Consider the following 72,089-nt stretch of genomic DNA (forward strand, 5'->3'; position numbering starts at 1 on the left):
AGAATGCTTATAACACTGATCAATGCTATGCCTATGGCATAGCATTGTACAGTGTCTGCAATCTAATGATTGCAGGTAATAGTCTCCCAGGGGGACTTAAAATGTGTAAAAAAAACCAAAACAGTAAAAATGTTTTTATAAATACCCCAAAGCCCCTTCCCCCATTTAAAGGTAAAATCACCCCCCTTTCCCATTATATAAATAAAACATATAAAAATAAATAAACATATTATATACTGTACCATGCGTAATTGTCCGATCTATTAAAATATAACAATCATCATCGGGAACTAAGCGTAAACAAAAAGAGGGCGTAAACAAAAAGAGGGGAAAGCGCCAGGATTACCAATTTTTTTGTTACATTATATATAAAAATTTTTAAAAAAAGTAATCAAAATGTCCAAGCTACAATTAATAAAAACTAAAACCCCAAAAATGACATCCCAACCAGCCATGTAGATGAAAAACTAAAACCGTTATAGGAGTCACAATAGGCCCATTTTATTAATAATTAATTAAAAAAAAAAAGATTTCATAAAAAAAATATATATAACATTAGAGAATCTGTGTAAACCTGCATTTGGTTGTGTTCGGGCTGACCTTTCGAATAATGGTATCATGTCGCTTTTACGATATAGTGCATTACGTAGACACAGGAACCCCCCAAATGTTACCATATTGCATTCTATTTTACAATTTCACAAATTTATATGTTCATAAATAATATTTTTGGGGTTCTATCATACATGTTATGGTAGAATGAAAGTACAACTACTCCTGTAAAAAACAAGCCCCCACATGGCCCTGTAGCTAGAAAACTGATATATTTTGCTTTGGAAGACCTGTCTTTTTTCTGCATTAGGGTATATGCACACTACGGAATCTCGACGGAACACCTGTTGTGGATTCCGCAGCTCGCACCCACTCACGGACTCTGGTGGCCGCGTGCATCTCTGCAGCTCTCATAGACTCCATTCTATGGTTTTCCAGATTCCGCCATCCGCCTGAAGAATGAGCGGGTTCATTCTTTTGGCTGACGGCGGAATCTGGCAAACCATAGAATAAAGTCTATGGGAGCCACGGAGATGCATGCAGCCGCCAGAGTCTGCGAGCAGGTTTTCCGTCGGGATTCCGTAGTGTGCACATACCCTTACACAGAAGTTACTCTGATTTGAATAGACATTGTGTAGTGCTTAATTTCTCCTGTGGGGGCACTGCAGGCAAATGAAACCAGATAACACCTGATTACTTAGAGTCTAAACAGAGGGACAATTTGAAATCAATTTATTTCCTAACAAAAGAGATTTTTTCAAAATAAAGAACCCCTTTGATAAGATGGTTGAAAAGCAGTCACCCCTGTGCATGATGAAAAGATGATTAGTAAAGTATAATATACCAAAGAGGGGCCTTATTGGTCTCCGGCCACCGCTGTGTGGATATTCCTTTAATCTGTGTATATAGGTGCACCGCCTGTTATTGTGCCTCCAGCCTGCAATACATGGTCACGAAACATGGCTGGATTAGCTCACTTTCAATCGTTTCTGCAAATATCTCTTATTTGCTGACTTACAAGAGACAAGCATTAAGGACATTCCTGAAGGTTTACAATTAAGAATGTTCTTGCGCTGCTCTTAAAGTATGGTGCTAATCCTTCTTGTAAACTAAAATAAGCTCACACCATTTCTTCCAGCATCTATAATTGCCTAAGAGAGCCTGAATGCTTAATAAGAACGTTCATTACCACCTGTCCACCTGTCCCCTACATCATAGCGGGTCATCACCATGCACCTGTCACCTACATCATAGCGGGTCATCACTGTCACCTATATCATAACAGGACATTACCGTGCACATATCACCTACATCATACCGGGTCATCACCATGCACCTGTCCCCTACATCATAGCGGGTCATCACTGTCTAGGTGTCACCAATATCATAGCAGGACATTACCGTACACATGTCACCTACATCATAGCGGGACATCACCATGCACCTGTCACCTACATCATAGCGGGTCATCACCGAGCACCTGTCACCTAGATCATTACGGGTCATTACTGTGCACCTGTTACCTATCTCATAGCGGGTTATCACTGTGCACCTGTCACCTACATGATAGTGGGTCATCACCGTGCACCTGTCACCTATCTTATAGCAGGTTATCACCATGCACCTGCACCTACTGTACATCATGGCAGGTCACCACTGTCCATGTGTCACCTACATCAAAGCGGGTCATTAACAACTTCCCAATGCAAATCTTCCCAGGTACCACATGGTTTACAGGTATAAAGTTCTTTTCCCTACTTTAATCCAGTATTGCAATTAAAGGGGTTATCCAGCGCTACAAAAACATGGCCACTGTCCCCCTAATGTTGTCTCCAGATTGGGTGGGGTTTTGAAACTCAGTTCCATTGAAGTAAATGGAGCTTAATTGCAAACTGCACCCGAACGGAAGACAACAGTAGGGCTATGTTTTTGTAGTGCTAGATAACCCCTTTAATGTTAGTGTCATCATCAAAGGTTTTCGAATTGATTTATATTATAGACCTCTATTGTGCAGACAAGTCTTCTTTGAGAGGAGCCTAACACCCTATGTCAGGGATGGGGAACCTGCAGCCCTCCATCTGTTGCAAAACTACAATTCCTATCAGGCCTGGACAGCCAAAGCTTTAGACCATATTGTATAGGTCCTCCTCATGCTACCAAACCAGCTGTGACGTATCAAGGCCTGAACCCATTCCTCGCCTAGAACATCACACCGTTTCCTACATAGCACACCCTGGTGTCATCTCTTCCTTACGTAAGTGATGCATACAAACCCAGCCATCACAATTCGTCCCTTATCACAGTTGCCCAGATCTTTAAACTTTTTTAAACTTTTTTTTAAACTCTATTTTTCCTGCTTCCAACATCAACCTCAAGAAATGATTTTTCACTTGATGCCCTATAAAGTGTTATTAAAGGTGAAATCCGGCCATTTAAAAAGTTTTCCATATGATAGGGGCAGGGGGAGGGGGGTAACAAATTATCACAACTCACCTCTCCTTGTGCTTCTCCAGTGCTGGATCTCCACTTCGGGACCCCCCGCCAGGCTCTGGGACCTCATGCAAAGCCGATGTCATAACCCAGCTGATGGACTGCCTGCTCAGCCAGTAAGTGACTGGGGCCGGACACCGCTGCAGTTGCTGATTGGCTGAGCACACAAACCATCAGCCGGGATGGGCATTTTCCCCCAGAGTCGTAACATCATCAGAACCTGGAGCCTGTGAACTAGCGCTTCGTGGGTACGGGAGAGGTAAGCAATAATTGTTATGTTCTTCCCTGCCCCTGCCGGCTGTGAGATTTTTCAAATGGCCAGACTTCTCCTTTAACTTTGCCTGTTGTTAGTGTTATGGCTGATGTGTGTCTATTTTGCAATGACTTTACCTGGAAACCTTGGGATCGAAAGTGCAACATGTACCCAGGCCACTAAGGTCATTGGCGCCCCTTAGAGCAAAAAAGATTGACGCTACAAACTTATAATAAAGTTATAATAAACCCATAATAAATAAACCTTCTGCTGGTGCCCAATAACAATAAAACAAGTCTAGTATATTTTTAGTTAAGAAGAAAAAAACAAAGCAAAGAAAGATCAGTAATGAAATAGGAAATGTTCACCCTCATATTGTACATAAGAAGGCCACATATGTAGAGGTCTCTATTGACTGGTTCCTATTGTTCCCCCCAACAAGCAGCTATTGAATCGAACATCTGCCCTTCTCCGCTGCTGTAATAAACGTCTGAAATCCCAGGCTGTTCATTCTCCCAGGTAATAAATCACAAATTCAATATTTATGAATTTGGAAGAATTCTGAATTACAGTCTTCTTGTTTTACATTATTCTAAAAAGTATCATTATGAATGTAAAAACAGGGGATGTCAGGCTGATGAATGTTTCCTGTAACCGCACGCCGGAGCTGCTACTGAGCAGAAATATTTGGTGAGCTGCTTCTTGGTAACGCAGAGTGGAGATTAGTTATTAACACTGCAGGGACTTTCACACGGACTAAGTTACGGCAAGTACGGCAATGAAGGATATTGGTAAGATACATTGTGCTTGTGAGGGATGGAAGAAGATGTTTTTGTTTGCAACCTTCAACACGGATGGAGACCCTTCGGCCCTTCAGCTGTTGCAAAACTACAATTCCCATCATACCTGGGAATGTTGTAGTACTCCAGGCAGAATTGATGATATCATAGTATCTAGAGGGCAGTAGGTGGACCATGGGCATCTTCCTCGTGACTTCAACATTCTTTCTCAGTGGAGGTCATATGGGATAGTCTCTGATCCCTGGCCACTCCTATAATGGTGGTGTCTGGGTGCATATGATGTTGCCAACAATAGTTTTCTACTTTAATTTTTTATTCCTTTAAGAAACTTGCTTTCGATAACCCTTCTAAACTCTAATTGGCTTCTGTTGCCAATTTAGTCTAGTTTTGGGGTCCCCCAAGTTGGTCACGTAACACAATGGCGTTACCGACCTGGTGTTACACGCAGCAGGGAAGGACAGGGATGGACTTTTAAGCCAGTATACAAGCCGGGCGCCGGTTTCAGTAATGTCACTCCACAACTAGACTGAATTGGAAAAGAAGTCAATTTTACTGAAGAGTTTCTCTGTGTAAGCTAATAGAGGATACAGTCTTTTTAAAGGGACATTCGACTTATATCATGCTGGGTCTGCAAAGAAAATAATATAAAAAACCATACACACCTAGCACTAGCCGTCAGGGGTCCACCTGTAACATCTTTGGGTCTCCCACTGAATGCTCTGGTTAGCACTCCCACGGTAGACTTGTCTTGGCAGTGACAGCTTACTTGGCCAATCACTGACTGAAGTACCGAAGAACTAATTTTTTCCAACTTTTTCAAAATGTTGCATTTGGGGTATTTAACTTAGACCCCTTTTATATTACATACACAATATTTGCTCTTCTATATATCTTTTTAAGGCACCATAAGAGGAACATTCCCCAATGATATCATTAGCATTACATACCTACAAGAAATTTATGAATATTTATCTATTTTTATGAAACCTCTTGGTATTTTCTGCAGGCTATAATGAGTTCATGTTGCTTAGCAACAACTTGATGGTTGCTAAATACACTTAGCGGCACAGCATGATTAATGGTTGCTGGTCATTTCCAGTCTTCCAACACTTCCATTAACCAATATCGACTAAGAACCAGTTCCAAAAGTCTGTTAGTCTCTTTTCCAAACCTCAGGTCTTACTAGTTGCACTCAGGCCTACTTCTTTTACTTATGTATCTTCAGCAGGGCCCTTGACCCACTAAACATAGTCAGAACACACTCTCTGTAAGAACTATGTCTCTAGTAAAAAAAATGACTGTCCCGATTCAAGGCTAATGCCTTCTCCTCCCCAATGCACAGTATTAGTCGACCTCTACTTCAAACATGGCTTCAGCCATATGCTGACTCACTTCCTGCTGTCAGCTCCTTTTATAACTCCCCCCTGACCTCTTTTATGGCATAAAGTGGTAAAAGCTATTATTGCAGTATAAACTCTAAGCAAATAATTATTAAAATGAGACAGCGACAAGGAAAAAAGTCCTTATACATTAATATAGGGCGGTATAGATGATACACCCCCTTACATTGACATCAGAGAGCGTGAGAAGACTGCATTGGAATACAGCTTTAGGATACAAATATGATAAAATGGGTGGTGGGGCTAAGTAAAAGTGAGACATTACTTAGCGAGAAGATAATAAGACAAGAAAAGATAATGTCTACACCACTTGGCCTGTAATTGATGGCATTCAGCGGTAGCTATTATTTTCATATATTCTATTGTACGTTTTAGACAATGACAGGAACATCTGTTCTACAGTATCTCAGACTATATCATAATTGTACTGCCATGATCCAGAAATGTGTGAGGTATCATTATACCTGTGAATTTCAGACCATTAGTTGAAATGAATATAGGATAGCCATTAGATGACAGCGTGTCGGGGTGTGACATCACAGTAATAGGCTTTTTATATGTGAATACTTATAGAATACTAATATAGACGTAAAGCCAAGCCTTGAAGCCTTGAAGAAAAAGGAGAAAAACTTTGTAATTCTAAAATATATATATATATATATATATATATATATATATATATATATATATATATATATATAGAGCCAAAAATACTAATCCAGTTGGGGGACATCAAAGAACCCAACACGAAGAACTAAACCTTCACCATATCATATTAAAGGGGTATTCTGGAGAAAGAAAAGGGTTTTAAATAAACTGGTGTCACAAAGGTTTACAGATTTGTAAATTACTTCTATTTTAAAATCATAATTCTTCTAGCACTTGTCAGCTGCTGTATGTCCTGCAGGAAGTGGTGTATTCTTTCCTGTCTGACACAGTGCTCTTTACTGTCACCTCTGTCTGTGTCAGGAACTGTACAGAGCAGGAGGGGTTTTCTATGGGGATTTGCTATTACTCTGGACAGTTCCTGACATGGACAGAAGTGGCAGCAGAGAGTACCGTGTCAGACTGGAAAGAATACACCACCTCCTGCAGAACATACAGCAGTTGGAAGACTTGAGATTTTTTTTAAAAATAGAAGTCATTTACAAATCTGTATTTTCTGACATGCGTTCATTTAAAAACTCCAGATGTCTCTAATTTCATTGATTACCATATTTTGAGGGTACTTACCTTTCTTCCCTAGAAGTGTTGATTCTAGGGGAGATTAACTCCATTATAGTTTGCTCCAATGAGTCGGCAAACAATGGTGAATAAGGGCTAATGTAGTGCCTATAGTTGTGTATTGTCTACCCATGGGGGGGGGGGGGATCACATGCTGCATATCGTAGTTTGCTATTGGCCATCACAATTGTAAATCATTTTTAGACAATATTTGGCCAAAATTGCCAAAATTGAAATTTTGGCAATTGGTGATTTATAATTCACAAAATGATATAATCCCTCTTATTTTCGTACAAGATGGGAAATCTTCTATGTAATATCCTTTTCTTGGACTATATAAAGTATCTCCATTGGGGAAAAAAAGATGGTCAGAAAAATAGAAATATACAATGTCGTCTTCATTTCCTTAGATACAACTTTTTTGTTTTTCTTAATTTTTTTTCTTTTTGTGATTTTTTTATTTTTCCAAATTGATAAAGAATTTTCTTCTTCCTATCTTGCCCCCTTACCTCTTTTTCCCTCTTCTTGGCAACCCTTCCCAAGAGACAGTCCCAGGACCTCACTTGAACTTAAATGTGCCAAGACGTTAATCTGGATTGTGAAGTGTTTTAGAGCAAACACTGTCTTAGTCAGAACAAGGCCTTTCTCTGTACATTTAATTTTCTCTCCTTCCCCGTGCAAACATAGATGACATTTTTATGCACAATGGCCCAACACAAAAAAATAGAAAAGCCTTTTCGGGAAGGATTTCTTATGAAGCCATTCTTCCACATCTGAGCTCATCTCGAGTCGTGTTGTAAATACATAATCATGTGCCAAATACTAGATTAGATGCTGCCCGGCGGTAACAAAGACGTGTGTAGAGAGTGCTGCAGAATGTGCAAAGAAATATTTGGGATTAATGAAAAGACTCCAATGGCTTCTATCGGAGATTTGCAAACTATACTATTCCCCCCTCCCCAACTAACCCGATCTCTAATGGTTGTGGTAAGTAGAAGGACTGCAGCCCTTAACACGCCGGGAGACTTGATGTCTGAAACTTTTGAGATTGAAGTGGTTCGGGGAATTTGGTAATAAGAATTGAAGTGGCTGCTCTGTTTGTCTACATTGTGATCCGTTATCCTCTTTATTTCCAGCATCTGGCTCACTTGTCATTCCAGAGACTCTCCAAAAAATGATATAGAAAAGACACAAAACACAGGAAGTTGAAGACCTTTTTTGTAAGGCTTTTTCTTTTTTTTTTATTTGTATGTATTATGTCAGGCTAATTGGGAGTGAATGATGAACACGCTGTTGGGCTCAAAAACTTTAAGTGGAAATTACAGTTCAAGAACAACTTGTTCCTTATCAAAAATTCTGCCCAACTTTAGGGAGGGGGGGAGGGAGGGTTGGTAAAAGTGGTCTCCAGGTGCTTAGGATGCAAACAGTAAAATGACTCTTGCTTGGGAATTTATTTTTATTCCTGCTGGATTGGGATGTTTTAGGGCTGTAGGCATTAGGGTGCATGCACACTACGGAATCTGCGCGTATGACCCGTGGCGGATTTAGTCACTTGTACTTGCACGCGGCAGCGCAGATCTCAGCCCCTGCCATAGACACTATTCTATGCACAGGCGGATTCCGCATTCCGCCGAAATAATCTGCCAGTTCTCATTTTAGACACTAGGGGGGACATTTAGGTCCAAAAGTAGTATATTTTGGCGTAGAGGGGCCAGATGCGAATAAATTTATTTGCACAAGCTTGTTGTGCAAATATTTGCACTGTGCTACCTCTACGCCCCTTGAGGGGCGGGGAGGGAGTGGAGAGGTGGTGGAACGTGGGGTGCGGGCTCTGGATCCACCTAATTTATTATTTTCCCCTCTGAAAAATGTTAGGAAATATTCGCCAGCTCTAAGTTGACGTAGGTTTCACTACATGCGCCTCTACATTAATCTGCAGAGCATTGCTGCTGTGGGGACATTTTTAAGCCCGGCGAAAAAACTTAATAAATGTCCCCCTAGGGGTATTTATCACTGTGTGTGTGTGTACCACCAGCCTAACCTAAGTAAGTTTTGGTGTAGCATGTGCATAAATTTACAAAATGTTGCATGTGGTGTGATAAATTTGCACAAATCCTCACAAAGTTGCACTGAAAAGTTACAAATAAAATCCAAAAAGAGCAATCACCAGCACTCCTACTAGGCATCCTAGAACTCAGCCCACATCCATATGTAGTCACCTGATGGTGCTCAGTCCACTTAATAATCCAGAATGAGAGAAATAATCCAGCGGCACTGGCGATACCAAGAAATGCAGAGACACACCACATCCTGCCCACAATCATTTCGCACCCCCTGACGCTTTCTCAAGGCATACCTTGAGAAAGTGCTGGAGGGCGTGAAACAATTTCATCTTTGGCTGGTTCCTTGGTGATTTATATGTTATATCAGATATAATAAAGACATACAGTACTTATGTGGTGAGTGCCGATGGAATATTTCTCTCATTCTGGAAAGTTACAAATAAGACTGTTCAGAGGTGGTGGAGATGTGCGCAAAAGTTTGCACGTAAAGTGAAAAGGTTGAACATAATAAATAAGACTAGCCATAAGTATAAGATTTAACTAGATTTGCATTTCCAGGGAAATACATAGTGCTTGAAAAGAGCGCCCCTTTACCAGTGACTTCCAGAGCGTCCCTTTACCAGTGACTTCCTTTTAAGAGAAACTTTAATCCTGGGTGCCGTCCCTTTAAGAGCGACCTGTGTCCCATCCCTTTAAGAGCAACTTGGCTCCCGTCCCTTTAAGAGCGACATGGGTCCCTTTAGGAGCGACCTGGGTCCCTTCGCTCTTAAAGGGACCCAGGTCGTTCTTAAAGGAACCCAGGTCGCTCTTAAAGAGACCCATTTTGCTCTTAAAGGGACCCAGGGCGCTCTTAGAGGGACCCAGGTCATTCTCAAAGGGACCCATTTCGCTCTTAAAGAGACCCATTTAGCTCTTAAAGGGACCCAAGTCCCTCTTAAAGGGACCCAGATCACTCTTATAGAGACCAAGGTCACTCTCGAAGGGATCCAGATAGCTCTTAAAGGGACCCATTTCGCACTTAAAGGGACCCAGGTCGCTCTTAAAGGGAACCAGGTCGCTCTTAAAGGGACCCAGGTTGCTCTTAGAGGGACCCAGGTTGCTCTTAGAGGGACCCAGGTCGCTCTTAGAGGGACCCAGGTCGCTCTTAAAGGGACCCAGGTTGCTCTTAAAGGGACCCAGGTCGCTCTTAAAGGGACCCAGGTCTCTCTTAAAGGGACCAATTTCACTCTTAAAGGGACCCATTTCGCTCTTAAAGGGACCAAGATCACTCTTATAGAGACCAAGGTCGCTCTTAAAGGGACCCGTTTTGCCCTTAAAGGGACATATTTTGCTCTTAAAGGGACCCAGGTCACTCTTAAAGGGACCCAGGTCGCTCTTAAAGGGACCCAGATCACACTTAAAGGGACCCATTTTGCTCTTAAATGGACCCAGTTCGCTCTTAAAGGGACCCATTACGCTCTTAAAAGCACCCAGGTCGCTCTTAAAGGGACCAATTTCACTCCTAAAGGGACCAATTTCACGCTTAAAGGGACCCATTACGCTCTTAATGGGACCCAGGTCGCTCTTAAAGGGACCCATTTCACTCTTAAAGGGACCCAGATCGCTCTTAAAGGGACCCAGGTCTCTCTTAAAGGGACCCAGGTTGCTCTTAAAGGGACCCATTTCACTCTTAAAGGGTCCCAATTAACGCTTAAAGGGACCCATTTTGCTCTTTAAGGGACCCAGGTCGCTCTTAAAAGGACCCATTTTGCTCTTAAAGGGACATATTTTGCTCTTAAAGGGACCCAGGTCTCTCTTAAAGGGACCCAGGTCACTCTTAAAGGGACATATTTCGCTCTTAAAGGGACCCAGGTTGCTCTTAAAGGGATCAATTTTGCTCTTAAAGGGACATATTTCGCTCTTATAGGGACATATTTCGCTCTTAAAGGGACCCAGGTCGCTCTTAAAGGGACTCAGGTTGCTCTTAAAGGGACCCAGATCGCTCTTAAAGGGACCCAGATTGCTCTTACAGGGACCCAGGTCACTCTTAAAGGAACCCAGATTGCTCTTAAAGGGACCCAGGTCACTCTTAAAGGGACCCAGGTCGCTCTTAAAGGGACCAATTTTACTCTTAAAGGGACCAATTTCACTCTTATAGGAACCAATTTCACTCTTATAGGAACCAATTTCGCTCTTAAAGGGACCCATTTTGCTCTTAAAGGGACCCATTTTGCTCTTAAAGGGACATATTTTGCTCTTAAAGGGACTTGGGTACCGTCCCTTTAAGAGCGACTTAGTTACCGTCCCTTTAAGAGCGACTTAGTTACCGTCCTTTTAAGAGAGCCTTGGGTACTGTCCCTGTAGGAGCGACTTATGTAATTCCTCTTACACAGCGGCTTGGGTACCGTCCCTTTAAGAGCTGCTAGGGTACCGCCCCTTTAAGAGCGGCTTGGGTACCATCCCTTTAAGAGCAGCTTGGGTACCGTCCCTTTAAGAGCAGCTTGGGTACTGTCCCTTTAAGAGCGGCTTGGGTACCGTCCCTTTAAGAGCGGCTTGGGTACCGTCCCTTTAAGAGTGGCTTGAGTACCGTCTCTTTAAGAGCGGCTTGTGTACTGTCCCTTTAAGAGCTGCTTGGGTACTGTCTCTTACTCATGTCAGTGAGACAAAATTGTTAAGGACCTTCCATATATTACATCTTCTATTGGCCAATAGTGGACATGTGACTGTGGATGGTGTGATACATTGCGTGACAAGACCTTAGAGTTCCTATTGGCTGCTATATTTCAGCTATTTGCATATGTGCTGTGATTGGCTGTCAGCGGTTAGAGTGTGGCCACTATTTTCAATGGGCCATTATTTTCTATGGGAAATTCGGGGTCTTTAAACGTAAATTTCTTAAAAACGACAAATCCGATAGAAACGAAAAATAGATAGCACACCACACACCGCCGAGGGCTTCTAAATGCAGTTTGAACGGAGTCTGTGCGCAAAGCGGTTCGGGCTGTATTACGCGCAGAAAAACGGCTGGAAGAAACGGAAGAAGAAGAAGAAGAATACGGATTACAATATAGTATAGTGCTTTTCAAGCACTATAATGATGCTGCATACGTTTCTTCACTTGGACAGTGGACATACACACCCAAGCCATGGGATTTAACTCCTGGTGGCTGGAGAAGTTGGATATCACCCTAGGGCTGCCAGGAAAACATGGATATAGTCTATGGCTTTGTCCATGTTTCCCAGGACTCCCTAGGACAGCATCCAACTTCTCCAGCCACCAGGAGTCAAATGCCCAGCATTCGGGTTCGGAGAGCACTACTGAATCTGAACAGTTCGGCAACTCCGCTGAACACCAGTCAGAGATCATTTGGTAGCCAATTGTTCTGCCTAGGTTGTTCACCTTAACACATTGGATAAATCTAGATGTCATATATCGTTGCAGACTTTTCTTTCATGGCCTGGCAACTGTAATATAAAAATAATCAGCTCAATTTATAGTCTGAGACTGATTCAGCCTTAGGGTAACATGTCCCAGACGGAATGACTGGAGACTGGCAGTAGCTGCTGAAGGCTTCACTTGCTGGGAAAATCCTAGTTTATCTACCATTGGTGAGAATGTGCTGCCTGCTTAGTGCTTACTGCATGGTGCATTGAACATTCAGTGCATGCTCTCTGGGTTTAAAAGCTGCGGTGCATCTGTCATTCTGTCCATGTTATGCCACGTTACCCTGACCCCATAGAAAGCTATAATATCTCCATTCAGTTAGAAGAATTGTTTTCTCACCGCTGTGGCCTGGGGCTGATTGTCGGCGCTGGTGTCATGAGAAAGACACGTACAGCGAGGAAGCGTGATAAAAGCTAAATGACTACACTATGGGCTTCACAGGGTTTTCTGATTGTATATACGTGAAGCTTAAAGTGTAAATGGAACTTTTGTGTTTTCGTTCCTCTGCACCATTATTATAGTATATGCTTGCTGTCAATGAATAGGAAGACCTGTCAACATTTAGAGGCAGCTACCTAGTCATCACTATTTTCTATATAAAAATACAAAATCCATTCCACCCAAGGGGGGCAGGACAGTGGGGCCTGGAGCTGGAGTTTGAGGAGTCATGCTAATTTGGTCCTGACCATAGTTTTTAATGATAAAAAAAGAAAATAGCAGAAAATGTGAAAAAAAAGATGTTAAATTCATAATAGAAAAGGGAAAAAGGGAAGGGAGGAGATAAGAGGAAGAAGAAAAAGGTTAAAAAAAAAAAAAAAAAAAAGCCATAGAAAAAGAAAGAAAAATGAGCTAAATGAAGGTAATAAAAAAAGAAAATAAATAAATAAAAAGCAGGAAATAGAAGGGTTAAATGGGTTGTTCACCAAATATTTTTTTTTAAGTGTCTGTAATTTACTTCTATTAAAAAATCTCAAGTCTTCCAGTACTTAACAGCTGCCGTATGTCCTGCAGAAATTGGTGTGTTCTTTCCAGTCTTGAGAGCAGGAGAGATTTTTGATGAGGATTTGCTACTGCTCTGGACAGTTACTGAGACGTCAGAAGAGAGCGCTGTGTCAAACTGGAGAAAATACATCACTTCCTGCAGGACATGGAGCAGCTGATAAGTACTGGAAGACTTGAGATTTTTTAATTGAAGTAACTCATAAATCTCTGCAACTTTCTGGCACCAGTTAATTTGAAAGAAAAAAATGTTGAACAACCCCTTTAATGCCCCCATACACCTTATACTTTTGTCGGCCGTAACTGCCACTCGGGTGTTGGATCGAGGTGTATGGGGCTCTTCCGACCAACCACTGACAGATGATGTCGTGGTTATAGGAGTTTGCCATGATGGTAAATCACTGCCCAACCCCTTTGTCCCGGGCGAGATAAGCCACCACCGCTGCTGTCTGGCAGCAGCTTACCCCTACCCATAGAGAACACAGGATTGCCTTAGCTGAACATTCCTGCATATGGGGAAAAGAAGAAAGGATGGGAGAGATAACTAACGACTGGATAATAAATCCTTGCTGAAGGTGCATGCGGACCTTAACAGGAAAGGTAGAAGATAATAAAGAGAAGAAAAAAAAAGGAAGAGGAGAAGCAGGAAAAAAATGAGGCTGCAAGGAGTAAACTAGGAAAAGAAGAGAGAGCAAGTGAGAAAAAAAGATGGAAATAGAAGAGTGAGGATGCCAGGTCACCATGTGAGGCTTTTCATGTATTGCCTTATGTCCCTAATCTTCACACCCCTGCAACATTTGGTTAACAAAATATAGAAACATCCTCATCAGCCGCAGTTATGGAGAAGATATAACATATCTGTGACACCTCTGTAGTTAACAACGCTGCATTGGGAGAACTAATAGAACGCCCATGATACTCCCCATTTAAACTCACTTTGATGAATGTTCCCCCTTTATTCTGGTAAAGTGTTGGGAGGGGGAGGAGAGGTTGAGTTCAATTCCCTTTTCTCTGGTTCCCACACAAACACTGCTCCTCATCCAGATTACCCACAACCATTTATTTAATGTATGGATGTGTAACAAGCTGGGAAGCTGCACTTTAAGGGAAAACACATCAAATTGCTGTATTAGTCCTCGAATGTAAGACGGGAAGAAAAACCTGTAACAGTTCATTTATAACTTCCCTTCATCTGACACATGGAATGAGAACGTGTGACTGACAGAGGGGACCTCCTTATCTCGAAGTGAGCCCTAAGACATAGTAAAATTATTCTTTTCTCGGAGGCCCTAATGGACGTTGTAAACCTGAGACTAATCTTTTATATTGGTTGATTTGTTTTTATAGATTTAGAAAGTTTTATAGAAACGTGTGGCTGATAACTGCGTGTAGAATGGAAATCCTGCCAAAATGAAGATTAGGGTGAAGGGTGGTGGGACCATTCCTGATTTTAAAAGAGGGATTTGCTCAATTTATTTTTCTTATTGAGAAAGTAAGTTCCCATTTTAAGTTACTTTGGGGATTTGCTACTGCAGACGAGGTGTTTTATGGGGATTTGATACTGATCTGCACAGTTCCTGACATGGACAAAGATGGCAGCAGAGAGCATTGTGTCCGATTGGAAAAAATACACCACTTCCTGCAGGACATACAGCAGCTGATACGTACTTGAAGACTTAAGATTTTTAAACAGAAGTAATTTACACATATGGGGTGGGCTAGGTGGTATTTGCCTGACAGCTAAGCCAGAGATGATATTGTTGTGACGCCAGTGCTTGTCCAGCACAGAGGTGTGATGGTGGTACCTGCTTTGTGTTTGTGGCTGACTTTAATCCTCAAATGGTCAGTGACCTGCCAGGTTGTAGTGGGCCCCTTGGGCTCTTGTTACAGTAGTCCTCAATGGCAACTGACCCACCCAGACTATCTGTACCACCACCCACAGAAAGGGGAAAAAATAACCCAAGGTGTGCAGTTTGTGTGTGTATGGGTGCTGGTACAGATGAGGATCACAGAGTCCCAGTGATATAAAAAATACCATTTACTGTCAAGTTTCTCAGTAATACAACACACTTTAGTAGAATAGATAAATCTTTGACATAGACTTTAGCGGTTAATTTGTTTGTGCTTGAGGAGGTGCTTGGAGAAGTAGAATAAAAGAGAGGTAGTTTAAGCGGTGCTTGAAGAGTTGAGAGTGGAGGAAAAGAGTTTCTTGAAGGAACCCTGACCCAATGTAGCAATGTACTCTGTCGGAACTTTAGAGAATACTTTGTAGTGAGACGTTTACTTGTACCCATGTATAGACTATATGTGACAACCTTGTGCTGTACTGTGTCGAGTAACCTGTCCTAATAAGGTGATACAAGCCCCAGCTGTGGTTATCTGGGTAAAGCTAAGTTACCGGGGGTGTCCCAGTTACCTGCACTGTGAGATAGGATATTAGGATACATAGACCTTCCTTTGGTAGCTTTGTCCTATCCAGGCTAGTTCCTCTGGTTCTTAGGATACTGCCCTGAACCTTTTAGACTTGTTCTCGGCGTGGGTTAGGGTGTTCCTGGACCTTTTAGTGCTTAGCAATGTATAATATATATAGTGAATAGATATAGTGTCTCTAGTTGCATCTGAACATACTCGTGTCTTAGACTAGACTGCCCTTTTTGGTCCCAGAAAAGGGTCCTGGCACAAGCTAGGCTTTGGCTTGGCTACAGCAGGGATGCTTGTTTTGTGTGTCTTTCAGGCTGCACTTCCTCAACCAAGCTACTACTTTCTACAGGGGCTTAAGTGAACTTCCCCGTGAGTGGTGGAAATGAGTGTGTGAAAAAGAAAGAAGGAAAGAGATAGGAAGCAGAAAGCACCTCCTATTGGTCCACAATAACACCTGCTACACATAAAATGTTAACCCATGAACCTCCTCAGCTGCACAATACATGGGAATACAAAATACTGACATCTAGTGGTGAAACTGTAAAGTACTCTTCATCATAACTTAACCTGAAGGAAGAAACTTTTTGAGAGGTAAATAGGAGAGACAAAAACCCCCGTGGTGGGACACCACAAATAGAACTTTCTAACACCATGTTTCCCTGAAAATAAGACAGTGCCTTATATTAATTTTTGCTCGCGGGATGTCTTATGTCTTATTTTACTCCACCCCCACGACTCTTCCCCTGGTCTTCCCCCTGGCCTTCCCCCTTGCTTTCCCCACCCCTCCCCCTGGCCTTCCACTGGAACCCCTCCAGCATACTCGCAAACATCCTGTAGGAGTGCAGCAAGAGCGCAGGCAGCAGCGGGACCAGGAGCGTGCACTGGAACATGGAGATGTGCGGCAGGATGTGGGGGCCATGGACCTGCAGCAAGGGGATTAGGTGAGTTGGGGGGGTACAGGAATTTAGAGGCCTTTGTTTAGGGGGGTGCCTTATTTTAGGGTAGGGGTGCCTTATTTTCGGGGGAAGCCTTACTTTAGGCTAGTTGGTAGGCTAGTTGGAGTGTCTCATTTTGGGAGGATGTCTTATTTGGGGGAAACATGGATATATATATATATATATATATATATATATCTCCTTGTGATGCTATTAATATCAAATAAGCTAGCTCCTGAATATCATTTTCTGCTTCCACAGATTATCCTCTAAATGTACTCTGAGTTCTGCTGAGTTTTCCTGCTGTAAAACACAGGAAAAATAAACCAAGAGAGAAAGTGCGGAGGAGAATGAGAAGGTTTATTTCTGTGTGTTATGCCACTGGAAGGTACAATAAATTAACCACTGTATGGTAAACCCATTAAAGCAGTGGAAAGTTGGTCCGTGACGTAGGTAGAGAGCCAGAGAAAGTAAAGGGAACGGTGGCTACAAGAAACATGCCAGGAAAATGCAACAAGAACAGAACACACCGGCTAATTGATATTGATGGAATGGGCTTTGAGAGCAAGACGTGTTTAGGTTTAAGGTGGAAAATGTTTACATTGTAGTCATCTTGAGGTCTGGATGCAAAGCAGACGGGGTAATTAGGGGGTTTGGGAATTCACATTGGCTTCTAATGAGGTTTCCACCTATATGCGCATTGTAGATATTATATAGTTCTACAAACAGTAACATGAAGGTTTGCTGGGCACACAAAGGGGCATTTATGATGACGGGTCCTCCCAGATGTTGAAGGTAATACTTGCAGGGTCTTCTGGCTCAAAGGGCTGGGTATAGGTTGGGGACCATTCACCTTTGGAGAGGGCTTGTCATAGGCTGCACTTTTCCTTGTAGCCCACTCGTTGGGTGAAGAAAGAATGATTTCAATACAAAAGTGGGCCATTTATTACATGGGCCTACGGGTAATTGTATATTCCACTGAAAGGAATAATTTCTCCAATGTACATGTCTAGATAGTTCTCATATAAATAATCGATACTCATCAATTTACTTTATAATCATCAAAACATAGAAAAACATTATCTTGCTTGTGCCCCATTGTGTAATTCCCTTAGCCCTCTACGCTATTATCGTAGGGTGTTGTACACACTGCTGCAAACTAGTAATGCTTTATGCATTTCTAGTTTGCTGAGTAGGTTCCCAGCGTTGGACTTACAGTCACCCCCCCCCCCTTCAGCAGCTGCTGTATGAAACTTTTACTTGCTGTCAACTGCTTACTGCCATGGGGTTTCCTGAACAGATGCAGAAAATTGTTGGTGCATGTGCATGAGGCAATCTACAATGCACAGGCTCTATGCAAAGTATATAAAGCTACGTACTGTATCCACATTCAGCATGTTGTGCTAGGGCACCAAAATTTTGGAGTGTCACTGCCAGCACAACACGTTTAATGTGGACCACATTGAAAATCAAGGATGGAAACACAAACCTAGTTGACAGCAGAGTATCTATTTCAAGTTCTTCTCATGCACTTCTTCTCATGTTTAAAGCGAATATAACTCTGGTAATCACTCTTATGATATTTACATGGATAGAGCGGCACTGGTGTAGGGATGCGGGTGCCACAGTCCTTTTTTTGAACCATGACCCGGTTCCCATGTACGGAGCCTTTCTATTCCTGGGCACCGGCAAGGGTTAAAGCACTGGAGGTGAGCCAGCCTGCCCCCAGTGGGAAGAAAATTCCTGCCCCTCTAAGACACGGCTCCATTGATTCGCCCCTGGCCGTTGCTCAGGAATAGAGCGGCGGCGTATGCGGGAATCGGGCCGCGTCACTTTATCCATGTGAATATTAGAAAAGCGATGTATCAGTGGTACATTCGCTTTAAAGGCACACAGAGGTTTTGCTTTTGCACGGATCTTTTCTCCATATAGGATAGCTCCATACATACAGCATCATATAGCAGTACATGTGTCATGCATACAAATTACAAGAAGTCTATCGCAAACCTAAAAAAAAGAACAAAAAGTTTTGTTCCGTAAAAGTCCTCCCCCCCAAATGAAAATAATCCAATCTTCATGTAATTCATCTAAGTATCCTGGGCAATGCAGAGCGCCCCCTCTGGATCCATCACCTGAGGCAAGCACGCACTAGAACCTCCTCAGCTTTGCGTCTGCTGTAATAATACAATCTCTAGCAATTGCTTTTTTTATTCAATAAGAAAGTCACAGACATCTGAGTTTTTTTTAATAACTCATCAAAGATCAAGACCCTTAAAGAGGTGATGACTTGTTCTAATGTGCTGCCTGGAGACAACAAATAAAAGTTACCATCATCTTTATGACAGGGGAGTCACATTTATTTCGCTACTTTGATCAGCGCTGTATCATTTAATGAAAAATCCTTTTATTGAAATCATTCAGGAGATAAAGCCTCTGTGCTTTCAGCTCACAACCTGCAGACCAGTAATTGCTCTTGGCAATGTGCATGGGAAAGGGATGACTTGTACGATACAGATGTTAACTTTCATCTTCTTCCAAACATAAGAAGCTGTTTCTCGCTGCCTGCGCATCTCTTCATGTCATGTTAGGTATCAACCAGCATTATAGGGGGGGAGAGGACTGGGGGCCTCCACAACTCTGCCCCCCCCCCCCACCACCACCACCTTCCTGAGCGCTACAAGACACTTTGAAGTCTAGCTATGCCCCTTAGGTCAGCTGTATCTTTATACATCAATCCTACGTTGAGTTGGTGCAGTACTTTTATTTATACCACTAATGGTGTGACATATAGCCACTAGAGATGAGCGAACATCAAGCACGCTCAGATTTATCCAAATACAAGCATGTGGCATTTGATTGCCGAAAAGGTTGAATGTAGCCCTAAGGTTGCCTGGAAAACATGGATACAGACATAGTCCATTGGCTGTGTCCATGTTCCCTAGGGCTGCATCCAACTTCTTCAGCCACGACGCATGCTTATGTTTGGATGAACCAAAGTTTGCTGGAGGTGCGCTAATCTCTGTTAGCCACCCGTGTAAATTTATGTATGCATCCACCAGAAATTTGGGCAGGGGATGACCTGTAAAAGACCTGGATGCATTAACTGACTTTTTTTTTTTACTGATTAGAGCCAGGTATTGCAACAAGTTTTTTGTTTTTGTATGCTTATTAGATTTTTTTTAAGATCGTTATGGGGGCTGACTTTTTTTTTAACAGCATTTAGTGATATGCCTTACATCAAGCCCCAATAGGCAACAATAGACAGGATCTGTCCCATTAAACTAAATGAGAATGACTTCTGGGCATTCTCAGTGACCTAAGGCATCCTCAGAGGTTATTTTCTAGAAAGGGGGCATTGAGTGGTGTGCAGCAGCTGTTGTGTGTACCTCGGTAATCTATATACCGGTGTAACCTGTCCCTGTACTCCTTTCTGTGATGATGATAAGGAGGGCACTGCTGGGAAATGTGTACAGAATGGGAAGGCTCAGCTTAGTTTTAGACCTAATGGCTAAAATGAAAACAACAAGATTTCAGGATTATTTGTGGTGGCTGGAGGTAGATGGGTCGTTGAAAAGAGCTGAGTTTTATACATTTTGCATGAATGCATACATGTCCCAAATTGAAGAACAAGATGGTCTGGTCTTACATACCCCTCATTTTACAGTTCACATATTCCTATTATTTAGTCATCAGGCCAGTGTGTATGTGTGTATGAGTTGGGTCCTCCACAGTAAGAGACCCTCTTTTGTTGGCCGAGACATGGACTAGCTCTTTATTAAAAAAAAAAAAAAAATACTGAGTGGTGTTGAGCTAAGAGACCAAACTGTTCAGGTTCTGCAAAGTTCTCCGAACCCAAACGCTCAGCATTTGACTTCCCGTGGCGGCAGAGGTTGGATGCAACCCTATGGCTGTATCCATGTTTTCCAGAACTCCCAAGAGCTGATTCCAACTTCTGTAGTCACGGGAAGTCAGATGCCAAACGTTCGCGTTTGGAAAATGTTGCTGAACCCAAACAGTTTGGCCTCTCTGCTCAACACGTATACTTAAAATTGTTGATGTGCCCATACATTCATACATTGCTAGTGCTGGCATCGTAGATCGTAGATTGGTAAATGATGTATGGCTCAAATAATATTAAAAACATCATGTAAAAGAAAAACAATTTCTTTTGCTACTTTAAAAAAATGCAATGGAAAAAAATGTATATTATTCCTCCGGTAAAAAAAAACAACAAAAAAAAACCCATCATATAACGTCCTGATAATCTGAAGATAACCATCTTGTATGGTGATTGTTCTCGGTTTCTATAGTAACGAAATGTTATGCAAAATGTGTTGTTTATGGAGAAAAAAAATCTCTGCATCCTTCTTCCCGTCTATCAAGTGTACGGGTGTAGGAAGGAAAATAGAGCACTTAGAAGCTGTTAAAAATTCTAGACTTCATATAGGTGAACAGAAGACGTTTTTATTAACCCTATCTGGGGCCAGGAGTGTAAATCTAAATGAGATTGTCGGTGAGATGAGGTTTTGGAGAACAACAGAGGGGTACAAAGTATAAATATGGAAGGGCTTATCTCCCCAAGAACAAAAGGGATCAGACATGTTGAAATGCAATTTACCCAACTATTTTCCTTCTCGAAAGCTACTGTGGGAGGAAAATTGTGATCCCCCATATACATCCTGCCGAAATGGCTCATAGGCAGAGGTGGCTGTTTCCTGGGAAAATAAAGGGTCAATAAAGGCTGAAATTCTGTTTTATTTTCTGATGCTTCCCCATTATAGAAAGTAATAACACTATAGAAATAGAGCCACCCCCACACCATATATGACATGTTCCCACCTATCCTAAGTAGTTTACATACTAATATATATATATATATATATATATATATATATATATATATATATATATATAATAAAAACAGGTTAATAATTAATAAATCTTAGGCAATACTACTTTTACAAGTCAAGTAAAGGAATAATAGGAGCTGGAAGCCCCAGTTTTTATCTCTCACCAAAGAAGGATTAGGCCCCAATGATTCCCAGGCCTCCTTGTTTTGCTACTTCTTCCTATTGAGCCACAATCTAGTAGAGGCAAGTCAGCTCTCCAAACAGCTGTGTGTTATATGAGCGGAGTCAGCGACTAATCCGACAGGATGACAGCCACTAGAAGTCACTAAAGTGGAAATGTTAGAAGCATCCAGACAAAGCTGCTGGCACCATGTTATGTATAAGGTGCAGCTACATTCCCTCCATGCTAGATATGTAAAAAAAAAAATAAATTAAAAAAAAAAAAAAAAAAAAAAAAAAATATATATATATATATATATATATATATATATATATATATATATATATATATATATATATATATACGCTAAGCTCAGGGAGATGAGTGGGAAAAAAATCCAATGGAGTACTTATTTAAGAGTCTCCACTGATTGACCCCTACCAAATTTAAATATGCACAGACCCCTTCTTTGCATTTTTAAATTTTGTAGGGGGCAATCAGTGGAGACTCTTAAATGAGTACTCCATTGGATTTTTTTCACTGATCTCCCTGAGCTCAGTGAATGTTGTGTTTTGTTTCCATTTTTCATTGCCCCTGGTAGCCAGAATCCTGCTCCACACTGATAAGGGGAAAATACCCCAAAACAGCTGTCTGTGGATGGATGCCTGCCTTGGTAACCCTTGTCTTATGTTGTTACACTTGCAACAGAGTTAGACTTTGACTTAAAGGAGCCATCCTGGTGTTTTCCTATTTATGTTCCAATACTCACAACAGAGTGGGGACTTAACCCCTTCTCGCATGAGGGCGTAACTGTACGTCCTCATGTTTGTGGGGGTGTTCAGAGACAGGTCGCGCGACCCCGCTCTGAACTGCTGCGATCCTGGGTGCTATCTGCAGACCGGCACCGCGGCAATTAGTGGGCACGGTCCAATCGCTGTGCCCGCTAATTAGCTTTTTAAATGCAGCTGTCAAATTTGACAGCTGCATTTAAAATGATGCTTTTCCCCTTCCCAGGTGTCTTGTGGGGGGGATCGCCTTCCCCGCAACGTGGTCACGAAGGAGCGATTCCCGCATCTTCACCCGGCCGGGGTCTGCGCTGTAATGGCGCTGATCCCGGCTCGGCATTCTATTGCTTTCGGCTACAGCAGCCGAAAGCAATAGAATGCCTATCTCATTGATCTATGCAGTATATCTAAAAGCGATCAAAAAGTTGCATATGTGCAATCAAGGTAATGATAGAAAGAACACATCATGGCGCAAAAAATGACACCTGACACAGCCCCATAGACCAAAGGATAAAAGCGCTATAAGTCTGGGAATAGAGCGATTTTAAGGAACATTTATTTTTTTAAAAAGGTTTAAATTTTTAAAAAGCCATCAAATAAAATAAAAGTTGCACAAGTTACATATCGTCATAATTGTAACAACTTAAAGAACATGCATAACAAGTCAGTTTTACTCTAGGGCAAACGGCGTAAACACAAAACCTCCCCAAATTAAAAAAAAAAAGCGCTTTTTTTTCTTCAAATTTCGCCACACATATAATTTTTTTCTGGTTTTGCAGCGTACTTTATGCAAAAATTAAGCCTGTCATTGCAAAGTTAAATTAGTGGCGCAAACAATAAGGGCTCATGTGAGTCTGTAGGTGAAAAAATGCTAGTGCTATGGCCTTTTAAACATGAGGAGGAAAAAACGAAAGCGCAAAAACGGAAATTAGCCCGGTCCTGAAGGGGTTAAGGGGCTATGTATCAGGGTGATTTGGTGTTGTCTCCACTGGCAGGCACCTCTCTGGAGAGAGGGATATCGGGCTATTCCTGTGTTTTAAGACTCGCCTATACTCCTGCCATAGATCAAGTATTGTAGGTTTATTTACATGCAAATTACATTTAGCTTATATTGATTTTTTTATATTTACCTTTTACATATGACCCCTCTGCTGCCATCAGTGGCTTTGCTGGTGATTGCCGGGCAGCTTGGTTTAATATCATCGGAGCAGTGGGCCCAACACACCCACCATGGTGCAGTAGAGGTCAAAGAGGTATAGGACTGGCATCTTCTTGAACCCAGTGGAACCCCAAGAGATGTTGAGCACAGGAGGCTGCAACACTACCAGCAATGATATACTAACCAAGGTCGATGCACGCATACAGGCACTATATCAGCAACCTCTCTAACTGGTGCTATTGTGGTTCAGGTGGTTGTCTCATACCTTTCTCCTCAGTGCAGTTCTGTTGCAGTTAGTTGCGTGCCGCACGGTCCGGAGAGACAGTTAGGAGCACTGCCCGCTCCCATAGTGCCGATCCAGCCTGCCCACTCCATTCATTATCATTAGAAGGGGCAGGCCGGGGGCGGATCGGTGCTATGGTGGCGGGCAGTGCTTCTATTGGTCTCTCTGGACCGTGGAGCAAAAGACTGAACCATAACGGCACAGATGAGGAAGGTAAGACACACACATACCTTCCTTCTCTGTGCAGTAGGGAGGTATCAGCAAGTTAGATTTGTCTCCCCTTTAAGCCACTATAAGATATGGAAATATCTCTTTAAGATAACTAAGTGTCTCTCCTGAATGTAACGTGAATGTTGCTTCATCCAGTTATACAGTATACCGGAAACCATTATATTAGGTAGATTTGTCCATCTCTTTTCTAATTTTTGCAGTTCTTTTTCAGTATCGGCAATGAAGTCGAAAAGATTAAAGTCAATGAATTACTTCTAATCCTAACAATTAAATGATGTGTCCTTAGTCTCCCAATGTATAATTTATCTACTGGACCGTTAATCTGATATGTAAATGAAAAGAAAATGGCATTTATCATGCAGATAAAGAGTTTAAAGGATTACAGTCCAGTAGAAGAAAGGAGATTCATCTGGAAGGTTCATGTATGGCTGGATATCGCCTCATTGGGAGAATATTAATGACTTTAATCTGTGCGTTAAGTATTCCTTAGTGAAAGCCGAAAGTTAATGAGCGGGAAAAAGTTCAGTACTATGAATCCACAAAACTGATAGATGTAGATTATATATGAAAAAAACATATAATTAATAATACTGCAACCATTTATACTAAAGGCACACTCTCCATACATTTGCTATTAGTTTGTACTAACCTCTAGAGGACATCCAAGTTCCTGGAGTATGGCATTAATGGCAAAATGGTAATGGAAAACAAAATGTTAATGGAAAACAAAATGGCGGACAAACACCAACCCCTGTTCTGGGTGGCAAAAGCCAGAATGGATTTACCATGAGTGTACCATTCAGTGATTATGGCTCAATGCAAGTTCCAAGTGTTGGTAAAGTAAGGAAGACAGAGGGGAGGGGTATTAGGACTCTGAATTATTAGGTGGTCAGGGAACAAATTTATGTTACGAATTATGCAACGTCTTTTGTGTTGAGGGAATATGGACTTCCTGTGGGGGGGTTTTGTATTAAATTATTTACTTGATGTGAGTTGTTTTTGTTGTGTAATATATGTATATCTTAAAGTGTTAAAAATAGATAAATAAAGTTTGGAAAATAAATAAATAAATCATGCAAGTTCCAAGTCTATGAACCACTAATATGTCTCATCGTGGAGAACGTGTCAGGAGCTGGCCCTCATGCTCGGCTTCCGGCGATGCCGGCGTGTACGGCTGGCCTCCCGCAGGTGCGTACGCAAGTGGCGACAGCGTCTCAGGCAACCAGTTCAGCTGAATGCGGGTAACAGGCCCATAGCGTCCCTAGCAAACAGCCGGCTGGTTGCTGGGTGCATGCCGGCGAAGGCTTCCTTGGTCTTGCCGCAGCCAGCCAATCGGCACTAGCTTCTGTATGAGGTCTGGGGCTGGATTCTCAGCCCCAATCATGCTCCAAAGCTGGGACTACAGTCTCCATAAGTATACCCCTCTCTTTGTCCTCTTTGCCTACGATAGAGCCTTCTTGTGAGAGTAACTAAGCTAGCGTTTATCCTGATTGTATTCCCTGGTTTTCTTATTCTGGTTTTGGCTTCCTGACTACTCCTCTGATTACTGATTCTGGACTGCGACAACCGACTGATACAACCCTGCTTGTTGACTCTGATTAATTGTGTTTTATTTGTCCTGTCTGTGTTTTTGTGTTTCCACTTGTTCAGGTTAGGGACTGTCGCCCAGTTATCTGCTGCCACATAGGGGAGTTGTGGTAAGTAGGCAGGGACAGCGGGGTGGGCGTCATTACAGGGCCTCACCTCTCCCCAGTCCCGTCCTGACAACATCTCTTTAACATGGTGTAATATGGAGGCTTCATATGATGTTATGTGGAGTGGCTACAAAACCATTGTTCAGAATTATAGGGACTTTGTGTGCCTCTGTCCTGTAACTTTGAGTCTATCTGAACAGAATAACGTTTCATACGTTAAAGGAAAGTATCAAGAAATGACGTTACCATTGACATTTTTATTGTGAACATCTTGTTTTATATTGAGGTGTGTATAAAAAATATCCTGAAATATTACAGCTTTCACACAGATCAGAAGAACACACACATTCACACATACACACACAAATGAGACATATTCAGTTTTATTCATTGTAATTTTTAGCTTTTCTGTGTAGACTGGGACATAGTCAGCAGATAAATGGTTCGTTCACCATAAAGGAGCCCTTAAAGGGAGGGTTCAGCTTTAAAGTGACACATTCAAAATGACACCGAACATGTCAAACGTTTCTGATCTCACTGGGTGACTGATAAAACACACTGCAATCCTGGGATACAGGCTGGGGAGTGCATGGTAGTGCCCTCTATTCCCCATCATGCAAAACAGCTGACTCTTTCTTTTCATAGATTGTAATGAAGTGAAAGAGTCATCCACAAACTTCTATGAGACAATCTGTACTAGAGCTTGTCAGTATTTTTTGTAGATGCAATTTGTCCGTAATTGCGGATCTGTGTGAATGAAGACGATCGATACAAAAAGCGGCACAGCGCTTAGGGACTCTGTGGCATCCTAGGAAAAGTCATTGATGAGGGTCACAGTATATGAACCACCACTGAAGACTCTCTAAGAAAATGCGTAAAGATGTAACTTCCCTTTAAACGAATAAATTATGATGACATAGGATTTACTTATTACATAAGAGAAAATAAACGCAAGTAAACGCAATGTGTTAGATCAGCTCTCACACATTGTTCCTTTGTTATTACTGTCTTTCCTTTTTTCTTATCTTGTGATTATAACTTCAGTCAAAAAATAAGAATAATAATAATGTATTCATTAAAAAAAAGAAGTAAAACAATAATCTCATGTTTGCAATTTCTGAGCGATTTCACGTTTGTTTTTGGAATTTTTTTCTCTCTCAGAACTTATCTAGAAGAAAACATTAAGCACAAATGTAACGTTAATGAGAGAATAGAGGCCTTTGGAGATAGCCGAAATCCAGACACCTCCCGTGGCTGTCTAAACTCCAAGAGAAACAGCAAAGGCCCGGGCCGCCGAGGAATAGACAAGGTTCCAGTGTTATTTTTTTATTTCGCCTTTTGATTGTGATAAACATGAGAAAGGGAACCGCTGACTTCACGCAAAGAATCAAACTGGCAAAAATAGAATTGTGTCTGTGTTTAACCAGAGTCAATAAAAACCCTGAAGACCTGGCAACGTCAATGAGGACACAAAATAAATTTCCAGGGCACAAATAGACCCACAATGCCTTTTACCGAGAGAGGAAGAAGAGTTTTTTTTATCCCTTTTATCCTCAGAAGGAAACGGCTTTTGGCAATACTGACCACACTTTAGTGTAGAGGGTTGTATAGATATTTTTTCCCCTTTGTTTCTACAGAGAGCAATAAATATATCAGCAGTGTCTACTACAGAAAAGGTAGGCCTTTAGAGAGAACATAAGCTCTTCCCAGTCTGATCACATCTTGTGCTAATAGATTTTGTGGTATCAGTTTTTTTTTCTGCCAGTTCTTACGGATTCTAAATAAACCATTCTTAAGATTAAATAATAAAAGAAAGTGTTAATTGAAAATTGGGTTTGACTGCCATTTAGTCATCTGTAAGTACGGATTCAACTAGGTAAAAATAAAATAAATAAAGATCAAATAAAAATCATAGAGACATGTCAAAAGTTTTAATCAGTCTGGGTCTAAGTGTTTAGACCCTTACTGATCATGAGAAAGAGTTAGGAGAGTACCATGTTGCAGTTGGGACCGCTCCTCGTTGTGTCAGTAAAAGAGTCAGGCTCCATAGACTTATGGTGCGTTTACACAGACAGATTTATCTGACAGATTTTTTAAGCCAAAGCCAGGAACAGACTAAAAACAGGGATCAGGTCATGAAGGAAAGACTGAGATTTCTCCTTTTTTTACATCCATTCCTGGCTTTGGCTTCCTAAATCTGCCTGTGTAAACCCACCATTACTTTAGGAGCCCAACTCATCACGTGACACAGAGCCAGGAGAGGACCACGCTTAGCACTCAGACTTGAACTGATCAAACTTTTGGCATGCTTCTATGACGTCAAAGCAAACAGGTTTATTAAGCTGCACCCAGAAAACAAGTTGCCCAGAAGTAGAGGATGGATGCTTGCTCAAAAAACCTACTGTCCCAATGGTAGGCGTAGCTGTATGAAAGAAAGGAGGTCCAATAGCATCTGTAGTATCATTCTCATTGCTTTATTACCATAGCCAGGTACAGAACATGCAAAGTTTCGACATCATGTGGGTCTTGATGCTTAATAAAGGCCCACATAGGGTTGAAAACTTGACAAACGACAGTGCCACTTTAACTTTTGAGTTCAGAGTGTGTGGCTCCTCACACTAATGCCGGGAGAGTGCGCGGCCGGCCTGACAGTTTCTCTGGACAGTTGCTTGGGGCGCGTCGGCGGCATCCATAGATAACGTTTGCCGTGGCAGGGACTTATTGTGTGTGTTAAGGATGGTCCGAACCTGCCGAGGTTCAGGTTCGTATGAACCCGAATGCTCGGCATCAGATTCCCGCTGTCTGGCCGATCCGTGCTGAGGGTGCATACAGTGGGAGGACCGCCTGGATAACTGGGATACAGCCTATGGCTATGGCTGTATCCCAGTTTTCCAGGCGGACCTCCCACTGTATCCACCCTCTCCACGGAGCGGGCAGACAGCAGGAATCATTGCCAAGGGTTCGGGTTCATATGAACCCGAACCTCGGCAGGTTCGGACCATCCCTAGTATGTGTATTGTCTAGCTTTTATCTTGTGTTCCACTCATAACAAAATTGTGGTCAGTCTTCAGGTTGGGACCAGCCTGCTAAGGAGCCGACAACTCCTAAAGGAAGGAACAGCAGGGTGGGTGCCAGCATTAGGGCGTCATTTGTCCTGTGTCTCTGAGCCCCCAGCATGACAACGTGTTTTTATAGTACTCATTCAAAACATACTGTATGTAATAAAACTATTCACTAGACTCTAGGCTAGGTTTACTTGCAGCAGGCTGGTAGGAATATGTGGACTTAACTAGGCCTAAACCTCCTTTCCTTACATGGCCTAGCAGGAGACAAACAGACCTAATGTTCACCCTTTTCTGGACCAGGGCCAGACTCTGCCTAGAATTGGTTGCAGTGATTGGTTTCAACTCAGGAAAAAGGGTTGGACCTGGGAGACTCCTCTTATAGAACACTCTTTTGATAGAAGCCTGCTTAAGGGAAGTTCATGTGCCCTAAGATTCATGCATCCTTTATTTGTGATTCACCATAGGTGGCAGTGCCAAGAAATATTTAACTCTTGCACATCCAAAATTGAGCCGGACCGGGGTTCAATTATATGAGTGACTGCCGCATTGTCCTCATTAGCATCCCCTCCTGCAGTGCCCAAGGACCCAATAGTCCACTGCTTCTGAATGTGTGTATATGTAGGGCAGCAACTCCTAAATTTTATTCAGAGTATAAAGGGGAAATTCTTTGGATGAAGAATTTATACTGCATTATGTATATGCATTACACTATATTCTTTTCCTTTACAGCAAACACAAGTACACAAAGGGTTAAGGATTTATGTAACTCACTCATTTTCTTGTCTGCCACATGCTTGAGATATGGTCTGTTAGGTCCCCCCTGGGTTAGCCACCCACTAACAGTCATGAGCAAAAGTAACTTTCTTAATTGCCTGCTGACCAGTGTCTGATCCAGAGCTTCTGTATTTCTTTTGTGCTGTTTTTTCCAGTTTTTCTGAGTAAACTAACTATGCTAAGTATGCAAGTGGTGTGATGGCTGCATAAGGGACTCAAGCCTGTCCACGCTGAGGGGATCATTCTCTAGTCCTGCAAATTCTCAGACTTTCCTAGCCAGTGGTTGGAGAAGTGCTTCTCACCGACGCACCCTGCTGCATTTCGCTGAATCTATTGCCTAATGTTAAAGATCAGCTCCTTTCTTCCTAGAATTCCACCTGGGGCCTGTACTACTAAATGTGCCACTCAGTGTACTGATCACAGCTTGACAAATTTCTCACCGTGAGTACAAATTTTGTCTCTTTCAATTCTTCTAGTAATCGCAACTAAAGCCAAGGATATCATGACCCCTTTACAGCAGACTGCTTGTACAGTATCTCAAGTATCTAAAAGGGAAATCCCGACACACCAATTCTTAAGCTAAAAAACCCACCTTGTGAACAGTGACTTTGCCATTTTATTTTACTGTTACTTTAAGAGTAAAGTTCTTCCCTTTGCAACTAACTCCAACTCTCTGTGTTTAAGTTGTGTACTATTAGGCCATGTCGGAGCGGCTGGTCTCTGAAAAGATCATCCTGGCCGGTACTGCAGTACCGGCCGGATGATCTTTCGGCCTGCAGAGTTCTGATGCGGGCGCATCTGTGCGTGCCTGCATCAGAACTTCCCACTGCACACTATGAAGCTTGTGGCCGGAGCCGCTCGCTTCATAGTGTGCACTGACACAGCGGCCACAGAAAACTGACATGTCAGTTCTTTGCGCCGCCGCAAGGGATCGCGGACAGAGCGTATACAATATGTATACACTCCGGCCGGGATCCCATAGAAAGCAAGGCAACGTATGTTTTCATACAAAGTATGGCCGATGTTGCCGATAGCAACAATGGGCGTATTTTTACGAAAACATACGTTGTGTAAACATAGCCTTACACTGCATAAGAGGATACTAGCAACACTATGACAGGTATGTGTTGTGTTGGAAACTAGGGAGAGCTAGCTACCACTTTGAGTGCCGCAGAGGTACTGCAACATTTATAGCTCCTACATTTAACACCTTGCAGCCCCATGTCACCATATTCGTATTAAGCTGGTCAAAGGTGACCAACTGTTCTCGAGATTGGTGGGCATCGCTGAGTGGATTATCTTCCATCCAGTGGATAGGGTACCTTTTTCAGATGGGAATACACTTTTAACTACATGGAGATTTTGCAGCTCTTGTTGTAATCTGGCGAGTTTTATTTTCAAATGATTTGTCACAGAGAACTGCAGACATTATGGTATCTTTCAGAGCAAAATGATAAAAAAAAGCTAAAATACGAAATTGAGGGTTCAACAACTTTCAGGCCATTTTGTCAGGAGCCCCTAACTCCTCTATGCATATACAGTAAATCTTTATGTACTGTACATAGTCTTGCATGTACATATCCCATACGTATAGTGCCAGCTCTCTTTGGATGAAGGATCCTTCTATGTTCTGTTGGTTAAATCTCCAAATACCAAATAGCATTTTCCAAAGCTGGACCCTTTGATCGTGGTGATCCTCCTGGCCATGTGAATTCTTCTCTAGGCCGGTATTTATTTACAAGTCCCGATTCATGGGACCTCTCACAAGGCTGATACATTCTTGCTCGACAAAAGTCCATTCAGTGTCTCTATTGATTGTCTCCATTTACGTGTTTTAGACTTGAAAGAGGTAAAAATTATTTATAAAAGGTAACACACATTTGAGAATATCGTTTTATTTCCACAGGCCTATAGAAAAACATACACTTCTGTAATGTTGCAGGAATAGAGGATTATTTCATTTCCATGTGGTCTTTTGGAAATCGTGTGGTTTTATACATGATGTATATTCTATATACCATGGTTTCACAGGAACGGCTCTGAGTGAAATTTTTTGAATGCTGTTCTCTGTCGATGGTTGGAGCCAACTTCATTGCTATTTTCAGCAAAAAAAAAAAAAGTCAGAAAATACCATAAGAAGTTGTGTAGCCAGCACCGGGCTATTAATAAGCTACCTGTCCCTTAAATCCGGAAGACATAGCGGAAAGTTCCATCAGTGTTTGTGACCAATCCGTCATCTTCCCAATCCAGCACCCACAGCTCCATTCTGCTTCTCCTTGATAAAGGAGCTTCTTGGAAAACTATTAAAAACGGCATTAGAAAGCATTTATGAGATACATGCTCTGTTTCTAGATAGATGTTTAAAGCCGTCCAAGACACCTGTTTATCTATTTCTCATTTTCTTGAAGTGTTTTATATTAATCGGCCTGGTCTCATTCATTGTTCATTCCTGTATACTATGACACTGAATAGAACGCACACCTAAAAAAGAGTCTTAATATTAATGGCGTAACTAGACTTAGGGAAGCCAAGAAGTCGGTTTATGAGTATATGTGTTTATATATACAGTATATATGAGTGGTGTTAGTGTGTGTATATATACAGTATGTGGCTATGTTCACACAACGTATATATTCGTAAAACCATGGCCGTTGGACAATGGCCATGATTATTACGGACTTAGCCGTATATGGGATGCCGGCCGGAGCAAACACACATAGTATGCGCTCTCGCCAGGATCCCTGATGGTGCCGCGAAGAACTGACATGGCAGTTTTCTGCAGCCGCTATTCACTGAATAGCGGCCCTAGAAAACCCTGTCAGTGCACACTATAGAGCGAGCGGCAGCGGCCGCACGCTCAATAGTGTGCAGTGGAGGGTTCTGATGTGGGCACGCACGGATGCGCCTGCATCAGAACTCTGTGGCAGGAAAGATCATCCAGCCGGTACTGCAGTACCAGCCGGGATGATCATTTTAGAGACCGGCTGTTCCGAATGTGCATGTGTATATGAGTGAGTCGTGTTTGTGTGAATGTGGTATGGTAGAGGGAGCTCTGTTACGAAATTAACATTGGAGCCTAAAAGCCCTATTACACGGAACGATTATTTGCTCCTCCAGTCGTCCCGTGGAATACAGCCTTAAGAGACCCAAGTTACAGGTCCTCTTGTGTACTTATCTAGTTTATAGCATTGTAGTCTAAAGTACAGATTATAGCAATGTTCTTCTTTTATCCCTCATGCAGCCTTTACACTGGTCTTAGACACCCCCTTATCACTGTGTAACCAATGAAAATACAGCACTCCCTCCCTTCTATCTTATTCTTATTTTGACCGCCCATGAGGAATCTCCTTTAATTACAGAGTGGGCCAGAGGTGCAGAGGGCTTATCAATGATCCTCGCAGAAGGGAATGCCACCTGACACTTAAGACCACCATTAAACTTAATATGAATGATAGAACAGAATTATTTAGAATTTGTACTTCATGTTTGGAGCTGTTATTTGGTCTCTGTATGATGGTATTTTAACCCCTTCGAGAATAAACCCATTTTAGTGTTAAAGCATTACTGTAATTTAAGAAAACATGTCATACACACACATTAAAAATTTTGATCAGTCCAAGTTCAAGACCGTCCCTGATTGCTAAAATAAGCCAGGAGAAGTCCTTAACTAGGTATTATTCACTCCATCTTTGTACTTGCAGGAGATGGACTCTTGTTGGACTCTTGACATTTGTTCAAATATTGTGTACCATCCCACTACATTAAGGTGACCTCATCGGGATGGAACCTACACTATACTTTGGGCGTTGGCCTGAGAAAAACTATCCATGTTCTCCTTGTGGTTTTTAAGGAACACTTAATAAAGGAATTTGTTTGCACTGACCACACTAAGACGAATTCATCATTGGAATTTATCTTGCACGCTTGGAGGTGGGTCTCGTGCGTAAACAGGTGTGATGAGGTGAAGGAGCTGGCTTTTCTTTTCTTTGACTGTATTTGTACACTGTGCTCTCTTGGGCTATTACACACTGGACATGCAGGATCAAGCAAATTTCTGCTTAATGGTGCGTTCACACCTACAGGATCTGCAGCAGATTTTCTGCAGCAGATTTTATTTAAATAACTGAACACAGCATCAAATCTGCTGCAGATCTGCTGCAGATCCTGTAGGTGTGAACGCACCCTAAATCATCCATGGGGTGGGATGGGTGGTGTGCACAAGTCAAATGTAGGCAGCAAATTCTCCCAACACAGAAAAGCACAGCACATCTATTACCATTATTCACACTATGCAGGTGCACTCTTCTATAGCTAAAATGCAGACACCCCCCCCCCCCCCCAAAAAAAATAGCAAGACATTTTGGGGGACATTTATAAAGAGCAGTGTATGAGTATGTCGGTCTTAAATTAGGCCCCATCCCCAATTGCCCCGCCAGATTTACTAAGAGGCACACACCTCTTAGAGAACCCGGCCTAACCATCATCTGCCGTATGGTGGGATCAGAAATCTACACCTGCTCCTGGGTCGGTGTAGATTTATACCATGATTTACGCCTCCAAGCAGGTAAGTTACGGTAAATCAGGTATGGGAGGAAGCCAAGTTGGTGTGTGCCAAGGAGAAGGGACGAATATGCACCTATTTTCTGGCATACGCCCCGGCCGCAGCATTCATAAACCTCCCCCTTTGTGTCTATGGCTATGAAGCCTATCTCCAGTAGTAAGGATAGAGTCAGGGATAGAAGCTACCAGCATGGCTGTCTTGCTTATAAGCAAAGCCCATAGGGCTAGGTTAACCTTAGCAATTGTAAGCTGGTGCACTCAATAAAGCGTAAGCATTCCAGTTAGGGATGGTCCAAACCGAGTTTGGTTTGGGTTCGTATCCCAGTTTTCCAGGCGGTCCTCCCGCTGTATCCACCCGCTGCACGGAGCGGCCAGACAACGGGAATCTGATGCCGAGTGTTCGGGTTCATACGAACCCGAACCTCGCCAGTTTCGGACCATCCCTAACTGGAATAGTGAACAAAAGGCAAAGTATAAACATATATTATGGGGTGGGATTTGCAATCATACTGATGGCAAGTCTGTAGCCTGCTGCCAAAGTGTGTGGTCTGTGGAATTGCCTGATGTCCCATAGACTTGCATTGGAAGTGTATTTTGCAATACATTTCTTGTAATTCTGTAGACCACCAACATTAGTGGTCACTTTGCATGCCTATTCTGATGCCACCACATAGTGATAGTTACCCTAAAGGGTGTCCCAGCGCTCCTAATGGTCTCACCAGACCGTGGAGCAAAAGGTAAGAGACATACCTTCCTCCTCGGCATCTCCTGTGCAGTAGGGACGTATCAGCAGATTGGATCGTCTAACCTGCTGATAGTTCCCCTTAGTTCCCCCACTAAATTGGTGTATACCTAACTTTCCAATGTGTTTCATATCATTAATAAAATGTTTCTATGGCTCTTATCATTGCATCTCTCTATTTGAGTGGTGGGAACGTATTCTATGCATTTACCTTTCATTCTTGCGACCATCTGTCACTTATACATTAGGCCCCTGCCTCTATACAATATACATCCTATGAATGGCTCATTGTTAAGATGAAATTTCAGAGCGGGTCACTTTATTTTTCTTGCCTGGCTGTATTATTTCAGCACGGCATGTGAGGACCCTCATATTTTATTTTATGTTAGTTTTTGTCACAGCTAGGTCAATACAAACGTAAGAAGAGAAAATAGAAATATGCGGCCACAGCTAAAATTTATCCATAAGACCTACTTGTGAATGGCAAAAGTAATGAAGTGTCATGGGGTATGTAGAATAAGACACAAGATGGACTGTCAGCAGTCATATGTACGTCGACATTTGCAGCGTAGACCTTGAGGGGGAGGGAAAATGGGATTTTTATTCTGATTGACGGATGGATATACCTGGTAGGATGGTAATAAACCTCGGCAGCATATGGAAGCTTGTTATGTGAGATGCATTATTGAGTGGGCAGACACAGCATGTACAGTAAATGGTATAACTTTAGGGGGTATAGAGGGAGCAGTCACACTTGGGTTGTGGTCCAAAGTCCCCCAGCCACAAAACATGACAGTGTTTTTAGGGGCTATTACAGATTATGCACTGGGGCCCAGGTGGTAATAGCATAAAGCGTGTTAATATCTTGTTAGTTATTACTAGTTTGGCCAATGCTTAAAGGGGTTAAGATGAGAAAAACATGGTCATAGAAAAATATAGTTACAACTCCATTCACTTCAACTTCAAAACAGAGCTGCAGTACCACACACAAACTGAGCACAGGAGTGGTGCTGTTTTTGTGAGAAAGCAGCTATTTTTTAAAAAAATACCAATTTTTTTTTATCATCTTGGACAACCACTTTAACATAGACAAAAGATCAGGTCGAGCTTAGTATACCTGTACTGCTCTCTCTGCCACAGGAAGCAAAGGAAGATGCCATATGACAATCACTCCATTCTCTGCTATGTGAAGCAATGTCTGCCATGTTACATAAAAGAGAAGAAAATTCTTACCATTTATCAAATATTTAGAGAAAGATAAGTTAGTCTGATGGATTTTGTGCTCTTAATGTTAGACATGGCAACAGGGAGGTGGAAGTAGAGACATACTGTCTTAGATAGGTGAGCTTGGAGGACATCTGTAGAGAGAGAAGAGAGCAGATACAAGGCAGCCTTCAGGAGGGGATTATATAGGCTGCTTATAAGTGTACATAATAAGAAGAATGAGATAATGAGAAGAAACTAAGCACATTTTTCCTTTGGAGAAAATGTTTTTGCACCATAATACATGCAAAACAGGATTATAAAAGGTCTTCAAAAGTTTCAAATGAGTTTGTAAGATTAGAAAAACATGGCTGCTCTCAAACCACAAAGACCAATATGTCTCAATGGGCTTTGTCTGGAAAGAGATGAGCTGCAATACTAGTTCAAGCCTTTGAGCGACTATGATGCTGTCTCCAAAAGAAATACGCCTTTTGGTGGAACATGGATGTAAGGATCTTTAACGATGTGTCAGTTGGGAGGCCTCCTTATTTGTTATACTATGGGCCCAACCCAAAGAAGGCAAAAGGTTTGGCCGAGATTAGTCTAAGGTGAATGTACACCTTTAGGGGATCAAAATATTTGGGGCAACATCAGCTGAAGTGTAAGAGGCGCTAAAAAGACAGAAGAGACTTTGATATTGAGGGAAGGTATGGAATCCATCACCACATTTTCCTTTACAATATATCTGGATCGTGCATCCTTTAGGGGTCTAGTTGTCGTTTGATCTTCCAAAATCCATAAAATATTCCTGTTAACATTTTTCAGTGTTCTGCTGTTTGTATGTAGAGATGCGATGTGGAATATGACAGAGGCCGGCCAGCTAGGAACCGTCTCTGTGCTTACATTACCTGATTTTGACATGAAGATCAAAGTGGGCTCTTCTGTTTTGTGAAATTCAAAGAATTCCGAGGCGCTTTAGTCTAGATTTAAGAATGTTTTATGTATTTCTCCAGTAATATAAGCCAAGCTTACCCACAAATACACAAGGCCGGCAAAGAAGGGCTTTGAAAAATATTAGCTTCAAGATGTATTTTTCAAAATGTACATGATACATCCAGGTAACTAACAAGTATATACATTTTAGTTGTTTTTTTACTGCATTTTTTCTGAATTCAATTTCCAGAAGTGGCAAAAAAAGTCTCCATCGAATCCACATAAGAACAGACCTGAAGAGCAGATTAAAAATCCAAAGCCTCTCAATATTGCAGATATTCCCCCTTAAGGTGCCTTATATTAAGTCTGCCGAACCCGACACCACAGAGTGTATGGTGGTCCCCCAACTCTCCACAAACAGTGAGGGTCTGGTGTGCTGGATTTTTGCTACCTGATCAAGATGGTATAGGGCAGTCTGCCTGGTTCTACTCCTTCCCTTTCCCATAGACAACACGTTTATGTGTATGTTACAAGTGTGAGTGATTTCGAGGAGGCAAGGTGACTACATGCTATCATGGCTCCGTTCCATGTCTTCATATTGGGCGTTGGGAACAGGAATTATTTTAAAATTGCTGCCCCACTGCAGACTACTGGCAGCTACAAGGTACTTGGGGCACTTGAAAAGCATCAATGGTGTGGCTTTCCTGATTTTGTGCTTTTGTGTAGGTTTTATGCTTCAGACCGTCAACTTTTTATGTAGCCCGTCGTTGGACCTGTTCTATTTGATCAATATCTTTTTGTAGGTGAGGTCTCCAGAACTAGACACCTTATTCCAGATGTAGACTCACTAAAGCTCTATACAGTGGGATCATGATCCCAAGAGATGCAACTGCTTGGTGACTAAAAGGCAGGGTCCAAGGATTTGTCCAATGCATTGTCATGGGACACTTTAGCTATCCCATATACTTCAACAGATAGACAGACCATGTGCTCCCAAGAAAGTGGTGAAATACCCACCTAATGAACATGTATGCAATACAGAGAAAACTCATTTATACAGTCATCTTAAAAAATTGACAGAGATGCAATAATATCACCTAAAAATTACAAAATAATGTCAGTGGTCCAATACTGCCATACTGTGAATGAATAACACAATAAAGCCATCACATAGTGTCTGAGTAATGCAATGATGTAATAATTCCTATTCACAGTACCTGCACAATAGAGTGATGTAATAATACCACTACACAGTGCCTAAATAATACATTTATGTACTAATACAAATACATAATGTCTGAATATTACAATGATGTAATAATACCACTACATAGCATCTAAATAATGCAGTGAGGTAACAGTACCACTACATGGTGTTGGAGTAATGCAGTGATGTAACAGTAACCACAACATGGTGTTAGAATAAATCAGTAATGTAATAATACAGCTACATAGTGTTTGAATATTATAATGTTGTAATAATACAGCTACACAGTGCCCGAATAATACAATAATGTATGTAGTACCACTAAATAGCACCATGCAGTGCCTGAATAATACAGTGATGTAATAATACCGCTACATAGCACCATGCAGTGCCTGAATAATACAATGATGTAATAATACCGCTACATAGCACCATGCAGTGCCTGAATACTATAATGATGTAATAATACCGCTACTTAGCACATACAGTGCCTGAATAATAAAATGATGTAATAATACCGCTACATAGCACCATGCAGTGCCTGAATAATACAATGATGTAATAATACCGTTACATAGCACCATGCAGTGCCTGAATAATACAGTGATTTAATAATATCGCTACATAGCATCATGCAGTGCCTAAATAATAAAATGATGTAATAATACCGCTACATAGCATCATGCAGTGCCTGAATAATAAAATGATGTAATAATACCGCTACATAGCATCATGCAGTGCCTGAATAATAAAATGATGTAATAATACAGCTACATAGCACCATGCAGTGCCTGAATAATACAGTGATGTAATAATACCGCTACATAGCACCATGCAGTGCCTGAATAATACAGTGATGTAATAATACTGCTACATAGCACCATGCAGTGCCTGAATAATACAGTGATGTAATAATACCGCTACATAGCACCATGCAGTGCCTGAATAATACAGTGATGTAATAATACCGCTACATAGCACTATGCAGTGCCTGAATAATACAGTAATGTAATAATACCGCTACATATCTCCATGCAGTGCCTAAATAATACAGTGATGTAATAATACCGCTACATAGCACTATGCAGTGCCTGAATAATACAGTGATGTAATAATACCGCTACATAGCACTATGCAGTGCCTGAATAATACAGTAATGTAATAATACCGCTACATAGCACCATGCAGTGCCTGAATACTACAATGATGTAATAATACCGATACATAGCACCATGCAGTGCCTGAATGATACAATGATGTAATAATACGGCTACATAGCACTATGCAGTGCCTTAATAATAAAGGCATGTAATAATACCACTACATAGCACCATGCAGTTTCTGAATACTACAATGATGCAATAATACCGCTACATAGCACCATGCAGTGCCTGAATAATACAATAATGTAATAATACCTCTACTTAGCACCATGCAGTGCCTGAATAATACAATGATGTAATAATACCGCTACATAGCACCATGCAGTGCCTGAATAATACAATGATGTAATAATACCGCTACATAGCACCATGCAGTGCCTGCATAATACTGTGATGTAATAATACTTCTACATAGCACCATGCAGTGCCTGAATAATACAATAATGTAATAATACCACTACATAGCACCATGCAGTGCCTGAATAATACAGTAATAATACCGCTACATAGCACTATGCAGTGCCTGAATATTACAGGGATGTAATAATACCACAACATAGCACCATGCAGTGCCTGAATAATACAATGATGTAATAATACCACTACATAGCACCATGCAGTGCCTGAATAATACAATGATGTAATAATACCACTACATAACACCAGGCCCGCTTCTGCCATGAGGCGGAATGAGCCTTCCGCCTCAGGCGGCAGATTTTGCGGTCCGGCAGGGGGTGGCATTATGTCCCCCCTGCTGTCATTTTTGTTAAGTATCACTTAACAAAAATGACAGCGGCCGCTCACCTGTCCCGTCGCCCGCGCTCTCCACATCCCGTCAGGTCCCGCGATGTCACCCTGCAGCTGTCACGAACCTCCAGGCTGTGGTGAGTGCCCGGGGTCAGTGGGGGACGCGCTGGGGTGATCGGGTCGCGCGGGACCGCCCCGCCCGACCGGCCATCACTCGAGGCGGCAGAAACCCCAGAATCGGCCCTGCATAGCACTATGCAGTGCCTGAATACTACAATGATGTAATAATACCGCTACTTAGCACCATACAGTGCCTGAATAATAAAATGAAGTAATAATACCGCTACATAGCACCATGCAGTGCCTGAATAATACAGGGATGTAATAATACCGCTACTTAGCACTATGCAGTGCCTGAATAATACAGGGATGTAATAATACCACTACATAGCACCATGCAGTTTCTGAATACTACAATGATGCAATAATACAGCTACATAGCACCATGCAGTGCCTGAATAATACAATGATGTAATAATACCGCTACATATCCCCATGCAGTGCCTGAATAATACAATGATTTAATAATACCGCTACATAGCACCATGCAGTGCCTGAATAATACAATGATGTAATAATACCGCTACATAGCACCATGCAGTGCCTGAATAATACAGTAATGTAATAATACCGCTACTTAGCACTATGCAGTGCCTGAATAATACAGGGATGTAATAATACCGCTACTTAGCACTATGCAGTGCCTGAATAATACAGGGATGTAATAATACCACTACATAGCACCATGCAGTTTCTGAATACTACAATGATGCAATAATACCGCTACATAGCACCATGCAGTGCCTGAATAATACAATGATGTAATAATACCGCTACATATCTCCATGCAGTGCCTGAATAATACAGTGATGTAAAAATACCGCTACATATCTCCATGCAGTGCCTAAATAATACAGTGATGTCATAATACCGCAACATAGCACCATGCAGTGCCTGAATAATACAGTGATATAAATTTTCCCTGTTGCAGGGAATGAATAATATTGTATTCCAATAATACTGCAACAAAGGGAATAATATCCATAAATAGCGATTTTTGAAAGAAAAAAGTCACCTTTTCTCCTGTATCCGCCACACCATCATTATATATTATACATGATATAATAGATGATAACACCAATACCGTCTTATTATCTCTCCTTGCCAAAGAATCATTATTTAGGCAGACTATTAAACACTTGATGTTTTTTGACAATTCATAGAAGGAAACGTATGTAGGAAATGTCCCCGTATGATGAGTCCCAGAGGGAATTCTCCAGTCACATATACAAGCTGTACTTTATCTTAGAAAATTGGAATGGAATTCTATCCTCTCTCCAAGAATACTTTACTTCTAGAAGTTACACATTCCAGACATTACGTGGGGACAATATCCTCAATCATATGAGGTATGTCCTCAATCATGGGAGGCAGATCTATATGAGATATGTCATCTATATACCAGGTAGATGACGTCTGTCATTCATATACAATACTTGTCATTTCATGGCGGCTGTACAGTTGCTGGAAACGTAATTGTATATATTTATCCAGAGATGTAACTTAGAGTTCTAGGACGATAATTTGGGATCACTTCTCGTTGCCATGTTCTATTTTTAATACTGGGGTCTTCTCATAGGGCCTTTTAGACACCAGGCATGTATGTGCATGCTCCATGGATATACCCCTTTGTATAGGTTGTATATAGAGTATTGTAAAGAATTAACCACACACCAGTTTAGGTATGTTCACATTCTACCCAATGATGCCCGAATGGGCCTGAATGTATGGCTGCCTCAGGAACGGTAGTGCCCTGTCTGCTGGTAACAGACCTGGTCAAATGTGAACTTCTAGCTGGTAATAAGAATGACAGCAGCATTGGACATACCTGTAATATACTTACCTGGCTACGATGCGGCAACAGGAGCAGTATCATCATCTCCCCAGGTTCTGGGATGGTATCTACTCATTTTCAGGCCCGGCTATTTGAACAGACATCTTCTGCTTACAGGTTCCTGTGATTGTTAGTTTCTGGCCACACAAATGTTCCTGATCCAGCTCTGAACGGCTGACCTTCTAATTAGTATCACGATTATCCCTCTGACTTCTAATTTAGACCCTTATTTACCCCTCCTGGTTCTGGGCTTCGGACTGAACCCCTGCTTACCCAGTCTGCCATTACCTGACCTCCTGGCTTTGTACCCTGACTGTCCATTCTCTGCTGATCGTATTACTGCACACTCTGCAAGTATCGATCCAGCCAGTTAGACTACTGTTCCCTGTACGTATAGTATCCCCATATATATATGTTGCCTTGAAGGGACTGTTGTCCGGTTGGAGTTGCCCTTTTTCCAAGTCCTCCAAATAGACAGGGTTCGGGGGATATTAGTGTTGCCAAAACTGTACCCTATCATTTGCAGAACTCTTTAACTTGGAAGAAGAGAGGACTTTTGGAAATTAAATTAAACCTCATAGTTACCAATAATTTTAAAACTTGATCAGCCATAGATGGTGCACCTCGGTCATGGTATCTAAGGTAGTCCAAAGGTTCCTCTGTCTCCTAAGAAAACACCAGATTAGCTATAGGCACATGGTAGATGGTGGACTTCTACAGATGTTGCATTGGGTTCCAGGTACTTCGTGTTGGGCCCATAACGCTAAGGTGCTGGAGTAGAAAACTTGTATCCACCAAATCTATAAAAGACCAAAAGATTATTTTGCAAGTAAAACATACAAGATTTGGCATAATTAAAACCTACATTTGCATGTACAACCCCAGCGTCCCCTCTCTCAATATGTATTCCTAATCCGACACAGACTGTTCTCGGAGAAAGCCTGATGAATCTTTTATTGCTGAATCTGTGCTGAAGACTCTTGTTCAAAGTAACATCAAACAGTGAAAGATCCCGTCGTCTCGGCCGTTCTTGTGTATTTGAAGATCAGAGGACAGAATTCCACATTTCACAAATGTTTAGGTTTCATCCGTCCAAATATGGTCGGCATATGTCAAAGCCAAAGAGAGTGAGTCGACACATTTCTTCTGTGCGAGCTTAGAGGGTGAGATGTAATTGTTAACCCTCACTAGTAACGATAAGTGATTCTCCAGTAGGGAAAAAAGTCATATGAAGTTATTATGGGAAGATTTCTACTTGTAAATCATATAGTTCCTTATCAGTATCAAGTTCCTGGTAATTATCTTATGATCATTAGAAGGAGTGGGCTGGCTGACGGTGGATTGGTGCTCAGGGGGGGGGGGGGGGGCAGTGTTCCAAATGGCTTTCCCAGACACAACTTTACATTAAAACTGACATGCCTTCATCCTCATTGCCCCATGCGCGAAAGGGAGCTATCAGCAGGTTAGCTTTATCCGGCAGACTCTACATGCAGAGCGCCAATCTCACTGATAAATGCTATGCATTGACATAGCATTGATCAGTATAAGCAATCTAGTGATTACTATATAAGCTCCCTAGAGTGATTTAGGTGTAAAAAAAAAAAGTTTTAAAAAATATTACAAACTATTACAAAAATTAAATATATCTAGTATCATAGCATGTAGAATTGTCTATTATATTACAATGTATTTAAATATAATTGCATTGTTCCCACATGGCGAACAGTTTAAACAAATCCCATGAACTCCCATCCATACCAATATGAGAAACAGATTGCTGAACTCAGGGAGAACAGCCAAACGACAACACTGCCGGCTGCTAGTGAAAGCACTCAATGCAATGAAGTCCTAGGTGCATTGCCCCCTGGGAAACATGAATATGCAAAAGAGGAGCCCGTGGAGCCTCATTGAAGAGTCTCAAAACACAGGACTAGCCAGATATCCCTCCGGAGATATCCTTCCCGGCGGGATATCTGGCTAGCCCTGCGTTTTGAGACTCTTCAATGAGGCTCCACAGGCTCCTCTTTTGCATATCCAAACCAATATGGTACCGTAGGTGAAAAAAATAAAAGTCGAAAAAAAGGGAGCTATGCTTCAGGCATTAATGGCCTTCGGTCCTGAAGGGGTTAAAGAAATTGTAACTTTAAAATCTGCATCTACTTATTAAAAATGAGGGTTTTTTTAACTGAATTTATTTTCTTGCTATTTAATATACTTAGAAACTTCTACTGTACTTTTTTTTTTTTATTTTAATTTTTTTTTCAGAATGAAAGATTTTGAAATCATCACCCGGTGTTTATTTTTTAGACTAAATGTAGGGGTATATTATAACACCACCCACGTCCCACATGTTAGAAAAGTATCATTGAGATAAATAAGCAAATGCTGCCCACAGGTTAAATTACCGCGAAGAACCAGTGATGTACACTTTTACATTTTGTTCCATTGAATTTCATTCAGAAACCACAGAGAGGCCATTCATTGAACGGTTCATTCTATCAAAGGTTATGGTTAACGTTATGAAAGTCTCCGTTAAAGCCACAACTCCTGATATTGCAATTTAGGTTTGTACTTTTCAATTTCATTGAAACCAGAAGGTTTCTAAAACCTACACATTTATTGGCAGAAGCTGAGCTTCGAGACACACAAGTAGAGTTGCTTTGAAAGTAAATAGAGTCTGGGGGGATGCAAGGGGAGCTGTATTTTTGGGGGTGTAGGAATCGGGTTGCAGAATAAACAGAACATGATGCCCGAGAGGACCTATATGTCCCCATAACATAACAAGACCCCAGTATTATTGACGACACATGGTGGGTGAGCGGCCCTTGTGGGGACACAAGAGCTAAAATGTACACCTTTTAAGTATTCTCATTGCTTCAAGAAGAAAATATTGGCAGAATGGTTTGGACGTGCCACATTTATAAAATCAGAGGCACATAGTATTATAGTAGGGCATAGCCCAAACATTAAGAATGTATGGTATTGCATTGGAACACCAATGAATATATACAAAAATCTTTAGTCACAAAAATATAGCCAAGTATAAAGAAAACAACCCAAAATAGGGTATAAACATTTAAAAGCTACCTAACACAAGACCATGAACGTGTATTCCGTGTCAACAACAAAAGCACGCTTTGCTGTTGCGCCCCTAGCAACTGGTTGTCAAGGATGTCATCTGTGCTTACAGGAGGTCGGACGCACGCTTTGGCAGTGCCGGGAGCCAAGCGTGACGTCCTGACACAATGCCTGAGAGCAGACTATCTACAGAACGCCGATCCGACAGGACAGAAGTAAGTGCTTCCGCCTGCAGGGGTCCTGATCAGTCAGTGAAAGCTGCTTAACCTGTCACTGACTTCCTTAAATACCACGACCACTATAGATTGTGGCGTTTAATGAGTTTATGACAGGCAGCTGCGGGATCGGATCCAGAGACACTGATGTCCCGCACACATCTAAAGCCCCTCACAGTCAAGAAAGTATATATACGTTCCTGCTGCATGGGGCATCAGCAACAGGAACGTATATATACGTATTGCTGACGTGAAGGGGTTCAAAATAAATAATTCCCTCCCATAATTAAAATTCAAATCACAAACTTTTACCATTTTCCTAAAAAAAAAAAAAAAGCGATGAAGTGATTAAGTTGTCTTATTCTGGATCCTTCATGACATAAGTGCAAACAATGGCAAAATCCAAATTTGCTTATTTTTGGTCAAATCACCTCCAAAAAATGTAATAAAAAGTAAGTCACATATATGGAAAAGTGGTATGGAAAAAAACTGCAGATCACAGGGCAAAAAGTGAGACCTCACACAGCTCCTAAAACAAAGACCCAACAATGTAAATTGTCTGTGGAGATAAGAGGTTAAATTTCTACATTGTGTTGTTCCTTTATTACTCCCCCTGGAAATGCATGAATAAATTGACAACTAAGTGCATGAATAAATCGACAACCATTCCATTTACCAGTAAGGTGTATCCCAGACTTTGTCAATGTTGTTTCTTATAAGGACACCATTGTTGATGAGGTAAATGGGAAAAAAAAATAAAAAAAGTTAATTGATATTCAACCTCAACTTGACATCAAGTTTGTTTCCCTCCAAGCTATCAAAGCGACCCATAGAGTTTAGTGTAAATCCACCGAACATATGCAATCGTGTATATTTCATCAATGGGTCTCCATATGGTGCGGAGCTGGAATCCTCACTTGGCCCTATGTACTGAATAAGGGATTAAACACATTTTGATCCCCATCTCTCCTTATGCTTCATCCATCTAGGTTTATAGTATACACTGATATTTCTGCTTTATACTGATGTCATCTCTTCATTGGCTTTTAGGTTACAATTTGTTTATTATGGTTATAAGTCTATTTTTTTTATACAATTTAGATAGTTAAATAGAACCTGATATAATCCATGTGTTCTTAATGTTTTATAGAGAAGACGAGCCCCGGCACCTGAAGTCAGCTGCTCCTCTTCAGTAGCGCTGGCTGAGGCTGTCTTGGCTTTTATCTCACTGTCAGTGACCCGCTGGTAAAACAGATGGCAGTAAATGAATCCTGGCAATGACTAGAAGATGCACGAATGACTGAGAGTTTGTTTTTTAATTTAATATTTAAAGTATGTGGGAGGCGATCTTACAATAATTTTAGCTTATTATGATTTTTTTTTAATCATTCTACTCTCTATATAATATATTTCTAACTTACTGAACTGAGGTTACAAGGGTACTCTGGGCTAAGAGTATTTTTAGTGTATGGCCGGGGAGCGGGTGGATATAGATGCCGCCGGTCACTTACCGCTGGGTCCAGCACTGTAAACTTCATTCCTGTCTGCATTCTACTCATCAATAATAACAATGCACTGATTATTATAATAAAATTATCAAAGTTATAATAAAAGACATAAATTAAATAATAATAATAATAATCATACCGTTTATTACATACAAAATAACTTATATTAATAATAAACAGCATCAATAATAATTAAAACCATATAGCACAGGAATAACAATGGTGCAATATTGATGATGATGGCATAGACATACAAATTGTAATTTCGTATAGTAAATAATTATGATCATGCAGTTTATTGAAGAAACAATGATAACAAAAGGAATAAGAATGCAGTTAGATTATTATTACTTCTCACTAACATGTAAATTCATAGAAATGATAAGCAGCAGATTGCACATTGCATTTAGCATGCAAAATCTATGACAAGTGACCCAGATGGCAGTGTTTCAGCTGACACAGGCAATATGGCATGCATCAGATTTTCATCATAGTTAATTCATTATATCACCAGAGAATATGTTGAGCCAGATGCATAAGCAAATTCCCATTCAATTTCCATAAGACTTTAGATGCCAATGCTGCTTAATCATGCTTATGAATTGGTCGGGGTCACTGAGCACAAAACCCTAGAACTTGCCCTATGATTTACTAATCTGGTGATTTACAGGCCGATCTTACTATGACACAGTGTTACTTCTCTCGTAATTAAATGGCAGGCGGTGACAATGACTGGAAAAAAACCTCTCCTATGCTGGCAGAATTCTTGCTGCCCGCAGCCACCACTAGAGGGAGCTTAGAAGATTATTGCATACTGTTATACAGTACATTCAGTGATAAAACATTATGCAGTAAACTAGTTTGAAAAGGCTGATATGACCTAAGAAGGGCGACATCTACCCATTCAGGCTTTACTGAGTGGTTTGAACCTTCTTAAAGAGGTCACACTTAAGATACTGCTGCTGCTTCTTTCCTGGGTTATTTTTCCAGGTGTCTGTGGACAAGAAATGAATGTTTTAGCATCTGTCTGACGTCTCCTTCCAGCTGCAGTGACCGGTATATTCTTGTTTGGGACTGTTTTACTCGATTAACCCTTTTAGGAAATCTTTGCAATCTATATTTTTTTAATTATTGCACATGAAGGTTCTTGCATTTATGTCACATGCAGTAACAATGTTAGATTATTCTTAAAGGGGGTTTTCTCATGGGTATATATGAAGTGGGAAGCTGATGCATTGTAATAGCAACCTTAGGTCTGTACTAAGCCCCTGTGTGCTGCTGGACCAGCAAATCACTGATTTAAGGGGTTATTCAGGCTTAGAAAAATGTGCAGCTTTCTTCTAGAAACAGCCCTACTCTTGCCCTCAGTTTTAGTACAGGTTTTGTACCTCAGTTCCAGTGACGTGCATTGAGCTGACTTGTAATACAACACACAACCTGAGGACAGGGGTGTTGTTGTTTTTTTTTTTTTAAAGTAGCTGTGCTTTTTTCTAGTCCTGAATTACCCCTTTTAACTGCTTAAGAGTATAGGGGGTGTCCCAGGGCCTCTTATGACACCAATGTTTGGCAAGGGAAGCCATGAACTAGGTATTACCCTGTTGTTCAATACTATTGTAAGACAGTGATCTGTATGAGCAATTGAATTATTGTTCTTACAAGTCCCCTAGGTGGACCAAAAAGTGTAACAAAAAAACTTCCATAATAAAAATTCGAATTGCTTCCTTTTTGTTTTTCAAATAAAAATTGTAAAAAAAAAATTGTGTTGTGTTGAATTGTCCAGCCTAGTAAATTGTATGAACAGAATAATAATAAAAAAAACAAAAACAAATGCATAAATTGCATTTTTTTTGGTCATATGACATCCCACAAGAAATAAAAGACAATCAAAAAGTCCCTTCTATACTAAAATAGTTCTGATAAAAACTACAGATTTTTGGAAAGTAGTAACAAAAACGAAATAATTTGGGTAATGTTGTACTGATGGGAAAAACACCACAACCCTTCCAATAAATTGCAAACATTTTTATTTCAATTTCCCTTAACAAATTTGCCTCCTCCCTATATAAATCAGTCCTGTCTCCTCCTGTATGCTACTAGGTACACTTGTGGATTGCTAGGGCAAGGAGTAGTGAGGATCACTTAAGATGTTGGATGCAGCCCTAAGGATGCGTGAAAAACATGAACACAGCCGATAGCCACAACCAGACAACTTATTTTTTTGGTCGTTTGACTGCCGTTTTTTCTGTAAGGCTGTTATTTTAAGCACAAATAACACCCGTTATTTTGAAATAATGTCCGTAATTTTGAAATAATGTCCATTGTCGGGCTCAAAACGCATACTGTCCATAAAACGGCCATCAAGTGGCCAAAAATGGTGGTCATAGGCTGTATCCATGTTTTCCAGGCAGCCGAATCCACCTTCTTCAGCCACTGTAATCAAATGCTGAGATTTCAAGGTTTGACCATCTCTAGTTAAGATGATCCAGTTTAGTAGAACATTGGATCCGTCCCAGATGCCGATTACTGGAGATCAAACACATAAACATACAACACGGCCTCATAACCTTCCGTGGGTGTCGTAATTCTGCAATATGACTCAGTTCTTGCAGTTCAGATGGTGTAGGAGAATTATGTTGTGTTTGTGAGCTCTAAGTTCTCTACCTTCATTGTACATTTCTAGTTTCCCCATTTATGGTTTATATATATACGGAAAAGTCATGTCAGCTCTTGGTTTTACACACTTATTGTGCTGGTGGCATAGTGTTGTACGACAATGTATACATGACATATATCTCCACATCTATATACTGACGGGACATAAGCAAACACCTCTCAATGTCAACACAGCTTGAAGAGCATAAACCATGTTGTATACATTAAGGTCTCGTGAACATTGAGAACACATTAGCGGCCATCTCGGGCTAATGTCACCAGTGCAGTAAAAAGCAGATTGTCTTCAAACATTTGTTCTAGGTGACGCCATTTTTTCTGTATTGTCTGCTCATTAAACATTGATCCATCATATATAATGACGAGGCTATTTCTACTGGAACTTCCCAGTCTAGTAATCTTACTATCGTCAGGCATTGCTCACAAGCCTGTAATATCTATTCAACTCTGTGCTTATTTTCCTTCCTCTCTGGGATATAAAGGAATTCAATTTACTTTCTATGTGTCCCTAAGGGTAATCAGGATGGATTCACCATAGGACTACACTGGATCTACTGGATCTACATAGGCCTTCAAAATGAAGATACCCCTTTATTATGAACATGAGATCAACAAGAGTCCTTTCTTGTACTATGGACCCAAAGGGACTCATTGAGCATTATTGAATTGACTAGGACTGAGCTGTCATATTTGCTATAGGTTCTAGGGGGAAATATGAAGGGATGGCCCGTATGACACACATCAAATTACAGCTCCAACCCTTATTCCAATGCTATTAACCAAGCACATAGTCATAGTGTGGTCATCTTCTTTGTTCTGTCTCATTGTTTACATACATGACATCCTAAAGCTTCAAAGTATCATTTGAAAGTTGAAAGAACTTTTGCAAAGTTTGGAATAAGCTTGTAAACATTGTAGCTGCTTTAAGGAGAAGTCCAGCAAAAATTTTTATTAAAGTATTGTATTGCCAATATACACTTATGCCAATATACACTTATTACCAATATACACTTATTACGGGAAATGCTTATAAAGTGTTTTTTTTCCCTGCACTTACTACTGTATCAAGGCTTCACTTACTGGATACAGAGCTGTGCGGGCTGTGGCTGCTGGAGAGGATGATGGCAGGGGGACACGGAGGGACACAGGGCACTGGAGGGACACTGAGCATCCCCCTGCCATCATCCTCTCCAGCAGCCACAGCCCGCACAGCTCTGGGAGTCGGGTCGTGACATCACCATCTTATCCAGGAAATGACATCACCATGTTATCCAGGAAGTGGTCTTGATGCAGTAGTAAGTGCAGGGAAAAAAGCACTTTCTAAGCATTTCCCATAATAAGTGTATATTGGTGATTTGTATAACTTTTGGGGGGCAAAACAATACTTTAATAAAAATTTTCGCAGAACTTCTTCTTTAATTTATTACACATAAAAACAAAAACAAATGGGTATGCTCACCCATCCGCACTCCCCCGGTGTCCTCCCATGGGTCTCCAGTGTTTCCAGATGCCTCCAGCCTGCTCAGCCAAGCACTAACTGAGACGGGACAGCACCAAGGCCAGTGATTTTTTGAGCAGGTTGTCACTCTGGTCTTGGGAGGGACACTGGAGATTGGAGAAAAAGGACAACGGGGAACATGGACAGGTAAGTATTGATGAGCGAACTTTGTGAACAGCACTAAAACAGCTAAATGTCTGCAATCGTTTAGCTGTTTTAGTTCCCTATAAATTACTGTATATGACATATCATGGCTTCAAACAACAAAGATATTATTGAGGTTTAATACAGACATGTGCATAATGCCTAATGTATGCTCTTAAGCTACATCTATATACAGTCTACATTGTCAAGGGCCCAGCAAATATTACCGTCAGGAAGCTGCAGGTTTATGTAATGGCCTTTGGTTGAGGAACTGATCTTATCTGACATGACAAATAATGGCCATACATTCTGCCCATTGAGACAAACTTCCTACGTCTGCCTATTTACAAACTGGATTTCCACTAAAACGTTTCCATTCAGAGATTGTTGTCCTTTGTGTAAAAATAATGAATGGAATTCTTTGTCGTTTGTAAAAATAACATCACGATGCCCCACGTAGACAACATCATTGCCCATAATTAAAATCATCTGTTGTGCTTTCCTCTATTTTTACTTCTCTGACTTCCTCTTGTCCCCTTCAACATGGACTGAAAGGAAGTATTTGTTAGTTGTGCTACCGGGCCAAGGCCATTTGGGCTCCAGTAAGAGACAAATACATTCACCAGTTATTTTATTCGATTTGCCGTTTAAGTGCACTACAGGTAATTTGTCCTCGGGAATGTAAAGCTATTTCCACAGGTGCTAAAGTTTCCTTGCAGTTTTTTTCCGAGACGTCAATCTGTATTGTTTTGTTCTTGGTTGCACAACACTATGAACCCTTTAATTGTGGTTAGGGATGGTCCGAACCTGCCGAGGTTCGGGTTCGTACGAACCCGGACTCTCGGCAATGATTCCCGCTGTCTTAAACCTCCATGCAGAGGGTGGATACAGCGGGAGGACCTCCTGGAAAACCGGGATACAGCCGCAGCTATATGCTGTGTCCCAGTTTTCCAGGCGGTCTTCTCGCTTTATCCACCCTCTCCACGGAGGTTTAAGACAGCGGGAATCATTGCCGAGAGTCCGGGTTTGTGCGAACCCGAACCTCGGCAGGTTCGGACCATCCTTAATTGTGGACCATTTTCTTTCTAGGTTTCACAGGACTAGATTGTCATCTGGAAAGGATCGTACTCATATTCAAACTAGTAGACTTCTTGGCATAAGAAGGGGAGCACAACCTATAGGTCATTGGATGGATGTGTCCAGCAATGACATTGTGTGACCTTGCAATCTTTAGGACAAAGACAGACATGTCCCAATAGTTAAAGCGTACCTGTCATTTGAACAAAATTCTGACTGTAGAAAATTCTGTTCTGTTGTAGCCACATCAGTGGAGGTCGGATGCTGAAGTCCCCGCCAATTGCTAGAACAAAGGGGCAGAAGTGCTTAGTAGCATGAGCTCTGTCTCTTTATCTCCGCTGATGTGGCAGTGGACAGAATTATAATAGAGTCTATGAAACTTCTGGAAATTTGCCTCTACAAGTCCATAGGCTCCATTATAATTCTGTCCATTGCTACATTAGTAGTGAGAGCTGAGATGAAGGGGCACAGCCTGCGCTATTCTTCTCCTTCGTTCTAGCGATCGGTGGGGTTCTCAGCACCCAGACTCCTACCAATGTAAACTTCTGACGTGCTATTACTTCAAGTCAGATGTTTGTTTACATGACAGATACGCCTTAAGGCTATGTTCACACTATGCAAAAACAAGCAGTGTCGGACTGGGGTATCTCAGGCCCAGCAGAGGAAATGATCCTGAGGGCCCACCAATGAAGAACCAGTGAGAAACATGTCAGTTAGTGTTAAGCAGTGTTAAAGCTGGGGGCCCACTACAGAATCCTCCGGTCTTCTGGTGGGCCAGTCTGAAACTGAAAACACCAGCTGTATTTTATAACAGCGGCCATTGTTGTGCAAACCACGGCCGTTATTTTTTCAAAGCTGTTCAGGCATGATGGAAATTGTAGTTTTACCACAACTGGAGAGCCAAAGGTTCCCCATCCCTGGTATAGATGTTAACCAACCCAGGTAATGGATATGAAAAATCAAAATCTCTATCACAGAGGCGTATCACAAATTAACATATCACTTTTATTAGTATCAGTTTAAAAGCATAAAAACGCCCCTTATGGGTCACATTATCAATGCTTCTTAACTATCAGACACTGTTGAAACAACATCAATGTTACTTAATAGTCAGGAGTACCTTGGGCCCACCTTGGAATTTGCTTATTGGGCCCACCCTACATACACCAGATATACCCAGCGCCACACCTGTCACATTACTATCACGTCTTTGCACAGAGCTATGTATGTGACCAGCGATGCTACCTTACTGCCAGTAACTTGTCAGTCACTATATGCAAACAGCACACCTGCCACTTAAGTTTCTTGAAAGGAGAAGTGTCATTAACTAAAAAATGTTGGGTAGGGAAAATTATAACGAAAGTATACTTACCTGTCCCTGTGCCTTCCTAGCGCTTCCTTAACAATGTCTGACAGACTTTACCCTCAGGCAGCAACTCCAGCTGCAAAGTCAAATACTTGGCCGATGGATCGACCACTCAACCAATAAGTGACTGAGACAGGACACCACTGCAGTCACTGACGGGGTGATCCATCAGCTAAGTATGTGACATTGCAGCTGGAGGAGCCAGGGCTGAAACGTACACTGAACCAGGGTGAAAATGACTTCTGCGGCTGTGAGAGAGACATGAGAGCAGCGCTATGGGGGCACAGGAACTGCTAAGTAAGTCACAAGACTTCTATAAGGAATCTGTCAGCTGTAATTCATGTTTCAAACTACTGACACTGTTAGATGCTGTTAGGTCAAGAAGACACATGGTACCTTAAAAATATGTGTCTGTGCTTCCATATCATAGAAAATGCTTTTATTCTCTGGTATAAAGAGTCAAAGAGGCTTCCCCAAGTTCCTGAATAGCTGTAAGCTGGAATATCTCCTCTGTCCTCCCTCACTGCTTAAAGAGGATGTACCATCAGGTACACTCTCTTTAAAATTACACATGAATTCAATGGCGCCGGCACAGGGAAGCCAGTGTCGCGGCCCGTTTTTTTGAACTGTGGCCTGGTTCCCGCGTATGGTGCTGTTGTATTCATGGTTACCGGGCTGGGGGTGAAGCATTGGAGGCAGACCGGCCCGCCCCCAGTGGGAGGAAACCCCTGCCCCTCCATGTCGCGGCTCCATTGATTCTAATAGAGCCGTGTCATGGAGGGGCGGGTGTTTCTTTCCACTAGGGGTGGGCTTGCCCGCCTCCAGTGCTTCATAACGTTTACACCCATGTGAACCTGAGTGAACTGACAAGTTCTCTCCAGCTGCTATACAGTTTTTCGCACTCCAGCTGGGATTCCATTCATTCCCATACAATGTATGTGTTGTATAAATCACCTCCATTGTTGTAAATTTCAACAACGGCCGTGATTTATACAACACATACGTTGTGTGAACATGTCCTAAGGGATAAACCTTTTGACAAACCTTGCAGATGTAGGTATAAACCTTGCAATGCATGTCTTTTTCTTCAAGATTTAAGTGTCCCTTTAATCCAGGGATATGCACATACATGCAGGAGTTCATCTATACACTGCTCCATCCTACTTGCTTTCATTGTGCAGGTGATAGATCTGTGTAGCAGGCAGATGTCCAGCTTTATGACTCTGCAGTATGTGATGATCACAAACTCCCAAGCATAATAAGTGAAATAAGTGAAAGACCGTGACATAAAGACACAACACATTGTAATCAAGTGTCAAAGGGTCCCAATTTTATTTAAAATTACATGACACTGAAAATGGCAGACCCCCGACTCACAAAGAGTCACCCTCCAGCACTCAGGCGAGGAAAAAACCCCTGTGGGGGAAACCTTGAGGGAGCCATGGCTGGAGAGTTGCCCCTCCCTTGGGCTTAGAGGGTAATACCATACTGTAAATATTAATAAACTGGATGTGAGAGAAATCTGGCTGCAATATCAGTCACCTTATTGATGGCTAGGCGGATGCATCGCTTCTCCCTCACAGATCCAGGCCCCGGTGGAGACTTGATTAAGGGGTAGTCTAAAGCAGACCACCCCTTTTCCCTGCTAGAACCTCCAAATTACATCAAGGGTAGAGGGCAGTAAAGTAGTCAAGCTCAAGGTCCTGGCGCATCCAAGATGGCACTGATCAGGGTGCAGTGCATTACTTTGTGGAACCTTCTTTATGACATAAGCGCTTGTCATCACAGTGCACGGTTGCCATGGTTACTGCAGGTAAACACATCTGAAGCATTAACCTATTAATGACTGGCGATGTGCTTTACTGCAGAGGTCACTAAACACACTTGTCTCCAAGCAAACAGCGTATGGTTAGGCCACACTAAGTATACTAAATAATATGGTTTTATGTGTCCCATAGTAACCAATTACAGCTCAGCTTTCGTTTCTCAAATTACTCTGGTAAAATAAGAGCTGAACTGTGATTGGTTGCCATGTGCAACTTAGACAGTCGAACTTTCCCATAGCAACCAATCAGAGCTCAGCTTTATTATTATATGAGCTTGTTAAGACATGAAAGGTGAGCTGTGATTGGTTGCTATGGGCAAATCAAACTGTGTTTTGATAGATTGATAAAGCTGCTCCATTGCTGGAAAACTGATGATGATGATGATGATGGCTGAAAACACATGATATCAAGCTTCCCCATAATGCTTTGCAGTCAGCCCTTCCTCCATACCTCCCAACTTTTTGGAGGGACACTTGTGGTTCACAGACATTTCTATACACTACAATTCCCAGCATTTCCTGTCACTCAGTTTATAATTCACTAGTATACGGTTATATACGGTAAATTTGTAACCAGGAGACTGCTGACAATCTGATTTAATTGTATGCTGAAAGGGCTGCAAAAAAGTACTATAAATAAAGCTGTTGAAATGAATAGAGAATGAGGGTATCCCGACCTGGAAATTTTCCCTAGTGTCATTAAGGTTCTTATTAGGTTCTAGTATATGCAATAATTCTCTAGTTCACAACAGTATAGTGCAGACTGTTCAGACTGACATTGTCTGAACATTGGAGTATCCTTGAACAGTGTTGTTGGCGGCAGCCTACTCTGTTGCATCATATAGTTGTCTCTTGATATCCTAGAACCTTGTGTATTGACATCCTAGCAAAAGAATTGCTTAGACCAGTTAACCCCCCATGAACCGTGTGTGATTCTCAGGGGGAAACGCGCTTGTATGGTTTGCTTTATATATGGTCAACATATTACTATTGCTCATTAGTTTGTATATCTTGCATACAAAGGGTCGTTGAAATGTGACCAGGAGTGTAAATAATTATTTTAAATTTTTGGACCCCACTACATCAGCCATTATTGTAGGCTATACTGCAGGTGTTAAGTGTATTGTTGTGTTGTTATGCTTGTGAGCAGGGAAACCCTGTGTGCCCTGCAGGATTTTAATCCATGATGCAGTAATGTGTTTCTAACAGTAATATTGAGGCTGTCGTCGCAGCTCTTTTCAGGTCATTGACAAGGTCCACCCATGTAGTTCTGGGTTGATTCCTGACCTTTTTCAGAATCATCCTTACTAGAGTTGATCAAACTTTGAGCACGTCCCAGAGTGCTTGAAGCTTGCTCATCTCTTACCCTTACCCTATGAGGGGAGATCTTGCATAGAACCCCAGACCAAGGAAGATTGTCAGTCATCTTGTGTTTCTTCCATTTTCTAATAATTGTAACAGTTCTTGCCTTCTCACCTAGCTGCTTGCCTATTGTCTCGCAGCCCATCCCAGCCTTGTGCAGGTCAACAATTTTCTCCCTGTAGTCCTTAAACAGGTCTTTGCTCTTGGCCAAGTTTTTTTTTATACAGGCAACAAGTTCAAACAGGTGCAATTAATAAAGGTAATGAGTGCAGATTAGGAGGAGCTTCTTAAAAAAAAAACTAACAGGACTGTGAGAGCCAGAATTTTTGACGGTTGGTAGGTGATCAGAAACTTATAGCCTGCCATAAAATGCAAATTAATTTAATTTAAATAATATTAAGATTCATACAATGGGATTTTCTGGATTTTTAAAGAAATAGATTCTGTCACTTACAGCTGATGTGCAGCTACGATAAAAATTACAGACCTCTCCATTCTTATAGATGGGAAAATTAGCAAATTCGTCAGTGTATAAATATTTCCCAACTCTGTGTGTGTGTGTCTGTGTGTATAATATATATATATACACACACACACACACACACACACATAGAGTGTATATATATATATATAGAGAGAGAAAGAAAATGGGCCCGTATAGCAATTTTGCTTGAATGCTTCTACTTGCCAAGAGACAAGAACATAAACCTTAAACAATTAGATCACTATTTTCAACTACTCTATTTATAACCCTGTTAAAATAATACCCTCTGCATCCAGAATTGCAGAGAAATGGGTCAGCAGCCGCTAATTTGTTAAACTTATACATGAAGCAAAGACCGTGTGGTGAATTCTGCGAAAACCCTTCTTACTTTTCTCCAAATGACAGGGTATTTTTTTACATAATGTTTATTATTAGTTATTAGGGCCAAAGGGAATCATTCTGCGTGTGGTTCCTATGTTTAAACTGTTCCACAATATCTTCAGTATTCAAGTATTCACGCTCAATTAAGGTAGAGCGACCATTCACAAAGTTCATGTTGTGTTTTTTCATATGTATATTTGCTTTAGAAATATTGGAAGGTTACCTTCAGTAGCCAAGATCCACCAATGCCTACTCCTACTGATTCCATTTATCTGCAAGTAATGAGGAAATCTATTTTAATCATTCAGTAAAATAATAGTAAAATAAAGATCAATTTAAAGAGGTTGTCTGGGAAAATTTAACTTTTACCCTATCCACAGGATAGTGAAAAGTAAAAGATCGCAGGGGTCCGACCTCCATAACCCCCATCAGTCTCCATATTGCGTCCCCGGCTTAAGGCACGTGACCAGCGGCTCTATTCATTCCTATGGAGGTGGCGGAAACAGCCGAGTAAGTCGGGAGAGTGCTGCACTCATCTCTCCGGCACCTCCATAGAAATTAATAGAGCCGCGGGTCATGTGCTGTACCAGCGGCTCTATTTAAAAGAAAGGACCTGAGGGCCTGATACGGGATCGTGGGGGGTACCGAGGTTGGATCCCCGCGATCTCTTACTTTTCCCCTATCCTGTGCATAGGGGAAAAGGTTTTTTCCCCCGGACAACCTCTTTAAGTCTACACCTAAAAAGTTTAACACATTATGTGTACCAGGGTGTCAGGGCCCCAGGCTTCCCTTCCATTACAGAAGGCACATACTCTATAGAGTATGGGGTTGACACTAAAGGCTTTATGTGATGGTAGACTCTGTGGCTCTGTGGAGGGCAAAAGGGAAAAGGGAGACAGTAAGTGGCAGGGGTGAGAAAGGGTCAGAAGGTCGATAGGGAAAAGATTGACAGAGGCTCTACTGGGGGACGATAAGGACATGCTCTGTAGGGGCAAAGATAAGCAGGAAAAAAGTTGCAAAGCTCCGTAGAGTGACAAGGAGTTGGGGGAACATGATCTGGAAGAGAAAGAGATGTGGTTAACGAGGAGTAAAAAAAAATATATATATTTAGAATCCCCGTAATTAGAAACTGTTAGTGTAAGCATATTAAGTATAGTGCTGAGTTAAAATAACAGTGGAGTAGATTTATATTTGCATGTGAAATAAAAGCTGCAAAAGTATTACATATGTCCGTGATGGCGAACCTATGACACGCGTGTCAGCACTGACACGCGTAGCCATAGTCGCTGACATGCAGCCGCATACAGAAAAGTATGCAGCAGCATACAGAAAAGTATGCGGCCGTATGCAAACGCCAGGACAGCCCCGCAGCCTAACAGTGCGACCTGACACCACGTATTCCCCGCCCCACGTACCGTACAGACGCAGCTACTGTGACGTCACCCGACGAAGTAGCTGCGTACAACCGGCCAGAGCGGTGCCGCACTCCAGCCCCGTCTTGCTCCTGCACCTGCCTCCAGCCCCGTCTTGTTCCTGCCTCCATCCCTGTCTTCCTCCTGCCTCCAGCATCGTCTCCCGGTGCCACAGCCCGCATTCTGGACCACAGCAGAATTGTAAGTGTGTGTGGGGAGGGATGGGGGTCAGGGGATGGGTCAGTTGGGGTATTGTGTGTGTGTGTCTGTGTGGAGGGATGGGTCAGGTGGGGTATTGTGTGTGGAGGGATGGAGGTCAGGGGATTAGGGTCAGGGTATGGGTCAGGTGGGGAATTGTGTGTGGGTAAGGAGGTCAGGTGGGGTAGTGTATGTGGAAGGGTCAGGTAGGGTAGTGTATGGGAAGGAATAAGGGTCAGGTGAGGTAGTGTATGTGGAAGGGTCAGGTAGGGTAGTGTATGTGGAAGGGTCAGGTAGGGTAGTATATGGGGAGGAATGAGGGTCAGGTGGGGTAGTGTATGTGGAAGGGTCAGGTAGGGTAGTGTATGGGAAGGAATGAGGGTCAGGTGAGGTAGTGTTTGTGAAAGGGTCAGGTAGGGTAGTGTATGTGGAAGGGTCAGGTAGGGTAGTATATGGGGAGGAATGAGGGTCAGGTGGGGTAGTGTATGTGGAAGGGTCAGGTAGGGTAGTGTATGGGGAGGGATGGGTGTCAGGTCGGGTAGTGCAGGGCCGTAGTTGGGGGGGTGGGCAAAGGGGGCAGCTGCCCCGGGCACCAAGACCAGGGGGGCGCCATCAGGGAGCAGAGAGAAGGATCACAGTGGATGAGGCAGCCTGGAAGCCTCCTGCCCTCTGTCAGTGTGAGGAGACAGGGGACGATTTTTGCTATATCAAAATAGGTATTTCCCACACTGTACTGTCTCCTGGCTGCTGTGTAGCTTTCATTTGCGCAAAATCGCTGCGTTTTTACCGAGATTTTGCGCAAATTAGGGCTAAACAGCAGCCAGGAGACAGTACAGGAAAGAGATGGTGAAGGACCTTGACATGTGACTATGATGTCACCGCAGGTCCTGTATGTGCACTGCACTATGGAGGAGGAAGAAGAAAGAAAATACAGGTGTGTGGGAAGGGGAGAACAATAAGGTGTGCACAGTCTGGGGAGGAGGTACAGGGGGGGTACAGGGTGACACTTGTCTGGGGAGGGGACGGCACACAAGAGAGTGTCCAGTGTCAATTTAGGGGTCTGGTCTGGTTGTACATTATTCTATACTTAACCCCTTAATAACTGCCCTCTCCAAATATATATCACATTTATATAAACCTTACCTACTATCTGCAGGCGTAGGGAAGCTTGGCTCTCCAGCTGTTGCAGAACTACAACTCCCATCATGTCTGGACAGCCAAAGTTTTAGCTTTGACTGTCCATGTATGATGGGAGTTGTAGTTTTGCAACAGCTGGTGAGGCAAGATTCCCTACGCCGATCTATAAAGCACCTGTATCTGTTTATACAGTGACCATGATACAAGAGTCATTTTTCTAAATTATTTCTATTTTAAATTTGGTTATGGAATACCTTACTGGAGGTGATGGAATACCTTACTGGAGGTATTGCTGCTGTTGTCTTCGCTGCTGAATGGAGGTGATCAAACCTCGGGAAATGCTAGGTTCTATAGAACTCGAACATTTACCAACCTGCTGCATTAGATTGCTGATGACTTCCCGGTCTGTGGGGAAGGAGGAGACAGCCCGGGTATCGCCTGGAGTTCCTATTACCTAGGCGGAATCACGGAATTCCAGACAGTACCCGGGCACTCTCCTCCTTCCCCACGGACCGGGAAGGCTTCAGCAATCTAATGCGGCAGGTTCGTGAATGTTCGAGTTCTATAGAACCTATAGAATCACATAACACTGGGTGTCACACTGGAGATAGATCAGGAAGCTTTGCCTCCTAATTCACAGGTACAGACAGCAGGAAGCGGAGACAGTGTCCCCTCCACAGGTACAGACAGCAGGGAGCAGAGACAAAGGCGCCTCCTCAGGTGCAGACAGCAGGGAGCAGAGACAACAGCACCTCCTTAGGTACAGACAGCAGGGAGGGGAGACAAAGTCCCCTCCACAGGTACAGACAACAAGGAGGGGAGACAACGGCGCCTCCTCAGGTACAGACAGCAGGGAGCGGAGACAACGGCGCCTCCTCAGGTACACACAGCGGGGAGTGGAGACAACGGCGCCTCCTCAGGTACAGACAGCAGGGAGGGGAAACAATGTCCCCTCCACAGGTACAGACAGCAGGGAGGGGAGACAACGCTGCCTCCTAATTCACAGTTACAGACAGCAGGGAGCGGAGACAATGGCGCCTCCTCAGGTACAGACAACAGGGAGCGGAGACAATGTCCCCTCCTCAGGTACAGACAGCAGGGAGCGGAGACAATGTCCCCTCCTCAGGTACAGACAGCAGGGAGCAGAGACAACGGTGCCTCCACAGGTACAGACAGCAGGGAGGGGAGACAACGCTGCCTCCTAATTAACAGGTACAGACAGCAGGGAGCGGAGACAACGGCACCTCCTCAGGTACAGACAGCAGGGAGCGGAGACAATGGCCCCCCCTCAGGTACAGACAGCAGGGAGCGGAGACAACGTCCCCTCCACAGGTACAGACAGCAGGGAGCGGAAACAACGGCGCCTCCGTTAAGGTACTTAGGGACCAAATTTTAAATGGGAACAATCCAAGTACACAGTAAATATGACATTATGTATCCCATATTGTGAACACCACACTGGAGCTGCCAGTAGAGATGAGCGAATCGCTCATCTAAACAATCGCGCATCTAAACTTCATAAAAAAAAAATAATATATATATATATATTTTTTGGGGGGGGCGCCAAATTAATTTTTTTCCCCCGGGTGCAGGAGAGCCTAGCTACACCTCTGGGGTAGTGTATGTGTTTGCAGTTTTTAGTTTACTTCCCACAGTAACTATTATAATAGTCAGGGCTGTGGAGTCAGTAAGTCGCAGCTCCGACTCCAACTCCTACTCCGACTCCTGAATTTTATCAGGACCGACTCCCGACTCCAACTCCAACTCCCGACTCCTGCTCCTTCATAAATGGCCGGTCATATACCTGGGGAGTTATTTATCACACTGGCTCAGCAGCTTCTCCCTAATGAAGGGAGCAGGTGATCTTTTCCTGCTGACAATCTTCTATGTTTCTAACTAAATATTCACCATACTTAAAGAAACACTGCTAACAATGCCAGATCCCTGTAATATAGAGGTCAGTCATAGTGATATAGAGAGGGGTCACACATAGTGATATAGAGAGGGGTCACACATAGTGATATAGAGAGGGGTCACACATAGTGATATAGAGAGGGGTCACTCAAAGGGGGTCTCCTCAAACACAGGAGCCAGAAGCAACAAACTCTGCAAGCTAAGTACTTCTATATTGTATTGTGAGCGAGTTTTGGAGCGTGCGAGTTTTTGATCTGAAGTGTGTTTTTGTCTCAAGTGTGGGACTTTAATATTCTGGGACTTTAGATTCGGGGAGTTTTAGAGGAAAACAAATTGTTTATTTGCTTTTGAACACATTGTTTGCTTTTGTTGCTTGTTTGTTTTTTCTTTCTTTATACATAATATCCCCATATAAATGAGCGCCATGTTTGACAATGCGGCCCAATGTACATCTTGTGCGATGTATGCAATCCTTGATCAACCTATCGAGGGTGCATACCATTGTGGGAGATGTGTGCATGTTGCTGGTTTGGAAGCCCAGATCCTGGATCTAAATGAGCAGCTGCAACGATTGAGATGCATTGGCAAACTGGAAAGGGGTCTGCTTCTCACTGAGCAAGCGCTCCAAGGGGTAGATGGGGGAGAGTGTGATAGCATGGAGGTACAGGAGGAAGAGGCAGCTAGTTGGGTCACAGTTAGAAAAAGGGGTAGAGGGAAGAGTGTGAGGGAGGCCAGTCCTGATCTGGCACACCCCAACAAGTTTGCCAAATTGGCGGATGAGGGGGATGTTGATTCAGGGGTGGCATTGCTGCAGCAGGACACTGCCTCTGAAAGCCAGGGGGGTGTCTGCTCCAGTAAGGTGGGAAACAGGAGTTCAGGGCAGGCCAGGATGTTGTGTATCTGGACTTTTCAAAGGCATTTGATACTGTGCCGCATGAAAGGTTGGTCTACAAAATGAGGATACTGGGACTCGGGGAAAACGTATGCAAATGGGTAAGTAACTGGTTGTGTGATAGAAAACAGAGGGTGGTCATTGATGGAACATATTCAGATTGGGTTTTAGTTACTAGTGGGGTACCACAGGGGTCAGTGTTGGGTCCACTTCTTTTTAATATTTTTATTAATGATCTTGTAGAGGGGCTACAGAGTAGAATCTCCATTTTTGCAGATGATACTAAACTGGGTAAAGTAATCAGTACAGAGGAGGATAATATCATATTACAGAGGGATTTGGAGAAGCTAGAGGCTTGGGCGGAGAAATGGCAAATGAAGTTTAATGTGGATAAATGTAAGGTTATGCATTTGGGCCATAGAAATAATAAGTACAGTTATGTGCTAAATAATAAAACACTGGGTAAAACTACTTCCGAAAAGGACCTGGGGGTATTGGTGGACAGTAAACTCAACTTTAGTGATCAGTGCCAGGCAGCAGCTGCCAAGGCTAATAAAATAATGGGGTGCATCAAAAGAGGTATAGATGCTAAAGATGAGAACATAGTTTTGCCTCTTTATAAATCACTGGTCAGACCACACATGGAATACTGTGTACAGTTTTGGGCACCGGTATATAAGAAGGACACAGGTGAACTGGAGCGGGTGCAGAGGAGGGCCACAAAGGTCATTAAGGGAATGGGTGGGTTACAGTACCAAGACAGGTTATCAAGCTTGGGGTTATTTACGCTAGAAAAAAGACGTCTTAGGGGCGATCTGATCACAATGTACAAATATATGAATGGACAGTACAGAGATTTTTGTAGTGGTCTTTTTACTCCTAGGTCTGTAACAATGACAAGGGGGCATCCTCTACGTCTAGAGGAAAGAAGATTTCATCATCAGCATCGACGCGGGTTCTTTACTGTACGAGCGGTAAGACTGTGGAACTCTCTGCCACATGATGTTGTCATGGCTGATTCATTAAATAAGTTCAAGGGAGGCCTGGATGATTTTCTTGAAAAATATAATATTACAAGTTATGGGCATTAGATTTCTGGTGATACGTTGATCCGGGGATTGTTCTGGTTGCCATTGCAGTCGGGGGAGGGGGGGGGGGGGGGAGTTTCTCCCTGTGGTGGGGCGTTTGTCTTCTGCCCCATAGGGGTTTTTCGCCTTCCTGGATCAACACAGTAGGATTTTCCTAGGTTGAACCTGATGGACTCTTGTCTTCTTTCAACCTTATTTACTATGTTACTATGTTACTATAGTGATATAGAGGGGTCACTCATAGTAATATAGAGGGGGTCACACATAGTGATAGAGAGGGGGTCACACATAGTGATATAGAGAGGGGTCACACATAGTGATATAGAGAGGGGTCACACATAGTGATATAGAGAGGGGTCACACATAGTGATATAGAGGTCACACAGTGATATAGAAGGTCACAGTGGGGGCACGCAATAGCACGCACACCCACAAACACAGCCTGCTGCAGCCATAGCACACACACACAGCCTGCTGCAGCCATAGCACGCACACACACACACACACACACACACACACATAGCTGCAGCCATTGAACACTGAAGATAAACACACAATCTTCTCCCAGAGAGAAAACACCACACTTAGGACAGAGGTTACTGCTACACTACTGATGCCTTCTCCTCCTCTATATTACACAGGATATCTTCATATTATACTGCTGCTCATATACAGTCATCCAGCATCCAGGAAAAGAACAGCGCAGATCTCCCCCCACACAATGGACTCTTCCAGCTCAGAAACAAACTGCCAAATAGTGACCGACAACTTTTCCATGACCACCCTTATGTAATAGGGCCAGTCAGGGGCGTAACTAGAACTAGCTGGGCCCCATAGCAAACTTTTGATTGGGCCCCCCCCCCCAACCAACCCCCCCCCAACCCCCCCCCTCTGTATTCATATAGTAGTTAGACAACTGTGTCCCTCATTAAGTAGTTAGATCCTTCTCTGCCCCCCCCCCCCCCCCATGTAGTACCGTATTTTTATAGGACGCGCCTTTTGATCAGACGCGCCCCTGATTTTAGGGGGGAAAATAGAAAAAAAATATTTTGCTCATTGTCACAGTTTGGAGATAGCAGCAGTGTGATTGGTGCCAATCCCCCCATATAGTGCCCCACATAGTAGCCAATGCCCCCCTATAGTGCCTCACATAGTAGCCAATGCCCCCATATAGTGCCCCACATAGTAGCCAATGCCCCCATATAGTGCCCACATAGTAGCCAATGCCCCCATATAGTGCCCACATAGTAGCCAATGCCCCCATATAGTGCCCCCCATAGTAGCCAATGCCCGACATAGTAGCCAATGCCCCCATATAGTGCCCCCCATAGTAGCCAATGCCCCCATATAGTAGCCAATGCCCCCATATAGTGCCCCCCATAGTAGCCAATGCCCTCATATAGTAGCCAATGCCCCCACATAGTGCCCCCCATAGTAGCCAATGCCCCCATATAGTAGCCAATGCCCCCACATAGCCAATGCCCCCATATAGTGCCCCCCATAGTAGCCAATGCCCCCATATAGTAGCCAATGCCCCCACATAGCCAATGCCCCCATATAGTGCCCCACATAGAAGCCAATGCCCCCATATAGTGCCCCTCATAGTAGCCAATGCCCCCATATAGTAGCCAATGCCCCCATACAGTGCCCCAATTGTAGCCAGTGCCCTCCATAGTAGCCAATGCCCCCATACAATGCCCCCATGTAGTAGCCAGTGCCCCCATATAGTAGCCAATGCCCCCAGACAGTGCCCCCATCGTAGCCAGTGCCCCCATATAGTAGCCAATGCCCCCATACAGTGCCCCCATCGTAGCCAGTGCCCCCATAGTAGCCAATGCCCCATACAGTGCCCCCCATAGTAGCCAATGCCCCATACAGTGCCCCCATAGTAGCCAATGCCCCATATAGTGCCCCCATAGTAGCCAATGCCCCATACAGTGCCCCCATAGTAGCCAATGCCCCATACAGTGCCCCCCATAGTAGCCAATGCCCCATACAGTGCTCCCATAGTAGCCAATGCCCCATACAGTGCCCCCATAGTAGCCAATGCCCCATACAGTGCCCCCCATAGTAGCCAATGCCCCATACAGTGCCCCCATAGTAGCCAATGCCCCATACAGTGCCCCCCATAGTAGCCAATGCCCCATACAGTGCCCCCCATAGTAGCCAATGCCCCATACAGTGCCCCCATAGTAGCCAATGCCCCATACAGTGCCCCCCATAGTAGCCAATGCCCCATACAGTGCCCCCATAGTAGCCAATCCCCCCTGCGACCAGAAAAACAACAAACAGGTTACTCACCTGTCCGCCGGCCCCAGCAGCTCCTCTCCCGACACTCCGGTCTCCCGTCATCCTCCGGGCACAGGCAGCGGGGGACAGAGAGACTGCCGCTGCAGAACACTTCCGGGACACAGGCAGCGTCTCTGTACCCGCTGCCTGTGCCCGGAGGATGACGGGAGACCGGAGTGTCGGGAGAGGAGCTGCTGGGGCCGGCGGACAGGTGAGTAGGACAGCGATCCCCTCCGCACGCCCCCTCCATCGCCGCTTAGCCGATCAGGAGCCCAGGAAAGTGCTGCTCATTGCACTTTTCCGGGCTTCTGATCGGCTCAGCTGAGCAGCGATAGAAGGGGCGGGCGGAGGGGATGGCTCAGGGCCGCTCACTATGCATATGCATAGTGAGCGGCAATACAGGGGGCGGGGGCATACTTTAACGCGGGGGCCCGGGCCCCCTAAGCCCCCGGGCCCCATAGCGACGGCGTACCCTGCCCCCATGGTAGCTACGCCAGTGGGGCCAGTGTCCTATTACTGATATATTCCCCGACCACCCTTATCTAATAGGGCCAGTGTCCTATTACTGATATATTCCCCGACCACCCTTATGTAATAGGGCCAGTGTCCTATTACTGATATATTCCCCGACCACCCTTATGTAATAGGGCCAGTGTCCTATTACTCATATATTCCCCGACCCCCCTTATGTAATAGGGCCAGTGTCCTATTACTCATATATTCCCCGACCACCCTTATGTAATAGGGCCAGTGTCCTATTACTGATATATTCCCCGACCACCCTTATGTAATAGGGCCAGTGTCCTATTACTGATATATTCTCTGACCACCCTTATGTAATAGGACCAGTGTCCTATTACTCATATATTCCCCGACCACCCTTATGTAATAGGGCCAGTGTCCTATTACTCATATATTCCCCGACCACACTTATGTAATAGGGCCAGTGTCCTATTACTCATATATTCCCCGACCACACTTATGTAATAAGGCCAGTGTCCTATTGGAATGTTGCTCATAATATACAGTATATTCATGAGCAAAACTTGTAAAATTCATATAAAAATTTATTTCTACATTTTTTAAAGATTTTTTTAAAGCTGGAGTCAGAGTTGGTACATTTTTTTCGACTCCGACTCCAGCCAAAGCTAGCTCCAACTCCGACTCCGACTCCACGACTCCGACTCCACAGCCCTGATAATAGTAGTAATAATTATTAATAATAATAGTTATTTAAACCATAAATATCGCAAAATTATGGTGTTTTTTTCACGAAGTGACACACCAACCGAGTTATAATCATTTTTTTCCTGAAAACTGACACACCAAGCTCAAAAGGTTGCCTATCACTGACATATGTAGCAGTGTCACTATTGTCTAAGTGCCTGATGTGGCAGCTCTGTCCTGTCCATTTGTATGGGGGTTAGCTGTAATAAGCTGTAGTAAGTATTCTTACTTTTGTTGTATTACAAAAAGCAAAATAAAAAAATAAAAATAAAAAAAACACTTTTTTTTTTTTTAAATATACTTTTTACCACCAGGTTGTGCAGTGGTAACAAAGCCCTGGTACAAAACACCACACAACACAAACTACTCTGAAACTAACTTGATAAAATTGCTTCCTTATTGTAAATACATGTGTATGTATATATGTATATATAGTGATTGTGATATTGTGATACTTAAGACCTCTGTGTACAATAATACAAACAATATGAAAGTCTATGACTATGTCCAGTCTATCCCAATCCTATTGAAGGCCTGTGCTACACCATCTCTTATCCCGGGCTTCTCTTTCCATACCAAGACTGTAAGACCTGTTGTTTGAGAAGAGAACTGACAACTATTATGGGCTCTATTTTGTGTAGCTGTCACTTTTTTCTATCCATGGGAGTTTGGGTGGTGGATGTAATGTCTTACATTATGGAGCTAACCATGTAGTGTGAATTTCATTCAAGGATGGAACAGAACTCTGAATACATCTGTTGGGCAGTCGTAACTTGTTTTTCCCTTTCCTATAATTTTATGGCCCTTAATTAGGGATCTGTATAATTTCTCTTGGTCCGTGTTGTGTTATCCATTATAAACCCTTCTAGTGTTCTCCTTTAGAGAATGGACTGCATTTTTTTCCTCCATATTTCCCAGTCCAGGATGCAAATGACGGTCAGTTCCATTGCCCATGGTGTTTAGGCTTAATTGTTCAAATTCTCAAAAAAAAAAAAAAAAAAATTTTGCCCGATTCTCATTTCTTCGGAGCAGACTTTGGGGATCAAATCTCTTTATTGCTTATTAGCACTTTATTTAAAAAACAGGAAGCTGGGAATAATACAACCCATCACTTGCCGGACTCCGTCCTTGGAATGAATTAAATATCGGAGAAAAAAAGACACTTTGGTAATTGCTTGTTAGAAGCAGCGTTCATTGTAAGGACTCCCCCCCTCCTCCTTATGTCTTCTTCTTTGCACAAGACATTGGCATTGTTCTTGAGACAGCTCCGGGCTAGCACAAAATGAACTAATTGATTCGAGCTATGTAGACCTGAATAGCCGTGGTTCTCGGCATTCCTCGGGAGAAGTGATTAATATTTGGTACCTTAGGTCCGAATTCCCCCCTTTTTTCATGTAAAGCTGAAGCCTTCGATTCTCACAATTTATTCTCTCCTAAATATCTCGTCTAGGATTTGAGATGGAGAAGGTCAGGGCATCCAGGGAGAATAGAGAAGAGAGCAGTTGTGTTGTCATGAAAGGAATCTTAGAAAAGGTTCTTAAGGTTTGGATGAGAAGAACTGAGAACATGTCAAAAATGCCAGAGTTTTCAGCATAACAAAAAGCAATCCCATTGCCATGGTTCTTTGGTTTTTTACACTTTACTACTTCATCCAGAGAAGCAATACCTTGTTATTTCCAGTAAAATAAGTTCATTATGTTCCTGTAGATAATCACCGGGTCTTAAATGGAGTTTTAGACAAAGTAATCACCATCAATTAACTGGAAAGCATTCGTAAAGCACCGGGAGGGGCTGGAAGGATACATAAGGTCATGTGGATATTTAAGGCTAAGTGGGAAAGGAAAAATGTATATGAGAGCGCTTCTGGATGACGCTAAGTAAATTCAATTTATTACCCATTGGTTAGATAAGTAATTTAAAGGGACTTAAGAAGATAGCCCCTTATGAAAACCATATATCCTATTAAGCTATATGCACTTTTAGGCTATGTTCACACTACGTAAGTTTCCGGCCGTAGCAAGTTCCGTGAATAAGCGGCCGAAGATTTACGTAGTTTGCGTACAATGGAAAGTATACGATCTACGGCTGCACAGTTCACACTACATGTGTATCAGATACCTGCACGATGGTACATGGGGCAGTATGGCTTGATCAATTCATACACTAAATTCTGATGTGTTTTTTATTTAGCCTAGGGGCACTAGTATCAGCCATAGGTGTGAGGTGCAGCGCTCTTTTTCTTCTGTGAACCGCATTTTGTTTCTCTCTTTTCTCCGTGTTTTGCACTCCTCCTGGTGAGACCCACATGACCGCAATTAGCAGGAGACACCTGAGTGCACATGGTTTTAATCCCTCCTGTCTTTTCCCATTCTGTCTGCAGCAGCTATGGTGAGCACAATACCTCATCCAGACTTGTGCTGTTTGGGGGCGACCTTCTCTGCCGGCGGTGCTGGCCGGGTTCTGGTGTGGTGTTTTTGGGTCTGGTCCTGTGGCATGGGGGTCGCAGGGCTGTCCCATGGCCCCCGTTCCCTGACTGTGCGCGCCTGCGGGGTTGGTGGCCACTGACTGGCACGGTGTGGACTTAGTGTAGGGAACCATGTGTATCAGATACCTGCACGATGGTACATGGGGCAGTATGGCTTGATCAATTCATACACTAAATTCTGATGTGTTTTTTATTTAGCCTAGGGGCACTAGTATCAGCCATAGGTGTGAGGTGCAGCGCTCTTTTTCTTCTGTGAACTACATAAGAACTTACACCCGGATCGTATGCGGCGCCGTAAAAAATGAACCAGACCATTGTTTGAGGATGGAAATGCTGTAACTTACGCCCGTAGGGTAACATGCCAAACAGCCAGTGAGGATGAATGGGGGGATCCTTCTTTCCTCCATTCATCCTCATCCTCCAATGACGTATCTGGGGGTAGCGTAGCGTACGCTGCCTCCCAGACACGTCTTTTCCGCCCTTACCGTCCCAATAAGAGATGACGGTATGGCGTAAAATTCTACAAACTCTGTAAGAGTACCTCGGTGTACACTTATAGATTTAGGGTACGTGCACACTGCGGAATGGCGAAGGATAACCCTTTGTGTATTCCGCAGCTGGCACCCGCCGGCGGACTAATGCAGGCGAGTGTCTCCACCCGTGTCATAGACTCCATGTTATGCACGGGCAGATTCCATCGTCCATCCAAAGAATGAATAAGTTGGACGGAGAGCGGAATCCGCCCGTGCATAGAATGGAGTCTATGACACGGAGGGAGACGCGCACCCGGTGGGTACCAGCTGCGGAATGCACATAGGGTTATCCTTCGCCATTCCACAGTGTGCACGTACCCTTAGAGTGTATGAAGGAAGGGAAACCCTAATCCAGCCCCCAGATGCCCCCCCCCCCATCCTCGGAGTTAGTGGGATGATCGTTCGGGAACTGATCTTCCTACTGCTGGATAAAGGTTACCACCACCTGTACGGGGATAACTTTTATACCAGCACCCCCCTTTTCTGGTCCCTCACTGCCTGAGCTACTGTAGCTTGCGGCACGATCCGATCAGAAGTTGTAATAGAGCCCTAATATTTAGCAGCCATGGAGCGGACCCAGCGCTTCTGGATATGAAGGACCCTGTATCGCACCAGGACAACATTTTCCAGGTGACGTCCCCCCACTGGAAAACAGGAGACCCCAGAAGAAGTGCAGAGTGTGGGGTAACAGGGGGATCAGGAAGGACGCCATTTTCCAGTGTGACACCTGTCCTGATCGCCCCGGCCTCTGCATACTGGATCGCTTCAAGGCGTACCACACGTCATCGGAGTTCCACATTATCTAAATTCTGTCCCTTATTCCTATTTCAGGGGTCACGTTGATCCAGGGATTATTCTGATTGCCATTATGGAGTCGGGAAGGAATTTTTCCCAGTGATGAGGCTACTGTCGTCTGCCTTACAAGGTTTTTTTTTGCCTTCCTCTGGATCAACACAGGTTGAATTTGATGGACACCTGTCCTTTTCAACCTTATAAAGTAATAATTGGCCTAATACCCCCAAATAAATTAGAATTGTCCCTTTTCCCCAGCTAAATAGGTATGGCCGCCATTCCCATTAGAGGATACCATGATGCAATTATAAACCCTCTGTGCTGCCAGGGCAGTAGAAACCCCCCACAAGTGACCCCATTCTGGAAACTACACCCCATAAGGAATCTAACAAGGGGGCAGCGGGTATATGGTCCCCTGGTGACGGCCACATTTGGGACGTGAA

Source organism: Dendropsophus ebraccatus, chromosome 7, assembly GCF_027789765.1.
Source record: "Dendropsophus ebraccatus isolate aDenEbr1 chromosome 7, aDenEbr1.pat, whole genome shotgun sequence".
Lineage (NCBI taxonomy): Eukaryota > Metazoa > Chordata > Amphibia > Anura > Hylidae > Dendropsophus > Dendropsophus ebraccatus.